The sequence below is a fragment of the Musa acuminata genome, chromosome BXJ3-1, assembly GCF_036884655.1.
Source record: "Musa acuminata AAA Group cultivar baxijiao chromosome BXJ3-1, Cavendish_Baxijiao_AAA, whole genome shotgun sequence".
NCBI lineage: Eukaryota > Viridiplantae > Streptophyta > Magnoliopsida > Zingiberales > Musaceae > Musa > Musa acuminata.
In genome coordinates, this window is record NC_088349.1 from 34,585,042 (window position 1) to 34,657,130 (window position 72,089).

At 38.0% G+C, this 72,089-nt stretch overlaps 1 protein-coding gene and 1 long non-coding RNA gene across 2 annotated transcripts; one reads left to right on the forward strand and one right to left on the reverse strand.

Moving 5' to 3' along the window:
* Positions 1–19,424: 19,424 nt before the first annotated feature.
* Positions 19,425–22,633, forward strand: LOC135628443 (uncharacterized). The gene is made up of 3 exons (XR_010492856.1): positions 19,425–19,697; positions 21,923–22,021; positions 22,153–22,633. It is a non-coding gene; the product is annotated as an uncharacterized LOC135628443 (long non-coding RNA).
* A 125-nt stretch (positions 22,634–22,758) lies between these two features.
* LOC135628442 (vacuole membrane protein KMS1-like) lies at positions 22,759–31,384 on the reverse strand. Its single transcript, XM_065135083.1, has 8 exons — positions 31,141–31,384; positions 29,363–29,574; positions 28,997–29,075; positions 28,202–28,507; positions 25,490–25,644; positions 25,090–25,206; positions 23,370–23,555; positions 22,759–23,238 (listed from the first exon to the last, which is right to left on the reverse strand). The coding sequence occupies exons 1-8, from the start codon at positions 31,190–31,192 to the stop codon at positions 23,074–23,076; spliced, it is 1,272 nt and encodes a 423-aa protein (XP_064991155.1). The 5' UTR covers positions 31,193–31,384; the 3' UTR covers positions 22,759–23,073.
* Between the last annotated feature and the right edge of the window lie 40,705 nt (positions 31,385–72,089).

The following is a 72,089-nucleotide window of genomic DNA, read 5'->3' on the forward strand; positions in this document are numbered from 1 at the left end:
TTAAGCTTTTGTTTCACCCTTTTTGTAAGGTACTCTTTGTAGTTCCTCTTCTAGTGCCCATCTTTACCACAGTGGAAGCACTGGCCTTTGTCCTTTGTTGGGTCTTTCTTAGCAACCTTTGTTTTACCTGGTCTGCCCTTGCCCTTTCCCTTCTTAAGGGACCTTTCTGCTTTTCTTTTCTTTCTGGTCTCACCAGTATAAAGAATTGGCTTCTCTTTCTTAATAGTACTCTCTACCTCCCTCAACATATTGAGGAGCTCTTGGAGAGTCACCTCAAGCTTGTTCATATTAAAATTCATTATGAACTATGAAAAGGAATCTGGTAGGGACTGAAGCACAATGTCCATACACAAGTTATCCTCTAGGACCATTTATAGACCTGTGAGTTTCTTTATCCACTCAATCATCTTTAGAACATGGTTCTAAACCGTGTTAGGATCGAAGTGGCACTAAGAGGGGGGGGGGGGCGGGGGCGGGGGGGGGGGGGGGGTGTGAATTAGTGCAGCGGTAAAGTATGATAAACTTTTGACGATTTAAACACTTTCGAAAACTTTGTACGATAAAAGCAATGTTTCGTTTGAAACCGTTTCGATTGCGTTTTAACTTGAAGAGATACGTAAGAAGGAGACAAAGAAGTAGAGCATCAAAGTGAAGATGGTTTGCAATAATATAAATGACAATAAGATAAACGCAAACCGATTTATAGTGGTTCGATTATGCGACCTACATCCACTTGCGAAGCCTTCTTCGATGAGGCTCCCAACTTCCACTAGCAAATCACTTTGAAGGGGAAGGACAAATACCCCTCAAAGTGATAGCAATTCTTTGCTTCTCTTTAGATTGCAGGATTTTCAATTCATTGGTAGTGTTCATGATAGCAAGTTCTTTCAATGAAATGATCGAGCTAGTAAATTTTCCTTCCTTTGAAATATGTAGGCTAGTAAACTAACTCCCCCTTTATCATTATCAAAAAGAAGGGAGAAATCAATGGCTAAAAAATTTTAATCATTATACAAGCCATATTACAAAATCATGTCATGATATCAAGAAAAGTCAATAAGGACATGATTCATTCGATAAATCTTTTTAATAAAGCAAAAAAATTATACAACTAAGGATCATGATTAAAATATATCAATATCATAGATCAAGTCATGATTCATGATTCATCATGAAGCAAATTAATTTTCAATCATCACATAAGGCATTTAAAGAATTTTTGAAACATAGGAGAATGATTAATTTAAGCATGCAATGTTTTAATCAAATTCAAGTCATGAATACCAATACTTTCATATTATGAGTATCAATTCATGAATACCAAAAGATATTATTTGTGATTCTAGTTTTGCAAGATCAAGATTATGATTTAGATAAAATTCATTCAAATCAAATCGTTAACTTGAAACTCATAATCAAGTCATCAAAATCAATTTTGATATTCACAAAATATCATGAAATCATTAATCTTGATCAGATAGGAAAAGCATTTTTTAAGTGATTCTTCTTCATCTAAGCATGCCTTAGTCTTTATACGCCAAATCAAGATAAGCATGAAAGTTCAAGACGTAAAGGCAAAATCTTATAAAACAACTCATCAAGCAAGATTTTAAACATCTATTTTCAAGCCATATAAAGAGTAAGTCAAGGATTCAATTATCTCATGTCATGAATTCCAATAGGCATCTTATCAACATCACATTAAAAGGATATTTCAAAAAGATATATCGATAAGTGATTCATTTGTATCATTTCATTCATTCGGAAGATTCTCCTCTTTGGTAAATAAATTTAGGAGAACAAAATGAATTAAGGGAGATATAACATAATTGAAGCATTGAACATGATTCATATTTAAAATGTGTCTCATGTCATAAGTATGAATCAAGCATTTATGAAATCTGAAATCATCCTCAAAGTCATATTCAATAAATTCATATATGACAAGCATAGATTTATTGACAAGTCGATAAGATAGAGGATCACATTTCATTTTTATAAATTTCTATTCATGTGATTTGCTTCTTAGCATGCCTTTACTTTTAATAAAATAAGTGTCAACATTTAAGATGAAAAGGTAAATTTCGTAAAATAAATCATCAAGCATATTATTTCAATCATTGTTTCAATCATCACTATAACTCATCATGCACAAAATGTAAAATCATCTAACATGATACAAACATTTATTTTCAAAATATTTATCACTATTTTCATGTATGATAATAAAGTATTCATGATACACATTATATGAATATATCATCACAATAAAAAGCAATTGCATGCATAATTTCAAATCATAAATGTTTCAAATCATGATGGTATTAACATGTCAAATTTCATCCTACCATTCATAATCATAACTTTTCATTTAAATCAAAATAATATCAAGAGTATTTCATGCATAATTTTATATCACCACATAAGGAATATCAAGTTGAAAGTAATTGGGTGATGCGATAAACATTTTATGAATACAAGGAATTGCATAAAAATCATATCATGAAAGATTAGAACATGTGAATACCAAAAGACATGATTTCTTTTTGAAAAAACCTACTCATAATTAATCAAAAGAAAATCTTAGGAGATCGATTAATGAAAAAATATTGATTTATAATAAATCTTAATTTGTAAATATCACATAATCAAGATCATGATTTTGGATAAAACTCATTCAAATTCAAATCACCAAAAATCATTTTTATGGTTCACAAAATTCGTAACATAAGTAGATTCATGATTTCATTAATAATATATTTTTCCTTTTTTAAGTATTTCATTTTAAGTGATTGATTTCATGTTAGCATGCTTTTTCATTTATGTTAAATAAAAACATGCATCAACGTTTAGGATCGAAAAATGAATTTCATCATAAAACCATCAAGATCAATAGATTCTCAAAAATGAATTGATAGGATCAAGAAAATCCGAAAATAAAATTTAACACTTTCATGCATTCGGACATGGTTTTGCTATAGATTTTCAAATTCAATCATGAAGTTAAAAATGCTCATGATCATGGATTTTTTGTATCTAAAACACATAATTTCTAACATGTTATTAAGGCATGTAATAGTGTAAAATTATTAAGATACACATGCATGAATTAATCCTAAGCACTATCACATATCATATAATTATCATCTCTAATGTTGCATACATCATTCAACATTTCAAAACATAACATGCATGAAACCTTAGCAATATACTTTTCATGATCAAATTTTTAATTTTTCAAAGATGCTAAAAAGAAAAATATGATATAATTTTTGAAAAACAATTTTTTATTTCCTATTCTAAATTAAGCACTCATGAAAGACTTCAAGTAATTTTGAAATAATTCAAGAGAGTTGAGTTACTTACCTTGTAGTCGAAACCCGTCAAAGCCCAATTCGTCGTTTCACCTTTGGAAGTTCTTGATTCATCCTTGGTTGCCTTTCTCTTATTTAGCCTCTTCCTCCATTTAAGTTCATTGTTTATTTTAGATTTTTATTTAATAAACTTATTAAGATTTAGTGTTTGAAGTTCAAGTTCATCATTGTCCTCATCACTTGAGTCATTGCTCGAGTGGTATTCATTTGTCCGGAGTTCCAAATCCTTCCTATTCTTTGGAAGGTGATTTCATTCATCATGATCATCATGTGCATTGTACACCATTTCATATGTCATCAACGAACCAATTAGTTCTTCAAGTGGAAAAATATTTAAATCTTTTGTTTCTTGTATTGCGGTTATTTTAGGATCCCACCTTTTTGGAAGGGATCTTAAGATTTTGCTTACGAGATCAAAATTCGAAAAAGATTTACCAAGAACTCTTAGATTATTGATGACATCCGTGAAACGGGTGTACATGTCGCCTATAGTCTCGCTTGGTTGCATTTGAAAAAGCTCAAAATCATACAATAAAATATTAACTTTCGAGTCTTTGACTCTACTAGTTCCCTCGTGCGTGATTTCAAGTGTTCGCCAAATATCAAAAGTCATTTCGCACGTAGAAATCCGATTGAACTCATTTTTGTCCAAAGCGCAAAATAAGGCATTCATAGCCTTTGCGTTTAAAGAAAAATATTTCTTCTCCAAATCCGACCATTTGTTCATCGGTTTAGAGGGAAGTTGAAAACCGTTTTCAATGATATTCCATAAATCCAAATTCAAAGAAATTAAGAAAACTCTCATTCGAGTTTTCCAATAAGTGTAGTCCAATCCGTTAAACAACGGTGGATAAACAACCGATAAGCCCTCTTGAAAGCCATGAAGAGCCATTTCTCTCGGGTGTAAATCCGAAATGAGAAATACCGGGCTCTGATACTAATTGTTAGGATCGGAGCGGCACTAAGAGGGGGGGTGAATTAGTGCAGCGGTAAAGTACGATAAACTTTTGACGATTTAAACACTTTCAGAAACTTCGTACAATAAAAGCAATGTTTCGTTCGAAACCGTTTCGATTGCATTTTAACTTGAAGGGATATGTAAGAAGGAGACAAAGAAGTAGAGCATCAAAGTGAAGATGGTTTGCAGTAATATAAATGACAATAAGATAAACGCAAACCGATTTATAGTGGTTCGGTCATGCGACCTACATCCACTTGCGAAGCCTTCTTCGATGAGGCTCCAACTTCCACTAGCAAATCACTTTGAAGTGGAAGGATAAATACCCCTCTTACAACCTTTTACAAGTGGTTCACTCTCTTACAAATTTTCAAAGAGAAAGAAGGAGGTGAACACTCAAGCAATTGAAAACAAAAACTTGCTAAAGACTTTGCTAAGACTTTTATCTCAATCTCTTGCATCTCAAAGGTTGTATTCTCTGCTGAGATTTGAGGGGTATTTATAGGCCCCAAGAGGATTCAAATTTGGGCTCCAAAATTTGAATTCTTTTGGGTTTCCGAGGCTGGCGGTGCCACCGCTTGTCGGTGGTGGTGCCACCGCCCGACCTCTCGGGTGCTGGGTGGTGCCACCGCTCAGTCCAGCGGTGCCACCGATCAGTTCTCGGGTTCTGGGCAGTGCCACTGCCTAATCTGGCGGTGCCACCGCCTATACTATTTCAGCTCACTGGTTGGGCTCCAAACTTGGCCCAAACCAGTCCGAATTCGGGCCCAATTGGCCCCTACTTGGGTTATAGGATTAACACCTAATCCTAACCCTAATTAATGTGCTAACTATAAATTTAAAGACATTTCCTAAGCTATTATAAAGTCCGCAAGTCAAGACTTTTTTCGGCGAGCTTCCGGCGAACTTCCGACGGTCTTCCGATGAACTCTCGGAAACCATTCTGCGGACTCCCGGCAAGCTCCTAGACTTCACGATTTGATCTTGGCGAGTTCCAACGAGCTTCTTCAGCAAGCTCCGATCTTTCTCAGCGAGCTCTGCGAACTTCCAACGAACCTTCCAGCGAGCTTCCGAAAAACCCTTCGGCAAGCTCCCTACTCATTCTTGGCTAGTTTCGGCAGCATTCCCGACGAACCTTCGGACTTCCGTCGAACTCTCGAACTTGCAACAAATCCTTCGCGCTTGACTTCGACACTTTGTTTCACTTTATGTCTTCGTCATTATCATAGTTAATCCTGCACACACAAGCCAAAACTCTACTCCGATCTAGACAATTATTACAACGCGAATTGACATTTTATTGCCTGGCACGTCATTGGTTGGCGCTTCGTCTGATTCTTCAGCGCATCGTCTTCTCTTACGGCTTGTTGCCCAATTGACAGTTGACCTCCGCAACCCCGATATCCTTGGAGCAATTCCGTTCTCCTTGGCCCGATGCCCGATGCCCGACATCCGAAGCCTTCTGCCGTCCAATATCTTGACGTGATCTCCTCCGGCGCAATGTCAATTCCTCCTGCGTCAACTGTCTAATCCTGATCGAGTAGACCTGCATCACTCAAAATACAGTTAAACATCTAAACACAATCAATTAGTTTCATCATCAAAATCCGAGATTCAACAAACTGGTGTCCCCTCAATCATCCTAGCGCGGAAGAGGCTCTTGGATATCTCATATCACTGAGTCCTTCCCTGTTCCTCAAATAATTTGCGAACATGTAGGAGAATGGATCTGGCATCTATCTTTTCATGTTGTCTCTGTAACTCAGGAGTCATAGAGCCCAACATATAGCACTGAGCAAGAGTGGAGTCATCAATGTACTTCACGTAGCGAGCTAATCCATATAATTTGGACCAGTGAGGTAGTTGACATCAAGTATGCCACATAAGGGATTTGAAAGCGACATTTTCTGAAAATAAAGATTTAGCAGAAATGAATAACATGCAGATTTTGTAAGAAATAAACTATCAAGATATGGACTTCTATCTTAATATGCTCCCACTCTTTTACTAACGAGTCACGCGACACCCTCAGCACGTGAAACGAACGTCTCCAACAGACTTCTAGTAGGGATCAGGATCCAATCAGCGTCTTAGTGTAACCTCGAGGGATTCAACCAATCACACTAAGCCTAAAAGGTAGGCAACTCTTGCCGATCACAACTTCTTGTGATTCCCATCCTCTTTGGCCTCTGAATCACCATGGTCTCGAGGGACTCGACCAACCATGATGCTCAGTTAAGTCAACACCTCCGTTACAAGATGAGTTTGATTTAATGATATACCCTCGAGGGACTCGACCAAGCATACCATGTCCTCAAGTCACCGGTGACATCTCTATGTCATAAGCAAGATAGCGAATCATGATATAGGTGAGTCTCGAGGGACTCGACCAACTCAACCAACACCGGGAATCGGTTCCTACTTATAACGATGGAAGGCCACGTGGGTTAATCTAATTGCCTCATGTTTACCGACTTAATATTATCAAGAGAGATATTTTTATGATTTGATCTCCTAATATGACATGTCACACATATATATATTTAATATATATCTACATCGCATGCAAATATATATACATATCTAGTATGTGTATAAGCAATCACACTAGATGATCATGGACCATAACCTAATGTGATTAGGCCTGAGCCAATAGGCCTAATCACTCACATCAAGATCTATGTGTACAATGGTGCATCTCCATGTCTTGTGATCGTCCATCTCGTCCTCGTCGGTTCCGTCGACATCTCGATGCATCTTCATGCATCGTGATCGTCCGTCTTGTGAGTCCTGCTATCGCATCCATGCTCCTGCTGCGCCTCCTCAAGTGATTATAACTTAATCATAGGCACACAGGCCCAACAATAAATGAGAAATATAATAGAGGCTCGTAGACTCCAATAATAATAATCATAAATACACACATCACACGGTCCATGATCATCCATCTACACATCATATATCACATGTATAAATAATCATCATCATATAGGACTACTAGATAATAATAAAAATAATAATCAACTAAACTTTTTAATTAATTAGTATTTTATGAAATCGGGGACATATAGGAAATTTCTTAATTCCTAGGGGTATTTTTATAATTTAGACAAAAGACAAAAACTGAAATTTCTAAAATTCCGAGGGGCAAAACTATCTTTTTCCTAGAAAACCCTAATGCCCCCATCCTCCCCTATTGTTGCTGTTGCCGCTACCTCCGCCACCCTACCGGCGGCGGGCTATGCGATGGAGGGCGGGGTTGCTGCCCTCGACTGCAGGTGGCACGCCCGCTAGCAGCGCTGCCCCTGTAGCTGGGCGCCCCCGCGGGCGTCATCGCCTCCGCGAGCGAGCACCCCCGCGGGTGCCATCCTCTTCGCGGGTGGTTCTACCCGCTTTTGTGTCAACGATTTTGACGTCAAAAGCTTCTCCAAAACACAACACACGTAGTTTCAAACCAATATATCGCATGAAAAACTTGGCTCTGATACCACTGTTGGGAAAATATTTGGGGGCGACATCACATGCGCAGCGGAAGAACAAGAAAACAAAATCCCTGATTCCCAAAGAGATGTTCGTCGTCGTGCGAAGATTGGTGCGCAAAATCCGCGAAACTGAAAAACTGCGTATAGAATAGATTATGTTACCTAGGGAGATCGTATATCCCTGTTTCCTTGCAGATTCTTAGGAGAGGGTGAAGGAGGTTAAGCGTCCTCCTCTCTAGCAGTGATCGACACAGAAGGGCTACGACGACGTTCTTCAAAACTCCAGGCCTACTCTGAGGTGGAGAGGGGAAGGAGAATAGGAGAGGCAAGCAAAAGCTCTAGCCTATGAGGCTCTAAATCCCTCCTATTTCTGGAGGTCCCCTGTCAAACCCTAATGGATCCTCGCCTAGTTATCATGGACTTAGCTGGTTTTGCCTAAGTCATGCGGCACCCTTGCGTGTCCGTCCGCAAAGATCAGCCTTCCCGAAGTCTCCCATTGTCCCTTAGGACCAACAAAAGAGAGAACGGGCTAGAGAGAACGCCTCAATCGGGATCCACAAGCAAACATCTCTGAAAAACACTTCATAGACAATGCAAATTACAAACAGACTTTACAAATTCTGAACAGTGGCACAACAAAGGGTAAAATGGTCCATTACAGACCGAGAATCTCTCGCACGTGTCCACATGACACAACCTTTATTTACAAGCCTAAAGAGGCCACCAACCCAACTAAAATGGGACTATTATGCCTTCGGCCGCCTCTCTACATGCTGTACAAGGTATGAATATGCCAAAAGACACGGACATACATAAGCATTATATCAAACATCCTGTTTCGAAGTTTGTCCGTGACATTCTCTCCCACTTATTCCTTTGACGTCCTCGTTGAAGCCTTTGTCGACACTGCAACTCCTCGCCTTTGCTGAGTCTTCAATCTTCTGCTCCAGCTACAATGTGCCTCTTGGCTCCTTGCTGCTCTCCGATGTTGTTTTTGAGTAGTCGAACCTTTGATCCGCCATGCTGCTTCAACTCACCAATGACTCTGACTCTGGTGTGGGGTTGGCTGAGTTGTGTTGATCATTGTTGATTCCTACGGATCCCCCAGATGAAGGAAAAGACCATTCTTACTGTGCCAGTCTCTCAAATTCCTCATGCTGCTTGAACTGGGTGGATGCTTGTTAGAGCTTTAACGAGCATCGTCTCGCAAACTTCTGAAGTTTTGGGTCCTTCCTCCACAAAATTTGCTCATTGACTCTTCTCTCACTTAGTTGTCACATCCAAGTAGGTTCGCATCACTTCCGCTTTCGATTGGCATTTCGTTGGGAAATAAAGTGGACAATCTACTCTCAATAGCACTGATCACTGTTGGTGAGGATTTGACAACTATTGTCTTCTATTATCTTCGAAGGGTCTTTGAACTTGTGCAGAGCTCCTTTGCTCGATAGATAAGAGAATTGGGGTACTCAGTTTCGCCCATTCTCTTAAGAGTTGAGAAGGCAAAGGTTACTTGACTTCGCCCGCCTCCTCGAGGTTGTACTCCATGCATCGAGCGGGTTACTAGCCTTCACCTGCTCTTTGCTCACACTTCTGAAGCACTTGAAGTGTTTGCACTTCTTGCGTTGAGTTAGTTACTGTGATTCACCTTCTCAATGCCATTGAACTTCTGGAATGCAGGAAGTTTTCACTCCGACTTGGAGTAATTCTCTCATAGGTTTGGTCGCCTCTAGGATTGTACCGTCTTCTCCATCAACCCTGCCGCCTACTCCATTGAGTAGCAAAGGTACAGCACCGCATACTGCCTGCTTCATTCTATGGTTATGCACTCTTGCATGACCCGAAGTCCTTCACTTTCGGCTATCTTGATCAGAAGCACATTGACACCGGTCTTACGAAGTTCTTCGGCCTCTACCCTTCAACCTTGTCTCGGTACTTGGAGATTGCCTCTGCATTCTCCACCTCCTCGGCCCCTTTTAGAACCAAGCACTCTCCCTCCATGAGAGCAAGGGATCAATGACTTTCACGGAAGTCCCGCCTCTACGGTACCATGGCGCTGCCATGCCCATGGCCCTACTATCCGTCGCCTCGCATCTGCATCCCTTTTCTTCATGATCAGTAGATATGTCTCCGTGGCACTCCTCTGAGTCCACCACCATTCTAATTGATGCTTGATTTTGGGTAGCTAAGTCCCTTTGGACTCATCGTCGCTTCCTCACCCCTTTCGACCCTCTGTTTCAATACCTCTATGTTCTCCAAGCAGTCCGTTTGGTCGATGGAAAGACAGACTGCAACTCTCATGCATGGCCTCTGCCATCACGTTGTAGGGTTTGCACCGATTCTGTTCTCCTTAGCTTCCATGGTAGCAACATTCGCTTACTCGACCTTGTCCTATGACTTGCCGGGCTCCCTTAAGTGAATATGAGCTCTGGAGCAGTCCAACTCTCCAGCTGCTTCGATCATACCTCTGCATGATCAAGTCCCTCCCATGGGACTCACTGGTACTTGCATTCGAACTTTCCCCTTAGTGGAACACAGCCCCCATATGCTGATGACCAAGGTTTTCATCCGATGCAAAATTCGATGCACGCTCGGAAGACCTGCCTCTACGGTACCATGGCCTTCACTCCTTGAATCCATAGCCCTTCTTGTCGTCGTGTTGTTCACCGAAGTGGAGCTTCCAGTAGCTCCCGATCATACCTCCATATGATCTAGTCCCTCCCGGGACTATGTCGTGTGTATCGCATTGCCATGAACTGTTCCACCACGATCCACTGCACCATGTCGCCTCCTGGTGACATCTCCATTGCATTCTGATCCTTGTGGAATAAACTCGACTTGTGAACCCTCCATGTGTGGCCTCTGCCAATACATCGCAGGGTCTCTTTCACATTCGATTTTGTTTGCTCCTTTGGCAATCGACCTTCATCCACCCACTCTTGGGTCACACCTAGATGAAGCACCGCTCTAGGATAGTCCGTCGCCTAGTAGCTCCCGAAGTCCACCGACTTCACTGTAATTTATGCACCATTGTCTGGATCCTGGGCCTCTGCCCCTACCAGCATAATCTCCGCTGCACACCGCTTCCTTCATGGTAACTTGAATGGCAACACTATGGCATATTCTTCAAGAGTACCCGCCTCTGAGTCCTCTTGCCCCGTGCTAAGGCCTTCTGAACCCAATTTCGCCTCTGCAAATTAAGTCGCCTTAGTTTCTCCATCAACTGCTTCTCCGAGATAAGGTGCATGTGCCCTGAAGCTCCCTTCGTCTTTGGCACCATGCAAGATGAGTCCACTCCATTAGAATGAAGGACCCATGGAACAACATGATCCTACTCTTGCCTCTACAAGAGTTCATGTCCTTGACCTCCGTCTAAGGAAAGCACTATGCCTCTGCTCCATGTTCCAACTTCTATACTGGCTCCCTTCATGCGGCTTGGGTACTTCGCCAAGTTACACCCAAGTTGCTCCGCTCCTCGTTTTTGCATTGAGTCGATGGTGGTCCTCGCACCCACCATTCCATGGGTCAGCCCTCCCTTGAGTCCGATCTCCATATCAACTCCAAGTGTGCCTTCATTTAAGTTGCTTTGGGTCGCTCCCCCACTTGATCTCGCAATGCATCCACCAATGCATTCTCTCAAGCGAGATCATGCGACGACTCCTCGCCGCTTGCTCAGTCCATCAAGCTTCGTGGAGTTGTTGTTTGTTGAGGTACTCCTCCTCAACATGTGAGGTCCGTCTCACATGATTCTCCCTCTGGAGAGCCGGGACTTATCCCTCCTGGATAACTGTCTCATTGGAGCAACATCTCTCTTCGTTTCGGAGACCACCATCCCCTTGGACTACTCCGATCTGCTGAACAAACTGTGCACTGTTCTGCCTCCTGCAAACGCACTTTGCTAGATTGCGACTCCACGTCCATACAGCCCCCGCTACACTACTCAAGGCCTAGCAATATGCTGAACTCGTTGCACACTCCAGCCTCCTATGGACGTATCCTTCACATGTCGAAGAGAAAGTTCCAATGCTCCATGGCGCCGAGTTTCGGTCGCCTTGGGATGGCCACGAACATTCCATCGTCCGCATACAAGCCCATGCATGAGTACCAAATTCTTCGAGTTAGCAATTCCCCTCACCTTTGTGAGCTTTGCAAAACTCTTTTGGTCGTTGAGCAACTCATTCCACCTTGCATGGTCTCATCCTTTACCAAGCGCCTCGCTTGCCTTGAGCACCATCAAGTATAGTTGTCAACGTTGAGCCGTAGCTCAAACTCAACCATCCCAACCTTTGTGTGCTCCACATTCTTCCAAGCTTGCCTGTTCTCGTGGTGCTTCTTGCGTGAAGGGTTGGCCATTCCTCTGAATGCCAATCTCGGATGCTCGCTCCTCTGAGCGACTCCTTTTCCCTACATCTCCATGCTCGTTTTCCCCCAAACGGTCGTGCATGTGCTGACTGCCCTCAACGCAGCCCAGCTAGGTCCCTCATGTTTGCATGCTAAGTGTTTCTATGAGTGCTTGTCCCGCTCTGATACCATCTGTCACGGACTTAGCTGGTTTTGCCTAAGTCGTGCGGCACCCTTACGTGTCCGTCCACAAAGGTCAGCCTCCCCAAAGTCTCCCATTGTCCCTTAGGACCAACAAAAGAGAGAATGGGCTAGAGAGAACGCCTCAATCGAGATCCACAAGCAAACATCTCCGAAAAACACTTTATAGACAATATAAATTATAAACATACTTTACAAGCTCTGAACAGTGGCATAACAAAGGGTAAAATGGTCCATTACAGACCGAGAATCTCTCGCACGTGTCCACATGATACAATCTTTATTTACAAGCCTAAAGAGGCCACCAACCCAACTAAAATGAGACTATTATACCTTTGGCCGCCCCTCTACATGCTGTACAAGGCATGAATATGCCAAAAGACACGGACATACATAAGCATTACATCAAACATCCTGTTTTGAAGTTTATCCATGACATAGTGGGTATTGGATCTGCATCCAATAACTCAAGCCTTTCAGATTAGTGTATCTCTATCCAATAATCTATTATGGGCTCTTATTGGACCTCATCCATGGGATCCAATAATTCAGGGGCTTATTGGATATCCAATAAGACAAGGGCTCTGTTGGATATCTCATATCCGAACCTCTACTCATCGCAATGCCTACCATATGTGTGTGACTCTCTAGGCCCAATATCGAGCTGGCCGTAAGTCATGCCTGTCAGAACTCCTTCTAACTCAGTGAATTATTATCTCTGTAATAATTCACTTGACTCATCGACTACGGACGTACTAGGCCACTACGCCGTAGTCCCCAAACAATACAGGGGAATCTAATCCATTGGACCTGTCTATCCTCAGTTATCGTATACCTATAGTCCCTCATCTATCTAATATCTCAGAGACCATATATCGAGCATGGTGCTGTTAGACCCATACGATTTCTACTCGAGTCTCGCTCTAATCGGATTCTTCCGGAGAACTCTTTCTCTCTCAACCCGAATGACCCTGGCTAGGGATTTGTTTGAGCATGAATACATGGGATATTCCTCTCATGACATCAAGAGTGGATGATCCTCTATCGACACTCAATAGCCCTCGTAAGGTTGACTACCACTCCCAATGACCAACTGTACTAGATCTGGGACAGCCAAACCTATAAGTCTGGTATCAAAGAGTAGAGCACTCATACAGGACATCCTTAGTGTCTCAAGTCTAAGGACCAAATATACCACTAGGACTACAGAATCGCTGTCTGACAATAAGGCATCATCAACCATCCAACATTCCGTAAGCGGATCAATTAGTGAACTCATTCTCCACTGAGCACCTGTACTGTATACCTAGTGTCCCTACACGAGCAGCTATGAGACCCGCTGTATCCATCATATGGACGAGTATACAACACATCAGTCTGTCCGGTTATCGCGATGTCCCTCTCGATTAACCTATGACCGGGATTATTTAGGATATGTGTTTAAAGGTGAATCGATCTCATTTTCGTGATCTCATCACGATCCGATTCCCATTGCACAAATCCAATGACATCACAATATATATATATATATATATATATATATATATATATATATATATATATATATATATATATATATATATATATATATATATATATATATATATATATATATATATATATATATGCATATATGCAATAGTTATAAAGTGATATATGTCAAAATATAATAAGCAAAAAGATTCTGTATCAAGTCACATGTGCCATCACTCACGTGATGGACTTGCTGGGCACCTATGACTAGCACTTTCTATATTTGGCACACTCTTGAAATCACACACGAAGGCACTAGTAGAATAAAAGACTCTAAGATAAACCTTTTGATGCATGATTTTGAATTTTTTCGAATGAAGCCAAGCGAAACCATTGTTGACATGTACACCTATTTTACAAATGTTGTCAATGGTTTAAAAGCTCTTGGCAAATGCTTTTCTAATTTTGAACTCGTTAACAAGATTTTACGATCGCTTTCTAAAATTTGGGATTTGAAAATAATGACAATACAAAAATCAAAGAACTTGAACCATTTTCCACTCAAAGAGCTAATTGGGTCTTTAATAACCTATGAAATCAATTTTATGACATATGTGGTATAAAACAAACTTGAGAATAACCTTCCAAATAATAGGAAGGATTTTAGATTTAGAACAATCAAAGACCACTCAAGCATAAGCTCAAGTGATGGTGAACTTGAACTCCTCACTATAAAATTTAAAATGTTCATGAAATAAAAATTAAAGAACAAAAAGAATGCAACTACTTGCTATGAATACAAGAAGAGGGAAGCACTTTAGGATGAATCGAGTTCCTCCGAAGACAAGGAGAAAATCAACAAAGGCAAGGTGGCAAACTATGCCTTAATGACTTTCTACAATGAGGTAATCAACATCCCCTTAGTTTACTTTAAAATTACTTGATGTTCTTAATGAGTTATTTTTAATTTAGTTTTTAAAAAAATTATATAATTTTTTTAAAAAATTACATGTTTAATATTGAAAGTTTTAGGATCATGCTTATCTTTCTAGTAATTTTGAAAATTATAATGACAATTATATATTTTATAAAAATATAATAAAATGTAAATCTGATGATTAATCCTATATATGTTTTTAAGAGAAAAAAAATGTGTATCTAAATTGATTATTTCCAAATATGATTAAAAAATACTTTATTTTTAATGAAATCATGCTTACTGTTTAATAATGAAATAATGTAAGTATCATGCTTGACGATTTTATATTTAATTATGCATAATGATTTAAAGTAATTTTTGGGTAATTTATGATTTATTGATCTTGATGACTTTCATGATGAGATTTGCTCTTTCGATGATGTATGGTTTTCATACGAAAAATATGAGCATGCTTATATGAAATCAATCACTTGAAATGAAACACAGAAAATATATTATCATTGGAATTAAAATGGTGAATCAAATCTCTTGTTTAAAGAAGTTTTATGGTTAATATGTTATACTTTTTTGGTCTTGATGGTTTGTATGATGAAATTTACTTTTCGATCCTAAACATGATGCATGGTTTTGACATAAGAACAAATATTTGGGCATGCTAATATAAAGTCAATCACACAATTGAAACTAAGGAAGTTTAGATATCTTTAAGAATCATTCAAACTATGCTTGATGTCTTAATGAAAATGTAATGATGATTTGAAAGCATGCTTAACAAGTTTATATTTCAAACTTATGCATGATAGTTTTTGCGATCTTTTGAAAGTTCTTTTTCGGTGTTAATGAATGATACATGGATTTGGCATAAAAGAAAAGAACAAACATGTATAAAATCATTTTTCTTGAAAAACTTCTTAATCCCTACCTTATCGATTTTTCACTAAGAGATCAATAAAATTATTTATGTCATGTTGAATCTCTTGAAAGTAATGTTGAGATTTTGATGATTTTGATGATTTGAATTTGAATGAGTTTTATCAAAATTAAGATCTTGGTTTCTTAGAATTATTTGAGATTTTTTTCAAGATCTCTTCTTTGTACTCCTAAGATTTTTTCTTGGTATTTTATTTAAAGAAGTGATAAACTATATGAATCATGTCTTTTGGTATTCAAATGGTCTTATCTTTCATGACATGATTTATTTGCATTTATGACTTGTATATCTTATAATGATTGAAATATTTTACACCATTATGTTCTTCCCTTATTCTTTCTTGTTTACAATGATAAAAGGGGGAGAAGTTATGATCATGCATGGTAGGATGTACTTTGACAAATTGATACCATCATGATATGAAATATTTATGACTCGGAATGATGCTTGTAATACTTATAATTTTATTATGATGATGTATTTGATATATTGCATGTCATGTATGAGAATCATGATTAAAATTGCTTTGACTCGAATTCAATTTGAATTGAAGGTTTATCTCAATTATGGCATAATTTGAAAATTGATGGAATGGGAAAAGTTTTACACTACTATAACCACCCCTTCTTTTTGACATTGACAAAGGAAAACTTGCTAGCTTGTTCATCTCAAAAGAGAAGCAAAGATTGCTAACTTGTATATTTCAAGAAGCAAAAGTTGTTTTCTTGAACATAAAAAATATTGCTAGCTTACATTTTTTTAGAAATAATGTAAAAAATTTGCTAGCTTGCATGATATAAAACTTGCTATCTTGAACATTACCAAGACTTGCTAGCTTGCAAAAGAAGCAAAAGTACTATCTTGCCTATCTCAAGAAGATGCAAAACATGCTAAACTTGCACATCTAGCAAAATTTACAAACTTACAAAACTCAAAATAGTTGCTTACTTGCAATGATGATAAAACTTGATATTGTATTTATTATTCAATGATTTGAACTTGTATGTCTAAACAGTTGAAAGTTGCACTTCTCGTTTTTGTTGATGACAAAAGGGGAGAAGTATGATGTTATGCATAAGTTTATGATAATATGTTGCTTGGATTTTTTAATCTAAGAGTTCTATTAATATAACATATTGATAGGGGGAGTTTGGTTAAACTCCAAGAGTTTGTTTAAACTCCATCATCAATTAGTCGTCATCATCAAAAAGGGAGAGATTATTGAATCTTGGATTTTGATGATGAAACCAATTGATAGTTTTTATGATTTGATATGCATTTTGAGTAATGTAGGAAGCTTCGATCAAGGTGAGACAATTGAAGTAGGAAGAATCATGTTGGGTCAGAGCAAAGATGTCAGAAGATTGGATGTCGGGCCGGAGGATCGGTCGACGTATCGGTAGAAGGCTTCGGGCCGTGAATTCGAGCATCGGGCCAAGAAGAGCGGATATTATGCTAAGGATATCGGAGTTGCGGAGATCAACTGGCTAATTGGGCAATAGGCCGTAAGAGAGGACGATGCGGCGAAAAATTGAACGAAGTGTTGATGAACCAATGAAATATCGGACAACATGATTCAAGCTTTGTAATAATTGTCTAGATCGAAGTTGGTTTTTATGTGTGCAGGATTAACTACGATAGCAAGGCATAAAGCAAAATGAAGTCCCGGAGTCAAGAACATGATTTCGTTGGGAGTTCGAGAGTTCATCGGAAGTTCGGATGTTCGTTAGAAGTTTTACCAGAATTGACCAGGAAATCCTAGAGCTTGCCAAAGAAGCTCGTCGAAACTCACTAAGAAGATTGTAGTGAAGTCCAGGAGCTTACCGGGAGTCCGCCGAAACATTGTCGAGAGATCATCAGAAGTTCGTTGGAAGCTCGCGAGAAGAAACCTAGACTTACAGACTTATTTAGCTTAGTAAATATCTTAAATTTCGTAGTTAGCACATAATTGGAGTTATGATTCAGAGGTAATCCTACTAACTTAATTAGGGGCCAACTGAGCCCTTAACAGGGCAGAATTGGGTCGGATTGAATAGCCTATTCAGCACGCTTAGTCGATGGTGGCATTGCTTGGGAGACAGTGTCCCGGGTTGTCTGGGCGGTGGTACTACCCAGACTAGGCGATAGTATCACTGATAGTAAATGTTGCCAGCAATGGTACCACCCTTGTCAGGCCATGGTACTGCCTAGTATCAGATCACTAGTAGTAGTACTACCCAATAATGACAATGGTACCGCTAGTATCCCGAAATCCGTGGATGTGACACTTTGTCTCCAATTTTGAAGTCATTGGGGCCTACAAAAACCCCATCATTTTCTGCCTGAAAGGGAACAAAAAAGGGATAGACATAATCTTGAGTTATTGGGGTGTAAAAGTGTTAGAGTCTTCCTCCTCCCTTTCTAAGTTTTGTGATCATTCAAGAGAGGTATGAGATTTGTAAGGATTCTCTAAGTCTGCAAAAGGATAATAGAGTTGTAAGAAGGAGGTTGGTCTTCGCCTATTGAAGGAAGACCGTTAGTGAATGCCGATGGCCTCGACGAAAAAGGAATCAGTGGAGTGGATGTAGGTCACAACAATCGAATCACTATAAATCGGTTTGCTTTTCATTTATGCAATTTACAGCAAATCTCCTTAATTTTCTCGTTGCACTTTTACGAAAGCTTTCAAATTCAATTTTTTACGAAATGGATTAAATCGAAACAGTATTCGTCAAAATCAGATTTTATCGTACAAAGATTTTTCAAACCAACGTTTTTACCACTACACTAATTCACCGCCACCCCCCCCCCCCGCCCCGCGCCCCCTTCCCTTAGTGCCGCTTTTGATCCTAAAAGTTCTCTTTCAGTAAATTAGATATCTTATCTCAATTTTACGTCAAATCAGATTTAGCAAAAACAGTGACATTCAAATCATAAATTTTGTTCTTTAAACAATAAAATCTTATAATTAGATAATTCTCCTGCAACCAAAACTGGTGCTCATCTTATTAATGGTCCATTAACTTTTCTCATGAATAGGAGTTTGCTGACGATCTGGTGCTGGGAATGGCCCTCAGGGGACCGGACTGCTTGGTGCCATGAGCCCAGACTTTACTACAAGTATTAATGAAGGCTGGAACTTGATGCGTTACCATAATCATTTAGATCAAGCTAATGATGCTTGACTCATCGAGGTATTGTGAAATTTCTTAAATTCACGATTAACAGATTCTTCTGCGAAAAATCTTGTTAGAAGTCGTGAGAAATTGTTTTTTTCCGTTTCGGAAAAGTAGACGAAGCAAGCCGTTGGAAAGAAGCTCGTAGGATATTGTGGCTTTTTACAAAAAAAGAGAAAATATATGTGATCACATTTAGCTCCTTGAAGGCTGAGAACATTCATCGAGGATCATTGTGCTACTCGTTATATGATGAATCTGCAACTATTGCTTGTTTTTTCCAAGAGGATTGGTGGAATATAGCTTCCTTAGCTGCCCAAAACTGGCAAATGTTTTCTAAATAGTTTAACAACAATCTGCCAATTGCTAAATAATATTAATCCTCAATTGAAAGTTATACACTAATCATATGAATATAGACAAAAATAAAATTGCAAGCCCCAATTACCAACTGTCGTTCCCTCCTCTGTGATATATATATATATATATATATATATATATATATATATATATATATATATATATATATATGTAATGCCCTTGCCGTTCTCTCCAAAACCGTTTCAAAACCCGTCGTCTCCGATCCCTAGCAAACAAAACACCCTCTCTTTCTCTCATGGCGATCCGATTCCTGATGGCTGCCACGGCCAGCCCTCCCTTCGAACTCTCGAAGCCCTCGCTCTGCGCCGTATCCACGGTCTTCTCTCGGTTTCTGGGAGCGCGACAGAGGTCGGCGCCAATGATATGCGAATGTGCCAAGCTGGATCTCTCCAGCACCAAGTTCCCCTTCTTGGAGCCGCCGCCACCCGTCCGCACTCCCCATTGTGTGGAATCTTTAGCAGATGGTGATCTTTCATCCTTTCTTGGTCCTACTTTTTTTTATCTTTCTGGCATTCTTCTCTTCGGTCTTTAGCTTTCTCGAAGTGAAGTTGATGTCCAGTTTGCTGATTCGGCGATGATAATGTGGTTGTTGTGATTGACCATGTTACCACTTGTCCTTGTGTTGATCTGCTGATGTTTCGCAGATTAACAGGAACTCGAGAGCATCTCACCATCGTAACATTTGCCATCTTTGAAGTAGTAGACTATTAAAAGCTCATGGTTTCTTTGATTGGTTTTGTCTATCGGCTTTGTTCCTCCTCCAAACCTCGCAGATGGTGTTATCTAATTCTTTCTCTACGATCTTTAGCTTTGTTGAAGCGATGATAGAGTCCGTTTGTTGGTTTTGTAAGGGCCTTTGTAAACTAACAGAAGTTAGGAGCAGTTATTTATCTTAGGATTAGCAATCTTTAACAAGTAAACAGTTAATGCTGATGGTTTGTCCACCAAGTTTGACTGAAATTAGTGAATAAGAAATCATCTATAATTTGAAAATTGCTATCATGTTTAAATCTCTCTCTCTCTCTCTCGTATGGCCACTTTGAGTGATTCTATCAAAAATGACAATTGATTTACCGTTTATCATGTTTCTGTCTTCACCGTGTGCATTAAAATAAAATGTACTTTGTTGATCAAAGGATTTTTGAACACTGACTAAAAGCTGTCTGATGTACACACACATATGCCAAAGTTGTTGTCCTATCCTACAAAAGTGATTCTGTCGAAAATGACAATTGATTTACCATTTGTCATGTTTCTGTGCACTAAAATAAAAATGTACTTTGTTGACCAAAGGATTTGTGAACACTGACTAAAAGCTGTCTGATATACACACACACACATATGCCGAAGTTCTTGTCCTATTCTACGTTTTGTACTTGTAGTTAAATTGAGGCATGACAAAAAACAGTGCGAAGGTATTTTAGTTTGACTGACTTTTGAAAAGTATTGAAAATCAAACTTAAGTTTTAATTAGGAGGGTTAGCTAAATGAAATATAGTTAATCATTTTTGTGTTTGTTATTTATATAGATAAGGTGTGTCGGTGACTTATTTATGGAATTTCTTAGGAATTCTTGAAACCTAATTGGAGGAAATCCTGTGTCTTTCCTAGGTACTTTTTGAAACTTATGGAATTGCTTAGGAGCTATTTATTTAATCCTGTAGTTTTTTCTACAATAACCTGTTATCTTTCAGTTACTTGGAAGTAAATCTGCACTGAAACTCTTCAGCACAAACCAATACATTAGATGTAGCACAAGGAAATGGTTGATGTTGTTTAATTTTTCTTTTTCTGAATAGATCTTGATATGTTTACACATTCCCATGCTTTTTAAGATCCAGTACATTTTTTGTGTCCAACATATGATAAAATCTTTTACTTTTTTGTGCTCGGCATTAGTTGCACTGTTGTATGGTTACATCCTTCTAACCAGCTCCACCTAGTGCCTAAGTCATAATGGCCATTCGCTTGATTGCTGAAACGCCCTATTATCGATCGCTTTATTCCTGAAAAACAAAGAAAACAAAATGTCTACCACAATCTGCCATCAAGTGTGTTTTCTCAGTAAGTTTTTTTTCAAATACTTTAAATATGCAAAAAAAAATTCGCTCTATGATTTAAAGGATCGTAAAGAACTTAATCATCATCTTAAAGTTGTCCCTTCCATGTTAGTCGTTATTGATTTGCTTCTGATGATGTACAAGAACAAGCATGATATATGGGGGTGTGTGTGTGTAGAAGGATGAATTTAGTAGAGCTTGTTATACATTAAGAGTCCAATTATCACTTTGTTATGTGAAAAAAAGACAATATAATGCACAAATCCCATTAATTTCAGAATTTGGGGAGGACTAATATATGTTGTCTTACCTTGCAAACAAAAAATATTATTTTTGGGACTCCAATAATGATCACTCAATATGGATCAATTTAATTCTCATTTTCCCCATGTTGTTCTTGTAATGTTTGCTCTCACACAGAATGATTTTTTTGCATTTGGTTCGAGAATGACTAATGCATGCGAGTTAAATCAGTGTTAGTTAATTTCTTAATAGCTGCGACTGATTGCACATGGCAATTCATGAAACAACATATTCTATTTGTCTTATCTGGCCTTAGCATCCAGTGGTCTGTCAACAGAACTGATTGATCATCATGATAGCCTCCTGACCTTGATTTGATTCTCTAGGTGGTCATGAGCGAGGGCATAGGAAAAGGATAGCAAATCACCATGGAAATTTCTACAATATTTTGTTGATCAGCGACGATCGCCATAATGAAGTGCTTGGTAATGAAGCACAGATGGTTCATAGCCTTTAACTTTCTTTTCCATTGGTAGATTGCATTAGTCCAAAATTCCCTATGAGCATTATCTAGTTTGCAGTCACATATAATGAATGGTCGACATCTTGTGTGCAGTGGCGAAGGCCTTGCCAGAAATTTTTCCATCACTCACCACCAGCGATGCCAAAAAACTGTTCTGGCAGTCACAGGAGAACTGCTATGCAATCATCTTTGTCACGCATTCCAAAGTAATCCGTATCTCATACAAATTTCCAGATATAGTTTCTTATACGGATCGAAGTCTCAGATATTTACTAAATGATGAGTTTAGGGTGCAATTAGAAGTCGGTCGATTAACTTTCTGATGCACAGGAGCTTGCTGAGATCTACGTGCGGAGAATGATGTCATGGGGACTGCACGCGGCGATGGAGCCAGAACTTTTCATACGGGCCAAGTGAGTTGAAGGTACTGCAGTCATGCTAAATTTTGTTCCACACGTTGACGTTTCTGTTCTGGAATTTGTTTCGAACAGCCATGCATGAAGTTTCCACCAATTAAAAACAAAAACGAGAAAAAAAAAAAAACAGTGACATTCGAGCCAAATGTCCCAATTATAAACAGAGTGTAAAAGCAACAAAGGCATGAGCATCGATACCCATTGCCCGTATCAGCACATCAGTTTTCTGCTTCATTAAATTTCTGTGGTAAACAATAAACTCACAGCAAAAGAAGCACCGACAAAAATAATGGGTACTCATCCTTCAATCTCTTATGAAAACAATCAATGGTCAGATAACTTGAGAATTAGCTGCTGCTGCTGCTATTGCTAAATTCTCACGTTTCAAAAATTAAAAGGAGCGGAATTGAATGCACAACGTGCTCAGGCAGGTGATAAAAAAGGACCTGCCATCTAATAATACCGACCCTGTACAACTTATAATTTTCTTGTAAGACAGTGAGCTTCACTGAGGACATGGAACAAAAAGCAGCTGTTGAATCTTAACATAATGTTGCTTGACCGGAAAGAAATTGGTGAGAAAAACCCCATGCTTGACTCAGGTAGATTTTAGTGCCAGTTTCTTTTTGGTCATTTCCAATTCTTGCTGCTCCTTGAGGTATCCTTTTGCTGTAGCAGTCACTATTTTCACAAAGAAGCTCATGAGCATAAGCCATATGACAATATTCCATATCATAGTGACGGAAAGGTTCCACTGCTTTGCCTAAAGGATAAGAAAGATCAGATCAATATGGTATCCTGATGAAAGTGCTTATTTGTGTTGAAATAGAATAACAAGAAGACAAACAAGTGTGATGGCTGGGACAAGGTAACTCCTATCCTAAATCGGCTTACCCTTCCATCTGTGAGAGTTGGTTCTGGGACTGGAGTTGACAAATACTTCTGCTGAACCATGTGCAATTTGGCTATTAAATTGGGCAGCACAGAAGGGAGACCCGGGATGAGACCAAGCACCCATATCAACTCATTCTCCAACCATTCCAAGAGTTGATTATTGCACAAAGAAATAATAAAAAGTGTCTGCAAAAGCATATAAAAGCTTTGTACATCCAAACAATACAGTACAGGGCAATGCTAAAAAATTATCTACAAAATCAATTACGAATGCTGATTAAAAAAAGCATATAGCCTATAGTTATAAAAATTGTGCAACTCATGCTGCCATAAATTTAGGTGCGTAAGCTCTCCCATGACTTTAAGCTTTGAACAATTATGAGCTTGTTTGGATCACCTAGAATTTGCTTGGGATCAGGCCTGCTGGGGACAAAAAACAAATAGCTAGGAAATAATTGATTGGATAAAACAGGGTTACTATGGGTAAAAAAACCTCTGGCCCCTTTTTCTGTATTTCTGGGTAGCAAGTTAATGTAGGACTAGTTTCACAATAAGGTCGCTCCTCTACAATCCAAGTTATTGGGATTGAGTCTAAGAAATAACCTGTTTTTTGTGACAGGATAAAGCTGCATATATTGACCCACTTAAAATCCAGCATTGTGGAAGCCTTAGCCACCAGGCAGCTGCCTTCGAGAATACCATGTTGAGTGTTCATCAAGGATTTTCAAAGTTACCTTCGTCTTTGGTCACCTTCCATAGACATTGCTCCAACGCTACTCTGTTGATCTGTCACTCCATCACTGCCATTCAACTTCTTTGGAAAGATTGTAAGGCAGTGACGTAGGGGACAGGCAAGGTGTCGGAGCACATCTGGATGAGTTTTCCTTCATTAGGTTATGCATTTTGTGACGCTTGATGTAACTCTTGTTGTTGGAGGAAGATGTTGTTGAGAAAGGGGAGGGAGGTGGTGATGAAAGGAGGTGGATGGAGAGTACACATTGGTAAGGGATTAGGAAGAAGAGTTTGGCACATCAGATGTCAGAGCACATCTGAAGCAGGTGTCAGGCCCAACACCATCATTAGTGTTCATGGCATAGGAGGCGGCACTGATGACAGTGCTGCAACATTGGACCATGGAGCAGCATGCAATGGAGACGGCGTAGTAGGTGGCTGAGATTATCAGCAGCCGTAGAAGGGGAAAGATGGTTTGTATGGAGCAGAGCTCAAGCAGGCAATGAACAAAATGCTCAAGCAAGGATAAATGGAGTATGCCTCTTCTCCACTCTAGAGGCGGTGGCCAGCCAAGGTACATATCATCGTGCCTCTGAGACTGCAGGTCATGTCTTAAAAAATTTCCCTTTTTTTAATTTAAATACATTATACATGGATTGGGTTAACATGTTCGATTAAATTTCTGCGAGACGCATTTGCATCCCATGGACTGATGATGAAATTACATCGAAAATGTTCTCAATTGAAAGTTCTCCCTAAGTAATCAACCATACCCTAAAAATACATCATAATATATGGTGAATGAAAGAAAACTATTTCACTGTTCTTGATAAATATTTAACAGAAAGTTCATGAAACAAAGGATAAAAAGTGAATGAAGCATGAATGTCATCAAAGGAAGAAAATGTTCACATATTTTATATGAAGAGTACAACTACACTCCACAAAATGCTTGACAATTCAAAATGATCAAGGGTCAACGACTTACCTGAATGTGAGTCTTTATCAATGCTTTTCCGATCAAGGTAGCCAGGAAGAATTTCCAAAATGGGATTCCAAATTGCCCACACATTATACCAGCAAGATCAAAAAGTGGGTTTGGTACCTGAGTTGCATTGAGCACCGATCATGAAATAGTGATGCAATATTCACATAATAATTATGTCTACAAATTGAGCAGCTTCATTTATAAATACTAAATTTAAAATTTGAACTAACAGAAGTAGCAGAAGAAAAGAAGAAAATTTATCCTCGATGGAAATAAAATGAGACCACAAGTTACATATTCAAGATCTAAAAGAAACAAAAATTCAAATTAGCATTGAGGAGAATATGCAACAGATGAAATATTATACTTATATTATATATGAAAAAGGAAGAAAGCTTACTGAAGCAAGCACTAATATTGTTAAAAAGTTAAGATACTGGGAGTGAGTGAGGAGCCAGCATTTAATTTGATTCACATAAGCAGACAGAAAACCATCTTCTTCTGATGAAGCTGCATTAAATTCCTCCATTTCCAATTTGTTTCCAGACAAGCTTGCTGCATTGCATTTTGTGTTATACAAACAAATATCAAACTGACTAGTCTAAAATTGGAAAGAAAAGAGAAATCAGTAGAAAAATACCCAAAAAAACATTAATGTCAAATAACTTCTAAATACTTAAATGACCATAAAACTAGATCATAGAATATAACAATAAAAATGAAGATTTTGTTTAATGTAAAATAGTAAACTAGAAAGAGAAAAGCAATGGTGTAATCATGGAAAGATGCAACAGATCAGATATTCAGCTACTAAATATCACCCATTCAGCCCCAATTTTGCTGGTTCAGGTCTGGACAACATACTTGCATTTTCCACTACTTCAAAGTCATGCTTAAGCTACTATCATATCAATCCATGACAACAGTACCTAATACGACATCAACACATAATGATATGATTTGTGATGAATAGTCTCTGATGGTTCATTAAATAATCATATAATCCATGCATCTATTATAACTTTGTCTAAAACAAGATTTGCACTTTCGTTTACCGATATTGTCTTGGTCAGGGCACAGACCAGTACCATACAGGTCCTTACCAATGTACAGCATGTCAATATGCTAGTATGCACCCCCAGTTTTGGAAAAATGACTGAAAAAAACTGAAAAACCAAAAACAAGGCAAGTATAGGGCTTGTACCATACTGTACTAGGCAGCATAGGCCTTGTACCAAGCGTACCAATCAGTACAAGTCCTGTACCAGATGTATTGTCTACCCTGGTCCTTGGACTGCTAAATGTCATTAGTACCATGCCATATTAAATTGCAAACCTTGGTCTAAAGACCATGCTATGAGGCCAATCTCACCACCAATGCCAAGAAAAAAGGAATTCATTGGAGAAAAAATTGTTGGCTGTCAGAAACAAGATAGAGTCTCACTTTCCTATCGCAAAGTGGCAAATTCATTTTTTTTGTATTCTTACAAGGGTAAAAAGATGAATCAACCCAGTGCACAAGGCTCCTGCCGATGCCAATGCAAGGTCTGGGAGGATCAATGACAAAAAGATACATGATACTTGACAATAATATATTTCAGTCTAGTGAAAACCAAAGTAGATGCTCAAAAGGATTCCCATTAGTCTTGTGTTAAAATCAATTCCAATAGTGTTACGCTGAGGGTGTTGGTGAAGCTAGCATGGAGACCATTCTGGCAGAGATCTTTTGGAGAAGATGTTCTCTGATAGCATGTGAACATGAAGATGAATTGACGGCTCTTTTTGAAGGACTCTTATTGTTTTTAAGATTTTCACGGCTCTTTAAATTGAAGGTGATTCTTCAGACTAAAGAGATTATTTCTGTTGGAGACAAAGGTGGTTTCTGCAGAAATATCCTCAAGGATGTTCACCTTCTTCTCAAAGCATCCTCCTCTAACGGTGCTTTATTTGGTCTTCATGAATCAGAACCATGCTGCATATTGGTTTTAGCTGCCCTCTCTACTAGAGGAGGTGGGTTCTGGACAACTGACTAACCTGAAGTATTAATGCAAATTGTATCTCTTCAAATATGTTGCATTTTGTTTTTAGAGATATTTCTCTTTAGTCTTATAGTCATTTGTATCAAACAACATAACAAAAATGGACAAATATAACAACAATATGAATAAGCCTTTGCACCTTTTTCTAAGGCATAGTGCATGGATCCTCACCCAAAATTTAGTTATTTAGAATTTATGCATCTAGCATAAAACATATATAACAAAAACAATAACAAAGCCATAAGTCCCAATTAATTGGGGTCGGCTATATGGATCTTTTGTTGCCATTAGAATATGTAAAAAGTCATATGTTTAGTTAAGTTTACAGTACTTCAATCCTTATTTATAATTTCTATTAAGGTCCTTTTAGGTCTTCCTTTACCTCTTCTTGTACCACAACCAACTAACACTAATCATTTTGCCTCTTCTGATTACCGTATCCGGAAGTCTTCTAAGCATATGCCTATACCATCTTAAACGATTTTCTCCCGTCTTATTCTCTATCAAATCGATACTTAATTATTCACGAATAAAAGTATTTCTTTTCCTATCCTTCCTAGTAACTTCATATATTCATCTCAACATTCTCATCTCAGTAACACAAACTTTTTGTATATGTTATTTCTTCACTATCTAACACTTCGATCAATAAAATATTGTTGATCTCATAACTGTCTTATAAAATTTTTCTTTTAATCTCAAAGGTATCCGATGATCACATAAGACTTCTGATGCCCCTTGCCATTTTAATCATCATGTTTTTATTCTACGAATAATATTTTCATCAATCTCTCCATCTTATTGAATGGAAGTTAAAGAGAAAGCAAGTGTCTTAAAATAATGATAGAAAGACAGATATTAAAAGGACAACTAGCTGATAAGGACAAAACATAAATGTTCAGAAGCCATGTTGTAAGAGAACCTAAATTGTAGAAAAACTATATCCTCCTCTCAAAACCTTGTGAAATTAAATGTTAATTGCTTTAGCTTAATAATTACAACTAAAATTGCTGACAGAAAGTTTTTCAAGAACCCAAATTGAGGTTTATGTATTGAAAAATATCAAAAGATACCTGCTCTTGAAATGAAATATGGAGGAAGCTCTCCAAGGGCAGTACCCAACCCCCAAAGAATGGCCTCTAGCTGAACCTGAGGGAGAATACTGCTGATGGGAACCCTGACTAGGGAACCAGGTAATGATTCATATAATGGTGGTCCAAACTCAGAACAGTCCTTTTCAAGCCATGAAGGTCGCTTTTTCAACTGTATAGTGTCATATAAAGCAGTTTTGAGATCAACTCGACCACAATTCATGGCCTTGATTGTAAAAAATGCAATATGAGGACCCAAATACAACACAAATGTGTGCAATCCAGACCCTGTCAAAAAGCAAGGAAAGTTGATGAGCATTTCATTATGAACTGGTTCCATACATCATCAGCAGATAAACACAAAATTAGCCTAGGAATAATTTAATTATAGTAAAATAGTGCATCGATTTTGGTACATGCAGATGGCTCTGATAGAACCAATAAATTTAATGAATACACAAAATTTAATAATTATATATTGGACTTGTGCAAAAGGAAGCTTACATGGCAGTTGTTGATGTTATTTTGTTTAGTTGATAATTCATAAACTGTTCCATTATGTATTAGCCCTGCAAGATAACTCGATAAGTGTTTCTCACTCTACTTAATCACATACAAAAGGCTATATGCCATTAGACAGAGAAAAGCTCTATTGTGAACCAAGATGATACTTAAGATGCTTCTTATAAATCTTCTTTGCAGATGTTTATCAGGCCAAATTAATGAACAGGTTGAATAATCAAATTCACTCAACTCCTAAATGCAACATACACTTACCCAGCCCAATTGATGATGTCACCCCAAGTGCTATCCACCACAAACCAAATGTTGTGTAGTTTAGGAACTCTTGAACATGCTGCAATCAATAATATCACCATGGTCAAAAACAAATTGAATAAAACGATTATTTGAACAACAAATTAGCAAGGTTAGCTGAAACTTGCATAGTAATTCCAATAGGGTATAGAGTTATCATCTAGTTAGCAAAAATCTCTATATTATTTAAGTTTCTCGACATCCAAAAAAACAACAATTATTGTTCCATACAGTCATAATCCTTGAGTATCCAAGTGAGTGAACATAATCATAAAAAATATTTAGAAAATTGTTCTTCTAAGAAGTTTATAATAATTTAACAAATACCTTTTCGTTGGAAACATCACCATTCACAAGAAAGAGACCAAGAGCTGTTACCAAGATAGTCAATGCCACAAGCCAATCACCTTTCCTTAAAACATATAGAAGCATCTGCCTAAGATATTGCAATGTGGCAAACAAGAAAAGCCACATTGTCTTCAAGGGTTGAGTTGTCAATGTTAAGTTCTGCAAATCCCTTTGATGTCTTTTCTTGAGTTCTGCAACAGAAAATTACAAACTTAAGATACAAATTATCTAAGAACATTACTAGATATTTAGAAATAGTTAATAATTTTCAACAAAACAACAGAAAATCATTTTCATCAATATATATGCTATAGTTGTTCCATAATAAAATTTTGCTTTGATGTGGACACATCCTAGACTGGCAACCATTGCCAAGATTGGCAAGAGTATGTGGCAAAAATAAGATAATTGTCTTAACTTCTAGCATGAGTTCTTTTCCTCACAAAGAACTAAAATCAGGATGATTACTCCTGCCACAATCACATTGATGGTCAATCCAAGATGCTGAATAGAGGGCAGGAGATGTAATTGAGATGTTATGCTGGCAGGAAACCAAAGGCATATTTGCAGTTTCTTCCATAAGCAAAAGTGTCATATCAATATCTTATCTGGTCTATATGTACTAATTGATGTAATACATCTAACCATATCAATAAATAATAATAATTTGTCCAAGATGTCAATCTCGATGACTATAGTCAAAGATGAGACCACTAGTGGTATGGTCCTGGACTTTTATAATATTGTCTTAAAAACCATATCCATGAATATTCAAATGATATTTAAGAGCAACAATGGAACTCGATCACAAGTTATCAGTCAGTCAATCATAAGTTCAATCTTTTTTGTTTCGACTTAAAAGTTGACACTATCAAATTAAAATTCTAATCTAGTATACAGCTAAGCTCCTGGAAATATATAATCAATTCTAAGAATTTGTGTTATCCAGCTTCCAATAACAAAAACTATAATGACCTCCAAAGTAAAAACAATCTTTCTTCTGCATAATGGGAAAAGAGTAAGAGTTAGTTCTTAAATTGGTACATAGATAATTCATAAATGTCTAGCTACTTATCTATCAGATTAAAAACCATATCCATTTACTTAAAAGACCATCAAATTCATGATATAATTCAATTTAAACAATTATATCCAAACATTGTTCAGAGACCACCAATGGAAACTAGAAGTAGGATTTTGTGGATAAGATTCATGAGAACTGCAGATCCATATTTTTAGTCCAAATTAGTCTTACAGAAAAGGAAAATGTGCCCTCGATGTTGCATGAAACAATAGGATAGATCCATGAGGACTAATTAATGCAGGATTGACAATGAATTAGGTCTCTTACCAACCTGCCCAACTTTCCAAACATCTCTCAAAAATTCAACAAGTTGAGTTTCACATGTTATGTTTAGCCTTTTAATCAAATCAAATGTCAAATGATTCCCTTCTATCCATCAGCAAAAAGACAATGCTGCTAATGTAAATAAAAATCTTTAACCATCTCAATGAAATTTCTTGTCCATTCCACAAGGATGAAATATCTATACACAGTGCCAACAGTGCTAGCACTTGGCTGACGACGATGATATCATTCAAAATGAAAGAAAGGGATAAAAAAAAAAATCGAAGCATCGCCGATTCTAAATCAATACAAATTCACCACCCCCAGGCAAAACCCTTCGCCAAAACAGCAACTTTAAGCCATTGCGAAACTGTAAAAGACAAGTGAATTTGGTTACACAAATGCTTACCTTCGATCAACAGGCCTAAATCTTCGCCCGCTGTCGCCTGCTTGGAACCCATCTCCGTCGAACCCTAAGGAACAAATCTGGGACGCCAAAACACGCGGGCACGCAGCGGGAATCCAATAGGGCCCGAGGGTTGCGAAAATTAGGATCGCAACTCGCAAGGGGCAAAGACACAGACAAACCAAAGGCAAAGTTAAAAGAGATTGTTGGCGCATCAATTGTGTCACAACGGATGCGACAAAAAAAGGACTCGTTTCTTTCTCGGCTACGCGGAGATCCAAAGTATATAAATATAGATAAATAAATACGTATATATATTATTTTATATTTATATTCGAAAAACAAATCGTTTTAAAAATTCCTTAAGAACTTTCGAACCTTAATTTCTCGAAATGACAAAATAATCCTTTAATAATATTTATTTTTTTTCTTTAAATGTTGGATCGTTTCTTTATCTCTTTTAATGAACCATGAACCGATTCAATTAACCTAAAATTAGATTGATTTTAAATAAAATTATATTCGATAATTTACTGATATATATATCAATTTATATTATTAAAAATATATTAAATTATAAAAAAATTCAAATTATAAATTTAAAACTAATTTTTAACTATAAAGTAAAGAGTAATATAATAACAATATTTGCATATTTTAAAAATAAAAATTAAATAAAAATATTTAAAAATGAAAAATTAAAAAAAAATTTGAATGGTCTATTTTTTATTTTTTATTTTTATGTTTTTAAAAATAGTATATTTACTGATTTTGATACTTAAAAAGTTCAAAATTTATTCAGAAAATATATATATATATATATATATGATATTTTCTGGATAAATTTTGAACTTTTTAAGTATCAAAATCAGTAAATTCAACTTAATATCAAAAATAAATTATATTAAATAATATACTGATATATATCAAATTATATTATTAAAAATAATAAATAAACATAAAAAAATTGAATTACAATAAATAGAAACAATATAATTAATAAATTAAGAAAATATTAATAGTAAAATAAATAATTATATTTATATATTGTAGAAATAAAAAATAAATTATTTAAAATATTTAGAAAAACATAAAAATAAATTTGAAAGGTCTATATGGCCATTATTTTTCATTTTAAAATTTATTTATTAATTTTGACCCTTAAAAAGTTAAATTTATCTTGAAAATATCAAAAAATTATTTCACAGTATTTTGATCGATTGTTATATCAGACATACTATTTTTTTATTTCACCCTACAAATAGTGTATCTAATATTAGGGCTTGGGTTTTCTGGATTAAATTTTTAACATAAGTTTCTCACCTATTTGAAAACTCAAATGTCAAAACACATTGCATAGATCCATCATATTTTGATGGAAATAAACAAAAACTTAGAGAAATATTTTTTAAAAAGATAGACTTTTCACATGTTGAATATTTTGAAAAATATCAAAAATTTCCTAAAATAGAAAAAATATCATAAATATCTATCTGGGTGTTAGGTGTTATTCAAAGGTTTCATGAAAATTTTATATCATTTTGACTACTCCTTATATTAGATATATTATTTTTTATTTCACCCTAAAAAGTATTATATCTGATACCAACGCTTGGGTTTTCTTGAATCAATTTTTTACCATAGATTTCTCACCTATTTAGAAGCTTAAGGGTTAAAAAAATAATTATATGGATCTATCACATTTTTGTGAAAATAAAAAATAGAGAAATTAGAAAAAAGATAAACTATTTAGATGTTGAATAACTAGGAAAATAACAAAAAACCTATAAAATAAATAATATTATAAATGTTCATCTAGGTGTCATCCAAAGGTTTTATACAAAGTTCACAGTATTTCATCAGTCCTTGTATCATATATACTCTTTTTTATTTCACCCAAAAATATTATATTTGATATTAGGGCTTGGGTTTTTTGGATCAAATTTTTATCATAGGTTTTCACCTATTTAGAAGCTCAAGTATTTAAAAACATTGCATGGATCCATTACATTTTGATAGAAATAAAAAAAAATGAAAAATAGCAAAAAAAAGATTGTTCAAATGCTGAATAACTTAGAAAAAAATAAAAAAAACTTTATAATAGAAAAAAAAAATCATAAATGTCTCTCTGGATGTCATTCAAAAGTTTCAAAAAAAATTAATTGCATTTTGACTAATCCTTGCATCAGTTATTCTATTTTTGAAATGGACCTAGAAATAGTGTAATTGATATTAGGGCTTGAGTTTTGTAGATCAAATATTTATCATAAATTTTTTTACCTATTTAGAAGCTCTAGTATCAAAAAACATTACATAGATCCATCACATTTTGCTGAAAATTAAAAAAAGGGAAAAAATTAGAAAAAGATAGATGGTTCAAATGTTGAATAATCTAGTAAATATCAAAAAAATCTCTAAGAACAAAAAAGTTTCTCATATATCCATCCATATGGGTGTCTCGAAAATTTCATCCTAAAAATTTCAGCTTATTGTGACCAAGCTTTGTATTCATTAAATTTTCTATTTTTTAGATATTTAAATATTAAATTGTTTAGATAAAAATTTAACCAAAATTGTCTCTGTTTGGAAATTTAAATAATAATTTTTTGATATTTTTGAATAAATAACTTTCTAAGAGTCAAAATCGGCATAAAAAAAATTATATATTTTAGTTATATGAGTTTGTTCTTTTAACGAGAAGATACAGACGAAAAGATAAAAAATTATTGAATGTTGGTTTTGCCAATCTAAAAAATTAGAGGTCTCTGCAGGAAGAACAGAAGAGAGAATCTTAATGATGCACGCTAGAGAGCTTTACCATTAGCACAACATGGCATTTTCACATGCAGAGGAAAGGAGACAAAGAAGACGGTGCATCGTGTTTGCCACCTTTTGACAGTGATTTCCAAGATATATACGACAGGTACAACAAAATGCTACACGAGCATTCGGGAGAGAGATGAGAGAAAGAGTTTTACAGTGATTACAAACGCAGGTACGACAAAATGCTACACAGTAATTACAAAGATATGCACAACATACAAGAAAATGCCCATTTCCGATGAACAACGAATGGTTGGTCCAGTTTCATTGTAATCTGCCTTCTCCTTCGTCGCATGCTGGTTCCGAGGGAAAGCAACTTCGGCCAAATATGTGGGCTGAATTCTTTGATATGTTCTCTGGCTTGTATTCTCGGCGGCTGTAACGAAGGATTGCCTCATCAGAAAAATGGGCACAAATATGTGGCTGCTACTTCGTGCCGGAAAAAGAGCCTCAAAAAGTTACATAAAATGGTGAAAATTAAATGTCTGCAATTTCTGCATCCATGAATGACGAATGTATCTGTCTTTCTCTAACTTGCTTGACTGAACCGGCGGGGAAAGTTAAGGATTCTAACACGCACAGGGATCCCAAAAACACATTTAATCTCCCCTTGTCAGATGCAATGCCTACTTCACAAGGTCTCTAGTTCAGATAATCTTATATATATATATATATGAATTGTTTAATTAGCACAGGAGTATATATGGCATGCAGGGACAAGCTGGTTCAGATAAAAGCACTGGGAACAATGAATATTCAGCACCTAACGATGACAATGAATGGTGACAGCAGTAAAAATACTTGGTTATAAAACTTCATCATTATGGAGAGACACTTCCACTGCAGATAGTATTGAATAGTTAACATAGTTCTCCAGCCAGTTATATTCTTAAGCAACCAAGAATGTGTCTCCTATGGGCTAATTGTTTGTAGTAATGGTGAATGAAAAGAAAATATGTCAGTGTTTGCGGAAAAATAATATGATAAAAGATAAATTTTTTTTAGTCTAAATAAGTTTTGGATTGTAACCATGCTAACTTAATTAGAAATCCATTGGACTTGAACTATGATCGAATTGGACCTGTTGAAAGCACGAGAGTTTCGACGGCAATATCGCTAGTGCCAATCGTGATATCATCCAGTGCCACATAAATTCTTCACATATGCAAAATTGAGAATGGATGAAAGGTAATCATAATTTTGTATGAATCTTATATATATATATATATATATATATATATATATATATATATATGTTACACACGCGAAAAAAAGAAGAAGTTATATGTATAACTATTTTTTTCTAATAAAATTATAAATATATGAAGCTGTGTCACCACACAACATGGTATTTTCAAGTAGTTGACGACGGTTCTCGGAAGAAATGGTTGGGATGCTACAAAGCAGCTGTTCTACCAGACCATACTCCTCTAGACCCCAATATAGATGGTTGAAATAGAGCTTCACCAACAGTGTAACCCTCCTTTTCGTTAGTTCAACCCTGAAAACATGGTCCGAATAGTTACTTCAGATATCCAAACAAGAAGAAGCACATTCAGAACATCACAACCGGTTATGTTGTGTGCTACTGCGAGACTTCATGGAACATGCAATTTTGTGAATATGCACTAATGCGGGTGCATTTGTGGACATAAATGTGGAGTCTATTCTTGCTGCGGTACACAGGTGCATATTTGGACATGCATGTGAAATCCGTTTAAAACAATACAAAAATAATTTAATTAAAATATAAAAACTTTAAGATTATTCCCCATCTCATCACAAACTCCAAATCATAAAATTTACTCATGATTGCAACCTTCCATCATTGTTTCATGTGCCACACAATATGATGTTAACAATTGATTCCAATTTGCCAAATCTGAGACCTTGAATGGTTCATAGTGATAATATAGTGATGGCTATTCTACTTCTCGGTAGTCATCATGGTTGCACTAGACAATGAATTCGAATTCTGTTCTCACATCACGTGCGAGTGATGCAACGCGATCGTTATGTTTCCGATGGTAAGTTTTCTATCATTCATGTGCAAGATGTACGGAATTACAAAGTACTACGTGTTTTCTTGAGCTAAAGAGAGTCTGATAGTTTTTCTTTTATTTTTCAATTATCTTCTCGTTATTATCTTCCTCTTCCTCATTTCTATTCCTTTATCATCAAAAGAAATCTAACTATTACTCATCCTACATCACCAATATTAGTGTCGAATATAAGAACTATGCTTAATTATCAAGATGCCATAAATATGATTCGTCATGTCGACTAATACCAGGTGGTACAGGCACATGTATCAGTGCGACAAGAGACCAACACGTAGACCATCCTGTATCAAGCGATCCATAATCTTGTATCGCTCGATATAAGATCTATACTAGTCGGAATAATCAAAATCCGATCATCACTAACCCATACCGATCAATAACTTTCAGATTTCAACTAATATAGATCAATGGCTAGGATTTGTTGAATTCAAATGGTATTTGTAATTGTTTAAATCAAATCTAAGGATTTTTAAACCCTTTCTATTCTTTCATTCTCTCCTCTTTTACTCTTTCTAACTCATATACTCACTCAATCATTTTCGTACTCACATATTTATCTTATTTTCTCATTTACACTCTTTTGAATTCTATAAAACTAAGATTCAATTAAGCTTGGGAGGCTAATTAGAAAGGATTAATACCTAGGTTAGAGTAAGAACTATCTAACAAAAAGTATATATTTTTTCTCAATTTTTGATGATTTATAAGACAATTAAGCCAGTTCTATGTTCTCAATATCTAATATATTGATTGAGGTCGTTATGATGGTAGCATAGTATTAATTAGGGAATAATTAAGGTTTTTAAAGGTGTGATTAGTATATTTAATATTGATTTTTTAAATTAGATACTTAATGGGTAAAATCTTTATATTTCATGCATACTTAAGTGATTTACATATTTATGAGAGTGAAATAGGTTTAATTATGTTTTAATTAAATTTTTAATATTATGATTAGTGGTTTTAATGATGATTTAATAAAAATTGACCTATATCGGATTAATTCAATATCTTTAATACTTATTAAGATGTTTGACATATTTATAGTAATAAAAAATGATCAATTAAAGATTAATTAACTATATTAATACTATGATTAGTATTTTTAATATATTTGATTAAAATTTGATCCGTGGTGAAAGAGGAATAATTAAGGAGTAATTAACTATGTTAAATGTGGGATCAATATATTTAATAATGACTTTATGGTAATTTGGCCTTTAAATTTACATATTTAATGCCTCTTAGGGTCTTTGACATATTTATAATGGTAAAATATGTTAATTAAGGTTTAATTAGGTTTTTAAATACTATAATTAGTATATTTAATGATAAATTTATCATTATTTGTCATTTTATTTATGTATTTAGTAATTATTAGAGTATTTGACATGTTTATCATAATAAAAGAGAGCTAATTAAGGAGTCATTAGTGTTTCAAATGTTATGATTAGTGTATTTAATTATGAATTCATACCTATATTGAGTCAATTTTATATATTTAATTTTGAATAGGTTAATTGACATGTTTATAATGATAAAGTAGGATTTATTATATAGAAACACACCTTGTTATTTGGCTAATCATAGCTTGTTTATTTAATTCAATTTTGGTAGTAATATGACACTAAAGTAACAAGCACATGATAAAGCTTGGGATTATACCCAAAAGATAACCATGAATTATCATCATTAGTAATACATTTGTTAATACTATATCAACAAGGGTGGAGGAATCACCTGAATGAAGATGCATTTAGTTGACGGGTATCCAAATATTATAAAATGTAAGAAAATTCTGATAGAGATCCATAAATTATTTCAATACAAGTTATAATAGGTAAGGGAAGATACAATTAAAAAAAAGGAAAGAACTTATGAAGATGTTATATTCTTAATAGAACTAAGAGGGGGGTGTTGAATCCCGGATTTTGATGTTATATTCTTAATTGTTGAGTCTATGGGCCAATATGTTTTTGAGATAGATGCAGGAAATCTTTCACTCACAGACTAGAATCATTAAATGACAAATTATCGACGTAGGAGAATCAGACGTTATGTCGGGAAAAATATCATGTCAGAAATTGAATATTAAGCTAGAGGATTGGTCAACATACCGAAGATTAGACATTGTGCTATAAGTTCGAGCATCATATCGGAACAATCGGGTATTGCACCAAAAGATAGGATGTCATGAGAAAGTCGATATGACGATAGATCGAGCGATATGTTGATAGATCGAATGTCATGATATGCTGAAGGAAAGGACAATGTGTTGAAGGAAAGGATAATATGCCAAAAAATTAGACAACATGACGAAATAGTGTGAAATATGTTAAAAGCTTCGTAATTATGCTCGATATGTGATTGGATTGTTAAAGTCTTAATCGATGTCTCTTTAGGTCAAATCAAGTTGGTATTGGGCCGAAATCATGCCAACTTATCGAGAAAGTCAGTGGACTTGAACCTAGGCTAAATTAGGCTCGTTAAAAGGCCAAACCAATGGCCTGATTGTCACAGACAAACTTCTAAACAGAATGTTTGATATAATGCTTATGTATGTCCGTGTCTTTTGGTATGTTCATACTTTGTACAACATATAGAGGGACGACCGGTGGCTTAACAGTCCCATTTTAGTTAGGTTGGTGGCCGCTTTAGGCTTGTAAATAAAGGTTGTGTCATGTGGACACGTGTGAGAGATTTTTGGTCTATAATGGACCATTTTACCCTTTGTTGTGTAACTATTCATAGCTTGTAAAGTTTGTTTGTAATTTGCATTGTCTATGAAGTGTTTTCGGAGATGTTTGCTTGTGGATCCCGAATGAGACGTTTTCTCTAACCCGTTCTCTCTTTTGTGGGTCCTAAGGGATATGGGAGGTTTCAGGGAGGTTGACCTTTGCGGACGGACACGCAAGGGTACCGCACGACTTAGGCAAAACTAGCTAAGTCCGTGACAGATGGTATCAAAGCGGGACAAGCACTCATAGAAACACTTAGCATGCAAACGTGGGGGACCTAACGGGGCTGCGTTGAGGGCAATCAGCACACGCGCAACCGTTTGAGGGAAAACGGGCATGGAGATGTAGGGAAAAAGGAGTTGCTCGGAGGAGTGGGCATCTGACATTGGCATTCAGAGGAATGACCAACCTTTCGCGCAAAAGGCACCACGAAAATAGGCAAGCTTGGAAGAATGCGAAGCGCACAAAGCTTGGGATGGTTGAGTTTGAGCTATGGCTCAACGTTGACAACTATACTTGATGGTGCTCAAGGCAAGCGAGGCGCTTAGTAAAGGATGTGACCATCCAAGGTGGAATGAGTTGCTCAGCGATCGAAAGAGTTGTGCAAAGTGTTAGGATCGGAGTGGCACTAAGAGGGGGGGGTGAATTAGTGCAGCGGATTAAAACGTCGGTTTTGACAAATCTTTCGTACGATAAAAATCGAACTCGGAAGTGCTTAACTTGAAAGCGTATTCGTAAAGATGTGCAGCAAAGGTAATGAGGAAATAAAGCACATAAGAAGGTTTGCAGTAATGTAAATAGCAATAAGAAAATGCAAACTAGAGATCACGCCAATTTTAAAGTGGTTCGGTCAAATGACCTACATCCACTTGCGAGGCCCTCTTCGATGAGGCTCCCACCTTCCACTAGCAAATCTCTTGAAGGGGAAGGGCAAATACCCCTCTTACAACATTTTACAAGCGGTTCACACTCTTATAAATTTTCAGCAAGAAAGAAGGAGGTGAACACTCTAGCAAATTGAAACAAGACTTGCTAAGACTTTTCTAAGACCTTTCTCTCAATCAATTGCTTCTCAAAAAGTTGTAATCTCAGCTGAGAATTGAGGGGTATTTATAGACTTCAAGAGGATTCAAATTTGGGCTCCAAAATTTGAATTTTCTTTGGTTCCCGATGTTGGCGGTGCCACCGCCTGTCAGTGTTTGACACTAACAGTGTACTGGCGGTGCCACCGCCCAGCCAAGCGGTGCCACCGCCTAGCTCTCGGGTGTTGGGCGGTGCCACCGCCAGACCCTTCGGTTCACAGGTTGGGCTTTAAGTTCAGCCCAAACCAAGTCTAATTTTGGGCCCAATTGACCCCTAACCAGGATATAGGATTATCTTTTAATCCTAATCCTAATTACATGTGAACTACATAACAGAAAACATCCCAAGCAAGTTTTCTACCGCAAACGTCGAGTCTTGTTCCGACGAGCTTTCCGATGAACTTCCGACGGACTTCCGATATGCCCTCGGATTTCTTCCGACGGACTCCCAACAAGCTCCCGATCTTGTGACGACTTTAACGAGTAGCCGAGCCTTCTCGGTGATCTCCGCGAACCTCCGACGATCTCTTCGGCGAACTTTCAAAAATTCCGACAGGTTCTCGATTTCTTCTCGGTTGGTTCCGGCAGCATCTCCGACGATTCTTCAGACTCTTAAACGTTCATCGAACTTGACTCGGTATTCTTGCTTTATGTTTTCTGGTTATCATAGTTAATCCTATGCTAGTCATAGGTGCCCAGCAAGCCAATCACGTGAGTGATAGCACGTGTGACTTGATACAGAATCTTTTTGCTTATTATATTTTTGCGCATATTACTTTATAACTATTGCATAAATGCATACATATATTGTGATGTCCTTGGATTTGTGCAATGGGAATCGGATCATGATGAGATCACGATAATGAGATCGATTCACCTTTAAACACATATCCTAAATAATCCCGATCATAGGTTACTCGAGAGGGACATCGTGATAACCGGACAAACTGGTGTGCTGTATACCAATCCATATGATGGATGCAGCTGGTCTCATAGCTGCTCATGTAGGGACACTAGGGATATAGTACAGGTGCTCATTGAAGAATGAGTTCACTGATTGATCCGCTTACGGAATGCTGGATGGTTGATGATGCCTTATTGTCAGACAGCGATTTCGTAGTCCTAGTAGTATATCTGGTCCTTAGACTTGAGACACCAAGGATGTCCTGTATGAGTGCTCCACTTTTTGATACCAGACTTATAGGTTTGGCTGTCCCAGATCTAGTACAGCTGGTCATTGGGAGTGGTAGTCAACCTTACGAGGGTTATTGAGTGTCGATAGAGGATCATCCACTCTCGGCGTCATGAGAGGAATATCTCATGTGTTCTTGCTCAGACAAATCCCTGGCCAGGGTCATTCGGGTTGAGAGAGAAAGAGTTCTCCGGGAGAATCCGATTAGAGCGAGACTCGAGTAGAAACCGTATGGGTCTGACAGCGCCATGCTCGATATACGGTCTCTGGGATATTAGATGGATGAGGGACTATAGGTACACGGTGACTGAGGATAGACAGGTCCAATGGATTGGATTCCCCTGTATCGTCTGGGGACTACGGCGTAGTGGCCTAGTACGTCCGTAGTCGATGAGTCGAGTGAATTATTACAGAGATAATAATTCACTGAGTTAGAAGGAGTTCTGACAGGTATGACTCACAGCCAGCTAGATATTCGGCCTAGAGGGTCACACACATATGGTAGGCATTGCGATGAGTAGAGGTTCGGATATGAGATATCCAACGGAGCCCTTGTCTTATTGGATGCAGATCCAATACCCACTAGAGGAGGACCCATTAGGATTTGACAAGAGACCTCTATAAATAGGAGGGATTCAAAGCCTCATGGGCTAGAGCCTTTGCTTGCCTCTCCTATTCTCCTCTCCCTCTCCACCTCAGAACAGGCCTGGAGTTTTGAGGAGCGTCGTCGCAACCCTGCTGTGTGGATCACCGCTAGAGAGGAGGACGCTTGACCTCCTTCACCCTCTCCTAAGGATCTGCAAGGAAACAGGGATATACGATCTCCCTAGGTAATACAATTTACTCTATACGCAGTTTTAAGTTTCGCGGATTTTGCGCACCAATCTTCGCACGACGACGAATATCTCTTTGGGAATCGGGGATTTTGTTTTTCTTGTTCTTCCGCTGCGCATATGATGTCACCCCTAAGATTTCCCAACATCCTACACACTTAACTCAATAATATGGATTAGATCAATTAACCCATCAATTGATTTTATCATCAAAATCCGAGATTCAACAATCTCCCCCTTTTTGATGATGACAATCAATTGATGACGGAGATAAACATAACTCCCCCTATCTATATGCCATATTATGAGAAGATAAAAACACTTGAATTTCATCCCATTGAATTCAAACATAAATCGATAAGTTCTAACCGTTGAACTTATCATTATTCTCATTAAGCATAAGTAAATACGAAACTTCGATGAAAATCATTTTCAAGTCGAATGATAAGAGACAATTTTTATTACGACAGGAGATAAAGATTTTCAACATGAATTTCATGATATAAATGTAAGGCGTGATTTCATATGATCAACCAATCTTGCGATATTCTCAAAGATTTTGCAAGGCATATAAGATGCGATATATTCAAGGATTTTGCAAGGCATATAAGATATTTGTATTATACAAGCTCTTGTCATTCATATAAGTCATGTTATCGATGCGTATAAGATATTTTCATTAAGTCATGCTATCGAAATGGTATAAGTAATCACTTAGTCATCACTTCTCCCCCTTTGTCATCAACAAAAAGGGAATGAGACGTGAAGCACATAATTTATGATTATAACATCAGAAATTCAACATTGATCATACAAAAATTCATCATTCAAAATTAAGTATGTTAAAATATTTACGCAGAGTTCATCCATTTTATCAAATCTCTTCTTTCTATAAATAATAAAAATTATAGGTGTACAAAGAAGAGATTGTGATTAAAAAAAAAATTTCAAGTAGTAACTCTAATAAGTCAAGATCATAATTCGAATACAAACTCATTCAAATTCAAATCGTCAACTTGAAACTCATAATCAAGCCATCAAAATCAATTTCAAGATTCACAAAATATCATAAAATCTTAATCAGATGGGAGAGGTGTTTGACTCAAGATAGGATAAGGTAATTTAACATGTTATTTAGAAATAAAAGAGAAGGATCAAATCCACCGAGGAACGGAGAGAGGATGAAAAACTTTACGGAAACTCCATTCAAACAAGTTTATTCTTAGGAACAATTTAACATACCTAATTCCCTTCTAATGAATTCAAATTGGTCTTCATTCAACGCTTTTGTAAATATATCTGCTAATTGATGCTTTGTGTCAATGAATTCTAGAACAACATTATTGTTAAGAACATGATCGCGTATGAAATGATGCCTAACGTCGATGTGCTTCATTCTAGAGTGCTGAATTGGATTTTTAGTAAGACATATGGTATTAGTATTATCACATTTTATGGGAATATTTTTTAAGTGAATTCCATAGTCTTCTAATGTATTTTTCATCCAAACAACTTGTGCACAGCATGCACTTGCAGCAATGTATTCGGCTTCCGCCGTAGATAGGGCAACTGAATTTTCTATCTATTCTGCATCCGCCAAAATCGACATCTGCATAAGCTATTAAATCGAATTTTTTAGATTTTGGATACCACAATCCTAAATTTGGAGTTCCTTTAAGATACCTAAATATTCTTTTAACGCTCTTAAGATGAGATAATTTAGGATTGGATTAAAATCTAGCGTAAAGTCCTACACTAAACATAATATCCGGTCTAGTCGCGATGAGGTAGAGTAGACTACATATCATTCCTCTATATGTTTTTTGATCGAAATTTTCACTATTTTCATCCAAATCTAACTTAGTCGAAGTACTCATCGGGGTGTTTGTTGCTTTTGAATTATCCATGTTATATCGTTTTAACAATTCTAATGTATATTTAGATTGGTTAAGAAATATACCATCACTAAGTTGTTTGATTTGTAATCCTAAAAAGAAAGTTAATTCACCCATTAAACTCATTTCAAATTCATGACTCATACACTTGGCAAATGATTCACATAGTGATTCATCCGAAGAGCCAAAAATAATATCGTCAACATAAATTTGCACAATAAGAAAATTATCTTCAAAGTGTTTGATAAACAATGTAGTATCAACCTTGCCTTTCGTAAAATTATTTGAAATAAGAAAGGAACTAAGTCTTTCGTACCAAGCTTTAGGAGCTTGTTTTAAACCATAGAGAGCCTTAATCAATTTGAATACATGATTAGGTAGAAGAGAATTTTCAAATCCGGGAGGTTGTTCAACATATACTTCTTTCGAAATAAAACCATTCAAGAAGGCACTTTTGATGTCCATTTGAAATAGTTTAAAGTTATTACTACTAGCATAGGTAAGGAGCATCCTTATGGCTTCTAATCGAGCCACGGGAGCGAAAGTTTCTTCGTAATCGATACATTCTTCTTAGTTGAAACCTTTGGCCACTAATCTAGCCTTGTTTCTAACCATGATACCATTTTCGTCTTGCTTGTTTCTAAAGACCCATTTAGTACCAATGACTAAATGGTCACTAGGACTATGAACAAGCTTCCACACCTTATTCCTCTCAAATTGATTCAATTCCTCTTGCATTGCAATAACCCAAAAATCATCTTTTAAGGCATCGTCAATACATTTAGGTTCGATTTGAGAAAGGAAGGCGACGTTAGCACAAAAATTCTTGAAAGAGGAACGAGTTTGAACCCCTTTTGATGTATCTCCTATAATTAGCTCCTTTGGATGAGCATCTATATACTTTCATTCCTTGGGTAAGGAAATTTCGGAAGAAGGTGCATCCAAGTTGCTATTTTGAGGAGGGGTTCATTTAAATTCAAATTATCAAAACCAAGATCATCATCAAAATCATTTTTCTTTAAATCAGAAATTTCATTAAAAACTACATGAATAGATTCTTCTATTACTGAGGTTCTTTTGTTAAAAACCCGAAAAGCCTTAGAAATAGAAGAGTAACCAAGAAAGATGCCTTCATCGGATTTAGCATCAAATTTTCCTAAGGCATCCCTTTCATTCAAAATAAAGCATTTACAACCGAAAACTTTAAAATAGGAAATATTTGATTTTTTGTTATTCCATAATTTATAGGGAGTTTTTGATAGGGACGGTCTTATTAGTACCCTATTCATGATGTAGCAAGCCGTGAATCAGATTTAGCATCAAATTTTCCCAAGGCATCCCTTTCATTCAAAATAAAGCATTTACAACCGAAAACTTTAAAATAGGAAATATTTGAGTTTTTGTTATTCCATAATTTATAGGGAGTTTTTGATAGGGACGATCTTATTAGTACCCTATTCATGATGTAGCAAGCCGTATTCACGGCTTCAACCCAAAAATACTTGGGTAGACTATGTTCATTTAACATCGTTCTTGTCATTTCTTGTAGGTTTCTATTTTTTTTTTCAACTACTCCATTTTGTTGAGGATTCCTCGGAGTGGAGAAGTTGTGATTGTATCCATTAACTTCATAGAAATTTTGAAAGTCACGGTTTTGAAATTCGCCACTGTGATCACTCCGAGTTGATGAAATCATGAAGCCTTTTTCGTTTTGAGTGAGTTTACAAAATTTAGAGAAACACTTGAAACAATCACTTTTGTGAGCTAAGAAATAGGTCCAAGTGTATCTAGTATAGTCATCCACAATTACAAATGCATATTTGCTTCCTCCTAGACTTGTCGTGTCAATTGGTCCAAATAAGTCCAAATGAATCAATTGTAATGGTCTAGTGGTGCTAATTTGAATTTTTGGTTTGAAACTAGTTTTTATTTGTTTACCTAGTTGACATGCATCGCATACTTTGTCCTTAATAAACTTCATATTTGGAATTCCTCGTACTAATTCTCTAGATGAGATCTTAGATATTAGTTTCATGCTTGCATGACCTAGTCTCCTATGCCAAAGCCAAGCATCATCATTTAAAGCGGAGAAGCACATTTCATTGCTTAGTTCATCAAGGTTGATGGTGTAGACATTATTTTATTTTAATGCAATCATAGTTATGTTATGGTTTGGTTTTTCAATAATACACACATTTGATTCAAATCTAACGATATAACCTTTATCGCATAGTTGACTAACACTCAAGAGATTATGTTTCAATCCATCAACTAGTAAGACATCATCAATAGAAAATTTTAATTTGTTACCTATGGTTCCCTTGCCAATGATTTTGCTTTGGTTGTTGTCTCCGAAGGTGACGTACCCTTCTTCTTTGTTAGTGAGCATAGAGAAATGAGATGGATCTCCAGTCATATGTCTTGAGCATCCACTATCGAGATACCATCTCTTGCTCCTAGCTTATGATGGTGTATGTTTCTACAATAAGGGATTATTTTTAGGTACCCATTTTCTTTTGGGTGCCTTAAAAACTGATCTGACTTGTTCATCATATTGCATAGAATTGATCATAGTTCCTTTAGGAACCCAAATTAGTTTGTTCGAACGAATTTTCTTGAATAGACATTTATAAGTTTTATGTACATATTTGCAACAAAAGTTGCAATTGCTTTGATGTCGAACATGTAAGATAGGGCCTTTAATGAAGGTGGTTGGATTTTGGTGAGGACTTCTCACAAATTCGATTCCACTTTTTTTAGGAACGTGACCCTTATTTGTAACGATCATGTTCAAATACTTACTACCAACCTCGAATTTCTTCAAGGTATCCTTAAGTAGCAAGTTCTCCTTTTGGAGAGTTTCTAGATCATGGCATTTTATACATGGAGCTAAACTATCATGATATTCAGTCTTTAATTTATCGAAATTACAAGTGAGACTATCATGCTCATTCTTTAGCAATTTATATTTTCTACTAATTGTCTTACATTCATCAAATAACTCATGGAAGGCATTTAATAATTCATGATATGGTAAATCTGCATCAATTAAATCCGTTACCTCTTCTCCGATGGCCATTAGGGCGTAATGAGTAACTTGCTCGGTGTTGGACTCCTCTTCTTCGGACGCGCTTGAATCATCCCACGTTGCCTCGAGCGCCTTCTTCTTTGATTTTCTCTTTTTGACTTGGGGACAATCGTTCTTGTAGTATCCCGATTTTTTGCACTCATACCAAATCACTTGGTCCTTCTTGTGTTCAAATTTATTTTTTGTATTGTTTTTAAATTTGTTTTTTCTTAAATATTTTTTAAATTTTTGAGTCAAAAGTGCAATGTCATTGTCACTGTCCTCATCACTTGATGTTCCTTTCAAGTGATCTTCTTGTGATGTGAGTGTCATATCCTTCCTATTCTTTGGAAGGGGGTTCTTGAGCTTGTCATGAGCTTGACATGTCATTTCGTAGGTCATTAGAGACCCAATAAGTTCTTCAAGAGGGAATGTTTTAAGGTCTTTGGCCTCTTGAATGGCCGTAACTTTTGGATCCCAACTTTTAGGGAGGGATCTTAAGATTTTAGTTACTAGTTCAAAGTTAGTAAAATCTTTACCAAGAGCTTTGAGTCCATTGATGACATCCGTGAACCGGGTGTACATGTCTCCGATGGACTCACTTGGTTTCATTCGAAAAAGTTCGTAAGAGTGCACAAGGATGTTGATTTTGGACTCTTTCACTCGGCTAGTGCCTTCATGAGTGACCTTAAGAGTTCTCCAAATATCAAAAGCCGAATCATAAATTGAAACACGATTAAATTCATTTTTGTCTAGTGCACAAAACAAGGCATTCATAGCCTTTGCGTTTAAAGCAAAAACCTTCTTGTCCGATTCATTCCATTTGCTTATCGGAAGAAAAGATTTTTGAAATATGTTTTCGACAATAGTCTAAAGCTCGAAATCCATGGAAATGACGAAGATCCTCATACGAGTCTTCTAATAAGTATAATCTGACCCATTAAACATGGGTGGACGTGTGATAGAATGACCCTCATGTATGCCGGAGTAAGCCATCTCTCTTGGGTATTAAATCAAATATGAGAGTGAGCCTCGCTCTGATACCAATTGTTAGGATCAGAGCGGCACTAAGAGGGGGGGGTGAATTAGTGCAGTGGATTAAAACGTCGATTTTGACAAATCTTTCATACGATAAAAATCGAACTCGGAAGTGCTTAACTTGAAAGCGTATTCACAAAGGTGTGCAGCAAAGGTAATGAGGAAATAAAGCATGTAAGAAGGTTTGCAGTAATGTAAATAGCAATAAGAAAATGCAAACCAGAGATCACGCCAATTTTAAAGTGGTTCGATTAAATGACCTACATCCACTTGCGAGGCCCTCTTCGATGAGGCTCCCACATTCCACTAGCAAATCTCTTGAAGGGGAAGGGCAAATACCCCTCTTACAACCTTTTACAAGCGGTTCACATTCTTACAAATTTTCAGCAAGAAAGAAGGAGGTGAACACTCTAGCAAATTGAAAACAAGACTTGCTAAGACTTTTCTAAGACCTTTCTCTCAATCAATTGCTTCTCAAAAAGTTGTAATCTCAGCTGAGAATTGAGGAGTATTTATAGGCCTCAAGAGGATTCAAATTTAGGCTCCAAAATTTGAATTTTCTTTGGTTCCCGATGCTGGCGGTGCCACCGCCTGTCAGTGGCGGTGCCACCGCCTGTCAGTGTCTGACACTTACAGTGTACTGGCGGTGCCACTGCCTGGCTCTTAGGTGCTAAGCGGTGCCACCGCCTGGCTCTCGGGTGCTGGGCGATGCCACCACCAGACCCTTCGATTCACATGTTGGGCTTTAAGTTCAACCCAAACCAAGTGTAATTTTAGGCCCAATTGGCCCCTAACTAGGATATAGGATTATCTTTTAATCCTAATCCTAATTACATGTGAACTACATAACAAAAAATATCCCAAGCAAGTTTTCAACCGCGAACGTCGAGTCTTATTCTGACAAGCTTTCCGACGAACTTCCAGCGGACTTCCGATATGCCCTCGGATTTCTTCCGACAGACTCCCAGCAAGCTCCCAATCTTGTGACGACTTCAAGGAGTAGCCGAGCCTTCTCGGTGATCTCCGTGAACCTCCGACGATCTCTTCGGCGAACTTCCAAAAATTCCGATAGGTTCCCGATTTCTTCACGGTTGGTTCCGGCAGCATCTCCGACGATTCTTCGGACTCTTAAACATCCATCGAACTTGACTCTGGTATTCTTGCTTTATGTTTTCTGGTTATCGTAGTTAATCCTGCACACTTAACTCAATAATATGGATTAGATCAATTAACCCATCAATTGATTTTATCATCAAAATCCGAGATTCAACACAAAGCTCACAGAGGTGAGGGGAATTGCTAACTCAAAGAATTCGGTACTCATGCATGGGCTTGTATGCGGACGATGGAATGTTCGCAGCCATCCCAAGGCGACCGAAACTCGGCGCCATGGAGCATTGAAACTTTCTCTTCGGCATGTGAAGGATACATCCGTAGGAGACTGAAGTGTGCAACGAGTTCAGCATGTTGCTAGGCCTTGAATTGTGCAGCGGGGGCTGTATTAACGTGGAGTCACAATCTAGCAAGTGCGTTTGCAGGAGGCAGAACAATGCACGGTTTGTTCAGTAGATCGGAGTAGTCCAAGGGGATGGTGGTCTCCGAAACGAAGAGAGATGTTGCTCCAACGGGACAGTTATCCAGGAGGGATAAGTCCCGGCTCTCCAGAGGGAGAATCATGTGAGACGAACCTCACATGTTGAGGAGAAGTACCTCAACAAACAACTCCACAAAGCTCAATGGACTGAGCAAGCGGCGAGGAGTCATCGCATGATCTCGCTTGAGAGAATGCATTGGTTGATGCATTGCGAGATCAAGTGGGGGAGCGACCCAAAGTAACTTAAATGAAGGCACACTTAGAGTCGATATGGAGATCGGACTCAAGAGAGGGCTAACCCGTAGAATGGTGGCATGAGGACCACCATCGACTCAATGCAAAAATGAGGAGCGGAGCAACTTGGGTGTAACTTGGCGAAGTACACAAGCTGCATGAAGGGAGCCAGCATAGAAGTTGGAACATAGAGCAGAGGCACAGTGCTTTCCTTAGACAGATGTCAAGGATATGAACTCTTGTAGAGGCAAGAGTAGGATCATGTTGTTCCATGGGTCCTTCATTCTAATGGAGTGGACTCATCTTGCATGGTGCCAAAGACGAAGGGAGCTTCTGGGCACATGCACCTTATCTCGGAAAAGCATTTGATGGAGGAACTAAGGCGACTCAATTTGCAGAGGCGAAGTTGAGTTCAGAAGGCCTTAGCATGGGGCAAGAGGACGCAGAGGCGGGTACTCTTGAAGAATATGCCATAGTGTTGCAAATCAAGTTGCTGGGCAGGAAGCGGTGCGCAGCGGAGATTGTGCTGGTAGGGGCAGAGGCTCAGGATCCAGACAATGGGGAACTAATTGCAGCGAAGTCGGGGGACTTCGGGAGCTACTAGGCGACGGACTGTCCTAGAGCGGTGCTTCATCTAGGTGTGACCCAAGAGTGGGTGGATGAAGGTCGATTGCCAAAGGAGCGAACAAAATCGAAGGTGGAAGAGACCCTGCGATGTATTGGCAGAGGCCACACATGAAGGGTTCACAATTCGAGTTCATCCCACAAGGATCAGAATGCAATAGAGATGTCACCAGGAGGCGACATGGTGCAACGGATCATGGTGGAATAGTTCGTGGCAATGTGATACACACGACATAGTCCCGTGAGGGACTAGATCATACGGAGGTATGATCGGGAGCTACTGGAAGCTCCACATTGGTGAACAACACGACGGCAAGAAGGGCTATGGATTCAAGGAGTGAAGGCCATGGTACCGTAGAGGCGGGTCTTCCATGCGTGCATCAAATTTTACATCGGATGAAAACCTTGGTCATCAGCATATGGGGGCTAGGTTCCACCAATGGAAAAGTTCAAATGCAAGTACCAGTGAGTCCCATAGGAGGGACTTGATCATGTAGAGGTATGATCGAAGCAGTTGGAGAGTTGGACTGCTCCAGAGCCCATATTCGCTTAAGGGAGCCCGACAAGTCAAAGGACAAGGTCGAGTAAGCGAATGTTGCTACCAAGGAAGCTAAGGTGAATAGAATCGGTGCAAACCCTATAATGCGATGGCAGAGGCCATGCATGGGAGTTGCAGTCTGTCTTTCCATCGACCAAAGGGAGCTACTTGGAGAACACAGAGGTGTTGAAGCAAGGGGTCGAAAGGGGTGAGGAAGCGACGATGAGTCCAGAGGGACCTAGCTACCCAAAATTAAGCATCAGTTAGAATGGAGGTGGACTCAAAGGAGTGCCACGGAGACATATCTACTGATCGTGAAAAAAAAGGGATGCAGTTGCGAGGCGACGGATAGTAGGGCCATGGGCATGGCAACGCAGAGGCGGGACTTCCGTGAAAGTCATTGATCCCTTGCTCTCATGGAGGGAGAGCGCTTGGTCGTAAAAGGGGGCCAAGGAGGTGGAGCTATCACGACCCGACTCTGATGAGCCAACTGGCCAATAACTCCATTTTGGTCCTTCAATCACGAACCAAAATGCTTAAGCAGGAGTTAACGTAGTACACTCATCAAACCCATATAAGCTAATCATACACATTGCCCACTTCCGATGTGGGACTAATGGGATGTTACAATATCCCCAACTCAATTAGCTTGACGTCCTCGTCAAGGCCCGACATAACCCAGATCGAACCCTAGCATAGTGCATGTGAGGTTTAACTCAGTGATGGCTCCACGCCGTGATGAGTTCTTTGACTCCATCCATAGGTAGTCCTTTCCTACTCGAGTCCTCTCACCCTGCCCAAATGCTAGGCCGGCTCTGATTCCAAATGTCACGACCCGAGTCTGATGAGCTAACTAGCCAATAACTCCATTTTGGTCCTTCAACCACGGACCAAAATGCTTAAGCGAGAGTTAACGTAATACACTCATCAGGCCCATATAAGCTAATCATACACATTGCCCACTTCCGATGTGGGACTAATGGGATGTTACAGCATGCAGAGGCAATCTCCAAGTACCGAGACAAGGCTGAAGGGCAGAGGCCGAGGAACTTCGTAAGACCGGTGTCAATGAGCTTCTCATCAAGATAGCCAAAAGTGAAGGACTTCGGGTCATGCAAGAACGCATAACCAAGGAATGAAGCAGGCAGTACGCGGTGCTATATCTTTGCTACTCAGTGGAGTAGGCGGCAGGGTTGATGGAGAAGACGATACAATCCTAGAGGCGACCAAACCTATGAGAGAATTACTCCAAGTTGGGGTGAAAACTTCTTGCATTCCAGAAGTTCAATGGCATTGAGAAGGTGAATCACAGTAACTAACTCAACGCAAGGAGTGCAAACACTTCAAGTGCTTCAGAAGTATGAGCAAAGAGCAGGTGAAGGCTAGTAACAAACTTGATGCATGGAGTACAACCTCGAGGAGGCGGGCGAAGTCAAGTAACCTTTGCATTCTCAACCCTTAAGAGAATGGGCGAAACCGAGTACCCCAATTCTCTTATCTATCCAACAGTGGAGCTCTACACAAGTTCAAAGACCCTTCGACGATAATGGAAGATAATAGTTGTCAAATCCTCACCAATGGTGATTAGTGCTACTGAGAGTAGATTGTCCACTTCATTTCCCAACGAAATGCCAATCGAAAGCGGAAGTGATGCGAACCTACTTGGATGTGACAACTAAATGAAAGAAGAGTCAATGAGCAAATTTAGTGGAGGAAGGACCCAAAACTTCATAAGTTTGCGAGACGATGCTCGTTAAAGCTCCAACAAGCATCCACCCAGTTCAAGCAGCATAAGGCATTTGAGAGATTAGTGCAGTAAGGATGGTCTTTTCCTTCATCTGGAGGATCCGTAGGAACCAACAAGGATCAACGCAACTCAGCCAACCCCACACTAGAGTCAGAGTTATTGGTGAGTTGAAGCAGCATGGCGGATTAAAGGTTCGACTACTCAAAAACAACAGCGGAGAGCAGCTGGGAGCCAAGAAGCGCATTGCAACTTGAGCAGAAGATTAAAGACTCAGCAAAGGCGAGGAGTTGTAGTGTCGACAAAGGCTTCGACGAGGACATCGAAGGAATAAGTGGAGGAGAATGTCATAGACAAACTTCTAAACAGGATGTTTGATGTAATGCTTATATATGTCCGTGTCTTTTGGTATGTTCATACTTTGTACAGTATATAGAGGGACGGCCGAAGGCTTAATAGTCCCATTTTAGTTAGGTTGGTGGCCGCTTTAGGCTTGTAAATAAAGGTTGTGTCATGTGGACACGTGTGAGAGATTTTCGATCTATAATGGACCATTTTACCCATTGTTGTACAACTGTTTAGAGCTTGTAAAGTCTATTTGTAGTTTGCATTGTTTATGAAGTGTTTTCGGAGATGTTTGCTTGTGGATCCCGAATGAGGCGTTTTCTCTAACCCGTTCTCTCTTTTGTGGGTCCTAAGGGACATGGGAGGCTTCGGGGAGGTTGACCTTTGCGGACGGACACGCAAGGGTGCCACACGACTTAGGCAAAACTAACTAAGTCTGTGACATGATGTGGGCTTGGGTGGTGGTACTGCTAGGCCCAAGCGGTGGTACCGCTTGAGTTAGTCAACAGGCACAAATAATGTTTGCTAGTGCTGTAGGTGGTGGTGTTATTGAATCTTTAATTTTGATGATGAAATCAATTGATGAATTTATGGACTAATATGATTTTAAGATAAGTAACGTAGGAAAACTTCGATCATTGACTCGAACCATCGAAGGTCAAATTATCGAAGTAGGAGAATCGGACGTTGGGCTAGAAAGCATCATGTAAAGATTAGACGTTAGGCTAGAGGATTGGTCAAAATGCCGAAGAATAGACTTCGTGCTATGAGTTCGGACATCGGGCCGGAAGGATTGAGTATTGCTCCAAGAAGATCGGATGTTGTGAGAGGTCAATATACTAATAGATCGAGCAATATGCTGAAGGAAAGGACGATCCACTAGAGGTTCGAACGAAGTGTCGAATGAGTAGATGATATGTTGGACAACGTGCTGAAGGCTTCATGATTATAATTAGAGTGGTTAAGTCTTGATCGAAGTCGTTTGGAGTCTAATTGAGTTTGTTTTGGGTCGTAACCATGCCAACTTAATTAGAAGCCCATTGGACCTAAACCAGGGCCGAATTGGGCCTATTGGGAGGCTAATTCAGTGGCCTGAGGTTGGCCTAGGCGGTGGTACCGCTTGAGAGCCAAAAAGCATAGGTTGTGCTTTTCTGGGAGTTTCGACGGTAGTTCTGTCAATGCTAATAGTTGTCCCACTCAAGGTGATGGTAGTATCGCTAGTACCCCGAAACTTATGAAGTCATTTGGGGTCTATAAATACCCCACTCATGCTTGCTTAGTGCATGAATAAAAACTTATGATTTGAAGTGTGTAAACTCTCTTGAAAAGTATTAAGTCTCTTCTTTCTTAAATTTAGAGGTTATGCTAAGGAGGTGTGAGATATTTTGTAAAAGAGAAGTATGGAGGTTCTCTCCTAAGCTTGTGAAAAGAAGAAAGTGTTGTAACAATCAAGAGGTTTTCTCCTTGCTAATGTTCTCTCCTTAGCAAGTTATGTTTTAAACCATCTACTAATAAAACATCTTTAATCAAAAGGTTTGACTTGTTACCTATATTTCTTTTTCCAATAATTTTTCTCTTATTATTGTCTCTGAAGGTGACATATCCTTCATCTTTCCTAGTAAGCTTAGAAAAATATTTTGGATCTCCGGTCATGTGCCTTGAGCATCCACTATCAACATACCATCTCTTGCTTGTAGTTTTTGATTGTAGACATATCTACAAGAAAGGGGGTTTACTCTTAGGAACCCATTTAACTTTGGGTCCCTTATGATTAGATCTATCTATCTTAACTTTTGTCATTGAGTCATTTATGGTTCCTTTAGGAACCCAAATTAATTTGTGTGAACTATATTTTTTAAATGAACATTTATAAGTATAATGTCTGCATCTACCATAATAATTATATTTATTTTTAAGAAAAACATGTAATGTGAGTCCTTTAATAAATATAGTTAGCTTTTGTTGTGTGTTGCTACTCATAAAACTGATTCCTACTTTTCTATGTATATAACATTTGTTAGCAAAGATCATGTTTAAATATTTGTTATAAATTTTAAAATTTTCTAATGTTTATTGTAGTAATATGTTTTCCTTCTTAAGTAAATTTAACTCTTCACACTTAGTGCAAGGAGTTAACATGCAATTATCATGTTGATTTTTTAATTTTTTTAATTTTTTAAATTTACTAGAAAGAGAAGCATGATCCCTTTTTAACAATTTATGTTTTTACCAACTAATTTAAATTCATCAAACAAGTCATGGATTGTATTATGTAATTCATCGTAAGATAAAAAAGATTCATTTAAGTTACATACCTCATTGCCAAATGTCATTAATGCATAGCTTGCCACTTCGTCTTTGTTGGTTTGCTCATCTTCTTTGGATGTACTCGATTCATCCCAAGTCACCTTGAGTGCTTTTTTTTTCTTTGGTAGCTTCTTCGGACATTCACTTTTGAAGTACCATAGATTTTTACATTCATAACAGATGACCATATCCTTTTTTTAGTTCATTTTTATTCTTAGTATCTTGTTTTACAAGACTTGTTTTGTTTCTTTTTATGAATTTTTTAAATTTTTTTGTAAGGAGTGCCAAAGTCATCATCATCATCACTTGAGTTTTCACCCAAGTAGTCTTCTTTGGTTCTAAGTATCATATCATTCCTGTTCTTTGAAAGGTTATTCTCATGTTCATCATGTATCATATAAGTCATTTCATTGGTCATTAAAGACTCGATAAGTTCTTCAAGAGGAAAATTGTTCTAAGTCCTTTGCTTCTTGTATTGCTGTCACTTTTGGATCCTAGTTTTTTAGAAAGGATCGTAGAATTTTGTTAACAAGTTCAAAATTAGTAAGACATTTACCAAGAGCTTTTAAATTATTGACGATATCCATAAAATGGGGGTACATGTCACCAATAGTTTCGCTTGGTTTCATTCTAAACAATTCATAACTATGTACCAAAAGATTAATTTTTAACTCTTTAACTCTACTTGTGCCTTTATATGTAACTTTGAGTGTGTGCCAAATATCATGTGCAATTTTACATATAGAAACATAATTAAACTCATTCTTGTCTAAAGCACAAAACAAAGCATTTATCGCCTTAGCATTCATGGAAAAAGTTTTCTTCTCTAAATCATTTTATTCGTTAATTGGTTTAGAAAACTTTTGAAAGTCACTTTCAACGACATTCCATAAATCAAAATTCATGGAAATCAAGAAAATCCGCATTCGTGTTTTCCAATAAGTGTAGTATATCCCATTGAACATTGGAGGACGAGTAATAAAGTAACCCTTTTGATTGCTGGAAAAAGTCATTTAGTCTCTCTTAAGTGTTAAATCAATTGAAAAAAACTTGGCTTTGATACCGATTGTTAGGATCGTGAATAACACTAGGAGGGGGGGAGGGGTGAATTAGTGCTATCAGAAACTTTCGATGATTTCAAAAATTTCGTTCGATGAAAACCGATATTGAAAGTGTGCTTGACTTAAAGTAAGTGTAAAGTGGAGTGAGAAATAAAATCAGTAAGCAATAAAAGTAAATAATAAAGGAAAATAGCACACCGATTTTATAGTGGTTCAGTCGTCACGACCTACGTCTACTACTGATTCCTCCTCCGTTGAGGCCACCGACTTTCACTAATGATCTTCTTTCAATAGGTGAAGATCAACTAACATTTTACAACTCTTTATCCTTTTCACAGATTTAGGAGAGAACCTTTACAAGTCTCACACCTCCCTTAGACAGAATTCTAAGCTTTTAAAAAAGATGAGGGGAACTCTTAAAAGATTACAATAAAGTTTTCTCACTTAGAGTCACAAGTTTTTGTTTACAGTTCTTTTGTAAACTGAGCAGGGATAAGTGGAGTAGACTTCAAAAATGGAGTAAAAAATGATCTCATTTTAGGTTTTCGGGGTACTAGCGGTACTACCACTAGTATTGGGTAGTTCTACCACCTAACACCCTTACACTAGTGGTACTACTGCTAGTCTGAGTGGTATGACCGCTTGACATAACCTAGAAGACTATGTCTAGGCAGTACCACCACCTAAAACTAGGCAGTACTATTGCTAGTCTGGGTGGTACCACCGTCTAGTCAGTGCCCAGAAGACCGAGCCTTTGGTGGTTCGACCACTTGGTCTAGCGGTGCCACCGCCTAACCTAGCTATAGGTCATTGAATGAGCCAACCAACAAGCTCAATTCAACCTTGATTCAGCTCAATTTGCCCCTAATTGAGTTGGCATGGTTATACTTGAATCTAACTCAATTAAAACCTAAAACTATGATTATCATGACTTAAACGATTACAAAACATTGAATCTTGTGTTGTCCGGCATGTCATTGGTTCATCCGAACTCTCAGTGCATCATGCTCTCCTTCGGCGTATTGCTCGACCAATTAGCATATTAACTCCCACAACATCTGAACTTGACGCAATGTCCGATTCTTCCAACGCGATACCCAATTTTTGACTCCGGCTCAACGTTTGATTCTTTTGCTTCAATCGTTTTGCCTTTTCATGATTGAAGATAGTTCTGCATCACTTTTCTTGAATACAAATTATATCATAAACTTATCAATTGATTTTATCATCAAAATCCAAGATTCAACACTTGAGTATCTAGACATTTCTCCATGAAAGACTTAGGGAAAGCATTATATATTTTAAGGATTTGGATCTATAGAGATAGATCTAAGAGGATGCTAGGCTTGTCCCAATCCAAGTATATAGACACCATTATTAAAAGGTTTGACATGTAAAATTCTAAGAGAGGGTCTCATGCCGATGAGACATGGGATATCGCTTTCTAGGAGTATGTTCCCAAAGACTCCTGAAGAAAGGGCAGATATGGATAGGATACCCTATATCTCAATAATAGTGTCTATCATATATGCTATACTATATACCAGGCCTGATATAGCACATGCTCTGAGTGTCATGAGTAGGTATCGGGAGGATATAGGCATGGAGCATTGAAAAGCAGTAAAGTGTATCATTAAGTATATGAGAAGGACTATGAATCTTTTATTGGTATATAGAGGTAGTAGCCTCAGGATTGAGGGCTACATGGACTTGAGTTTTCAGTCCAATATCGGTGATAACAAGTCTAATTCGGGGTATATGTTAACCCTGAATAGAGGATCAGTATGCTGGAAGAGTTCCAAGCAAGATACTATTGACTCGACCATAAAGGCAGATTATATTATTGCGGCAAAGGCAACAAAGGAGAGAGTCTGAGTGAAGTAGTTCATCACATATCTAGGAGTCGTGTTGAGCAGTGAGGAGTTGATTCCCTTATATTGCGATAACAGTGGGGCGATTGCTCTAGCAAAGGAACTCAGGTCTCATCAAAAGTCTAAGCACGTTTTAATGAGGTTCCACCTGATTAGAGTGATCGTGGCCCGAGGAGATGTAGCAGTGGAAGGAGTTCCATCCAAAAATAAGATTGTAGATCCACTAACAAAGTCGTTGTCTCAGATTATCTTTGAGCATCGTAGGGGGTTTGATGGGGATTTGACATGTAGGTGATTGGCTTTAGGTCAAGTGGGAGATTGCTAGTCATAGGTGCCCTATAAGCTAATCACGTGAGTGATGACACATGTGATATAATACACATTTTTTTTTCTTATTATATTATTTGATATTTTATCACTTTATCTTATATGCTGCATATATTGTAACGCAATAGGAATCGGATCGTAATGAGATCACGATAATGAGACTAATTCGTCTTTAAATATAGATCTTAAATAATCATAGTCATAGGTCACTCAAGAGGAACATCGAGATGACCGGATATACTAGTGTGCCCCATCCATATGGTGGAGGCGAGTGTTCTCATAGCTGCTCATTGGAGAATGAGTTCATTGATTGATCTGCTCATGAAATGCTAGATGGTTATTGATACCTCATTGTTAGATAGCAATTCGGTCATTCTAGTGGTGTATTTGGTCCTTGGACTTGAGACACCAAGGATGTCCTGTAATGAGTACTCCACTCTATTGAATCTTGGATTTTGATGATGAAATCAATTGATGAGTTTGTGATCTAATATGCATTTTGAATAACACAGGACTAGCTTCGATCAAGGAGAGGCAAATTGATTAAAGCAAGAGGAATCAGACATTGGGTCGGAGTGAAAATGTCAGAAGATTAGATGTCAGGCCAGAGGATTGGTTGACGTGTTGGTAGAAGGCTCGTGTTGTGAATTTGGGCATCAGGCCAAAAGATCGGACATTGCGCTAAGGAGATCGGAAGTTACGGGAGTCAACATACCGATTGGGTAATATGTCGAAGGAGAGGACGATGCATCAAAGGATCGTACGAGCGTCAGATGAACCAATGACATGCCGGACAAAGGATTCATGCTTTATAACCATTTGTCTAAGATCGAAGTAGTTTGGGGGGCTAATTGAGTTAGCTTTTGGTGTAATTATGCTAACTCAATTAGGGGCCAATTGACCTTAATTGGGATTGATTTAGGATCGTTGGGAGTCCCATTTAGTGACCCAAAAGTTGGGTCAAGCGATGGCATCGCTAGAACAGGTGGTGGAATCACCTATGAGTTGGAAAACTCAAAAAATCCGATCTCTAAGGCTGTCAAGCGATGGGACCACCAGACTGGGCGGTGTTACCACCCAGTGACAGTGTGTCAAGCAATGGTACCGCCAGACTGGACGGTCGTACCACCCAGTGTCAAGCTGCAGGTGGTGGTACCGCCCGTACTTGAAAGACCCAAAAGTTTAAATTTTTGGCTCCATTTTTAAAACCATTTGGGGCCTACAAATATCCCACTATGGCAGCAAGAAAGTAGTAAGAATTATAGAGGAAAAAACTAAGTAAACTTTGTCTAAACTTTGAGTTCCCTCATCCTAGTGCTTAGAATTAGTCCTAAGGGAGGTGTGTGAGGGAATATTTGTAAAAGAGTGACTTGAAAAGATTATCTCCTAAACCTATAAAATGGAGAAAGTGTTGTAAGAGGGTAATTGGTCTTCACCCATTGAAGGAAGACCAATAGTGGATGTCGGTGGCCTCAACAGAGGAGGAATCGGGAGTGAATGTAGGTCACGACGACCAAACCACTATAAACTAGGTTTGCATTTCTGCTTTTCAATTTATATTTATTATAAACTACCATACTTCCTCATTACTTTAGCTGCATACTCTTATGAATGTGTTTTAAGTTAACTTCTTTTCCGAAATTGATTTTAATCGAACAAAAGATTTTTGAACCGACGTAATTTTATCCGCTGTACTAATTCACCCTCCCTCTTAGTACTGACTTGTTCCTAACAGTTGGTATCATAGCCACGTTATTTTTCATTTTGTTTAACACCCAAGAGAAATGACTCTTTTCGGCTTTCAAGAGGGTCAATCTCTTATTCGTCCTCCCATGTTCAATGGGACGGACTACACATATTGAAAAACTCGAATGAGAGTTTTCTTGCTTTCGTTGAATCTTGATTTATGGAATATAGTCGAATTTGATTTTCAAAAGTCTTCTCGTTTGATGAACGATTGGAATGAGTTGGAGAAGAAGACTTTATTTTTAAATGCAAATGTTAAGAATGCCTTGTTTTGCGCTTTAGATAAAAATGAATTCAATCGAGTGTTTATTTGTGAAATCGCTTTCGATATTTAATACACTCTTGAAACCACACACGAAGGTACTAATAGAGTTAAAGATTCGAAGATTAATCTTTTGATACATGATTTTGAGTTGTTTCGAATGGAACCAAGCGAGACTATTGGAGACATATATACTCGTTTTACGAATGTCGTCAATAATCTAAAAGCACTTGGCAAATGTTTTTCGAATTTTGAACTCATTAATAAAATATTGAGATCCCTTCCAAAGAGTTGGGACCCTAAAGTAACGGTCATTCAAGAGGCCAAGTATTTGAACTATTTTCCACTTGAAAAACTTATCGAGTCTTTAATGACCTATGAAATGAGTTGTATGACACAAAATAAACTTGAGAACAACCTTCCAAAGAACAGGAAGAATTTTGCACTTAGAACAAAAGAAGAACACTCGAGCGAAAGCTCAAGTGATGGTGAACTTGAACTTCTTATAATAAAGCTTAAAAAGTTTTTAAAACATGAAACTAAGAATAAAAATAAACTTAAAAAGAAAAAAATTACCAAAGAACATGAAAGCACTCAAGGTGACTTGGGACGAAATGAGTGCATCCAAAGACGAGGAGCAAACCGATAAAGACAAAGTGGCGAACTTCGCTTTGGTGACTCTCGACAATGAGGTAAACAATTCAAATGAAACTTCTTTACTTTATTGTGAAATTACTTGATATTTTTTCATGAGTTGTTTTTAAATTAGTTAGTAAAATAAAAAATGTAAAAAAAAAATCATGCTTCTCTTTTTAAGTGATTTTTTAAAAAAAATTAAAATTTGAGCATGATAATTGCATGTTAATTCCTAGCACTAAGCATAAAAAGTTAGATTCACTACTATAACAAACAAAATAATTTTGATTAGAAATGCTTCATATTTAATGAAATCATGCTTGATGATTTAATGAGACATAATGATGTAATTGAAATGTTAAAAAGTCTTGGTATCATGCTTGACGATTTTATAATTATGCATGGTGATTCGAAGTAATAATGATTTTTGGGTAATTTATAGTTTCTTGAGCTTGATGGTTTCTATGATTTTCGTATTAATTTTCGATTATAAATAATGAAGCATGACTTTTGTATAAAAGACTTGAACATGAAATAAATCACAAATTTTGGAACTAAAAGAATTTAAGTTATCTTTAATCTTATAGGAATCTAGCTTTTATTGAATTTTATTGAATTTTCAAAAAGTGACTTTGATGATGATTTTGGATTTCTTTTCATACGATTCGTTTTAATAATAAGATTATATATCCAATCGAATCATTTATCGATGTTTGTGACTTGAGATGTATTTTATATGAAATATTTTTTCTTGATTCACGTATGATTTACTTGTCTAAGAGAAGATTTATTCAAATGAATCTTGATTCTTGACATTAATAATTTGAGATTTATTTAAATCAAAATATCTTATTTGATCTCCTATGATTCTAATCGTTATTTATAAAAAAGGAGATTTGTCAAAATGAATCATACACGAATTGATCTTTCAAATTAATATTCTTTATGTCATGATTTTTTATATGACTCCTTTGTAAGTATAATTTTTATATCTCATAATATAATTAAATCATTAATAAAAAAAGGGAGAGATTATTGAATTTATCTACGTCTTTTTTATGAATCTCTTGAAAATGATTTTGATTTCATGATTTAAATTTGAATGAGTTTTATCTTGATTTTTTAAGATTTATAACTTAAAATTTCTTATGCATGAATCAAGATATTATATCATTTGATCTTCTATGTTTCTTTTTGCTATTCACTAAAAAGAATATTTATCAAAATGAATCATGTCTTTTAGTATTCACATGATCTTATCTTTCATGATATGATTTTTATAATTCCTTATATTCATGAAGTATATCTCATCACCAAAATTTTCTTGTTATCCTTCATGTGATGATATGAAATTATGCAATACTCATGATATTATGTTGATGCATGCAAATGAGAAGTTATGATCATGCTTGGTAGGATGTAATATAATTTGACAAATTAATAGCATCATGATGTGAAATATTTATAATTTGAAATGATGCATGCAATACTTATGATTTTATTATGAGTATATGATGTATTTCATATGATGTGAGTCATGAGTAAAATTGCTTTTACTTGAATTCAATTTGAATTCAAGGTTTATCTCAATTATGACATATTGCAATGAGAATGACACTTTATCTTTGTCATAATTTGAAAATTGATATGAAGGGAAATGAATTACACCATTGTTTTATTATTCCCCTCTTTTTGCCAATGACAAAAGGGGAGAAAAAAAATTGCTAGTGTGCACATCTCAAAAGAGAAAGATTTGCTAGCTTGCACAATTCAAAAATATGCAAAAACAAGCTAGCTTGCTTATCTCAAAAGAGAAGCAAAGATTGCTAACTTACATATTTCAAGAAGCAAAAGTTGCTTTCTTAAACATTTTAAATATTACTAGCTTATATTTTCTAAAATGATGTAAAAATTTGCTAGCTTGCATAATGTAAAACTTGCTAGAATTACTAGCTTGAACATTACAAAGGAAGCAAAAATTGCTATATTGCATATCTCAAACAAGAAGCAAAAAGTACTATCTTGCTTATCTTTAAATTTTCCCATCTCAAGAAGCAAAGAATTGCTAAACTTGAACATCTCTAAAACTTGCTAGCTTACATGTTCTAACTTGCTATCTTACTAGCTTACAATTTGTTAGTTGCACTTCTCCTTTTTGTTGATAACAAAGGGGGAGAAGGTATGATGATAATCATGCATATTATGCCTAAAATGATAATATGAAATTATGTATGATGATCATGCATATAATGATGATTTTGAAAATATACATTATATTTTGGAATGATGCATGCAATACTCATGATTTTATTATGATGATATATATGATATATTTATTGCATATGATATGATTAAAATAGACTAAAATGTCATCATTTATTTGAATGATGCCTTATTTCAATATGGCATATTGATTAGGAGAGTTTAGTTTAAATTTCATCATCAATTGGTTGTCAACATAAAAAAGGGAGAGATTGTTGAATCTTAGATTTTGATGATGAAATCAATTGATGAGTTTGTGATCTAATCTGTGTTTTGAGTAATGCAGGACTAGCTTCAATCAAGGAGAGGCAAATTGATTAAAGCAGGAGGAATCAAACATTGGACCGGAGTGAACATGTCAGAAGATTGGATGTTGAGTCGGAGGATTGGTCGACGTGTCGGCAGAAGGCTTATGCCGTGAATTCGGGGATCAGGCCAAAGGATTGGACATTACGCCAAGGAGATCGGAAATTGAGGGAGTCAACATGCCGATTGGGTAATATGTCAAAGGAGAGGATGATGCACCGAAGTATCAGATGAGCATCGGATGATCCAATGACATGTTGGACAAATGATTCATGCTTTGTAACCATTTGTCTAAGATCGAAGTAGTTTAGGGAGCTAATTGAGTTAGCTTTTGGTGTAATCATGCTAACTCAATTAGGGGCCAATTGGGCCTTAATTGGGATTGATTTGGGCTCATTGGGAGGCCCAGTTAGTGACCCAAAAGTTGGGTCAGGCGATGGCACCGCCAGAACAGGTAGTAGAACCGCTTGTGAGTTGGAAAACTTGAAAAACCCAGTCTCCGAGGCTATTAGGCTGTGGTACTGCTAAATTGGGCGGTGGTACTACCCAGTGATAGTGTGTCAGGTGATGGTACAACCTAGTGTTAGGCTGTAAGCAATGGTACTGCCCAGTGCAAGCGATGGTACCGCTCGTACTCAGAAGACCTGGAAGTTTAAATTTTTGGCTCCATTTTTTAAACCGTTTGAGGCCTATAAATACCCCACTTATACAATAAGAAAGTAGCAAGAATTATAGAGGAAAAAACTACGTAAACTCTGCCAAAACTTTGAGTTCCCTCCTTCTAGTGATTAGAGTTAGTGTGAGGGAATACTTGTAAAAGAGTAACTTATAAAGGTTATCTCCTAAACCTGTGAAAAGGAAAAAGTGTTATAAGAGGGTAGTTGGTCTTCACCCATTGAAGGAAGACCAATAGTGGATGCCGGTGGCCTCAACGGAGGAGGAATCAGAAGTGGATATAGGTCACGATGATCGAACCACTATAAACTCGGTTTGCATTTCTACTTTGCTATTTACATTTATTGCAAACTGCCATACTTCCTCATTACTTTAGCTGCACACTCTTACGAATGTGTTTCAAGTTAATATCTTTTTCGAAATTGATTTTAATCGAACGAAAGATTTTTGAACCGGTGTAATTTTATCCGCTGCACTAACTCACCCGCGCCCCCCCCCCCCCCCCCCTTAGTGCCGACTCGTTCCTAACACACTCTTTGATACCAGACTTATAGATCTGGATGTTCCAGATCTAACACATTTGGTCATCGGGAGTGGTAGCCAATCTTACGAGGGTTATTAAGTATTGACAGAGGATCATCCGCTCTTGGTGTCATGAGAGAAATATCACATGTATTCTTACTCAGACAAATCCCTAGCTAGGGTCATTCAGATTGAGAGAGAGAGTTCTCTGGGAGAATTTGATTAGAGCAAGACTCGAGTAGAAACCATATGAGCTTGACAGCACCATGCCCATAATATGGTCTCTATGATATTAGATAGATGAAGGACTATATATATATATATATATGGTAACTAAGGACATATATGTCTAATGAATTGGATTCCCCTATATTGTTTGGGGGCTGCGACGTAGTGGCCTAGTACATCCGCAACCGATGAATCGAGTAAATTATTACGGAGATAATAATTTTACTGAGCCCGAAGGAGTTCTGACAAATATGACTGACGGTCAACTCGATATTGGGCCTAGAGGGTCACACACATATGGTAGGTGTTGCGACGAGTAGAGGTTCAAATATGAGATATCCGTTAGAGCCCCTATCTTATTGGATATCAAATAAGCCCCTGAATTATTGGATCCCATGGATGAGATCTAATAAGAGCCAATGAGAGATTATTGGATAGAGACCCACTAATCTAAGAGGCTTGGGTAGTTGAATGAAAATCTAGTAATCAATAGGGCAAGATCCATTATGATTAAGTTAACAAGGGGTCTCTATAAATAGGAGGGAACCAAAGGGCCATAGTGTCACGGACAAACTTCTAAACAAGATGTTTGATGTAATGCTTATTTATGCCCATGTCTTTTGGTATGTTCATGCTTTGCACAGCATGTAGAGGGACAACTGAAGGCTTAATAGTCCCATTTTAGTTGGATTGGTGGTTGCTTTAGGCTTGTAAATAAAGGTTATGTCATGTGGACACTTGTGAGAGATTTTTCAATCTGTAATGGACTATTTTGACCCTTTGTTGTGCAACTATTCAGAGCTTGTAAAGTCTGTTTGTAATTTGTATTGTCTATGAAGTGTTTCATGGAATGTTTGCTTGTGGATTCCGAATTAGACGTTTTCTCTAACCCGTTCTCTCTTTTGTGGGTCCTAAGGGACCGTGGGAGGCTTCGAGGAGGCTGACCTTTGCGGACGGACACGCAAAGGTGCCGCATGACTTAGGCAAAACCAGCTAAGTCCGTGACAAATGGTATTAGAGCGGGACAAGCACTCATAGAAACACTTAGCATGCAAATGTGGGGGACCTAGCTGGGCTGCGTTGAGGGCAGTTAGCACACGCGCGACTGTTTGGGGAAAAACGGGCATGGAGATGTAGGGAAAATGAGTCACTCGGAGGAGCGAGCATTTGAGATTGGCATTTAGAGGAATGGCCAACCCTTCGCGCAAGAGGCACCATGAGAACAGGCAAGCTTGGAAGAATGTGGAGCGCACAAAGGGTGGAATGGCTGAGTTTGAGTTATGGCTCAACGTTGACAACTATACTTGATGGTGCTCAAGGCAAGCGAGGCACTTGGTAAAGGATGAGACCATGCAAGGTGAAATGAGTTGCTCAGTGACCGAAAGAGTTATGCAAAGGTCACAAAGGTGAGGGGAATTGCTAACTCGAAGAATTCGGTACTCATGCATGGGTTTGTATGCGGACGATGGAATGTTCGCGACCATCCCAAGGCGACCGAAACTCGACGCCATGGAGCATTGAAACTTTCTCTTCGGCATGTGAAGGATACGTTCGTAGGAGGCTGAAGTGTGCAACGAGTTCTGCATGTTACTAGGCCTTGAGTGGTGCAGCGGGGGCTGTATTGACGTGGAGTCGCAATCTAGCAAGTGTGTTTGCAGGACAATGCACAGTTTGTTCAGCAGATCGGAGTAGCCCAAGGGGATAGTGGTCTCCGAAACGAAGAGAGATGTTGCTCCAGCGGGATAGTTATCTAGGAGGGATAAGTCCCGGCTCTCTAGAGGGAGAATCATGTGGGACAGACCTCACATGTTGAGGAGGAGTACCTCAACAAGCAACAACTCCACGAAGCTTAATGGACTGAGCAAGCGGTGAGGAGTCGTCGCATGATCTCGCTCGAGAGAATGCATTGGTGGATGCATTGCGAGATCAAGTGGGGAGCGACCCAAAAGGAACACAAATGAAGGCACACTTGGAGTCGATATGGAGATCGAACTCAATAGAGGGCTGACCCGTGGAATGGTGGGCGCGAGAGCCACCATCAACTCAATGCAAAAACGAGGAGCGGAGCAACTTGGGTGTAACTTGGTGAAGTACCCAAGCCGCATGAAGGGAGCCAGCATAGAAGATGGAACATGGAGCGGAGGCACAATGCTTTCCTTGGACAGAGGTCAAGGACATGAACTCTTGCAAAGGCAAGAGCAGGATCATGTTGTTCCATGGGTCCTTCATTCTGAAGGAGAAAACTCATCTTGCATGGTACCAAAGACGAAGGGAGCTTCTGGGCACATGCACCTTATCTCGGAAAAGCATTTGATGGAGGAACTAAGGTGACTCAATTTGCGGAGGTGAAGTTGGGTTCAGAAGGCCTTAGCATGGGGCAAGAGGACACAGAGGCGGGTACTCTTGAAGAATATGGCATAGTGTTGCCATTCAAGTTGCCATGAAGGAAGCAGTGCGCAGCAAAGATTGTGTTGGTAGAGGCAGAGGCCTAGGATCCAGACAATAGTGCACTAATTACAGCGAAGTCAGGGGACTTTGGGAGCTACGAGGTGACGGACTGTTCTAGAGCGGTGCTTCATCTAGGTGTGACCCAAGAGTGGGTGAATGAAGGTCGATAGCCAAAGGAGTGAACAAAATCGAAGGTCGAAGAGACCCTGCGATGTATTGACAGAGGCCACATATGGAGAGATCACAATTCTAGTTCATCCCACAAGGATCAGAATGCAATAGAGATGTCACCAGGAGGCGACATGGTGCAGCGGATCGTGGTGGAACAGTTCGTGGCAATGCGATACACACGACATAGTCCCGTGAGGGACTAGATCATATGGAGGTATGATCGGGAGCTACTAGAAGCTCCACTTCAGTGAACAACACGACGATAAAAAGGGCTATGGATTCAAGGAGTGAAGGCCATAGTACCGTAGAGGCGGGTCTTCCATGTGTGCATCGAATTTTGCATCGGATGAAAGCCTTGGTCATCAGCATATGAGGGCTATGTTCCATCAAGAGAAAAGTTTGAATGCAAGTACTAGTGAGTCCCATGGGAGGGACTTGGTCATACAGAGGTATGATCGAAGCAGCTGGAGAGTTAGATTGCTCCAGAGCTCATATTCTCTTAAGGGAGCCCGGCAAGTCAGAGGACAATGTCGAGTAAGCGAACGTTGCTACCAAGGAAGCTAAGGAGAACATAATCGGTGTAAACCCTATAATGCGATGGCCGAGGCCATACATGGGAGTTACAATCTATCTTTCCATCGACCAAAGGGAGCTGCTTGGAGAACACAGAGGTGTTGAAGCAAGGGGGTCAAAAGGGGCAAGGAAGCGACGACAAGTCTAGAGGGACTTAGCTTCCCAAAATCAAGCATCAGTTAGAATGGAGGTGGACTCAGAGGAGTGCCATGGAGACATATCTACTTATCGTGAAGAAAAGGGATGCAGATGCGAGGCGACGGATAGTAGGGCCATGGGCATGGTAGCGCTATGGTACCGTAGAGGTGGGACTTCCGTGAAAGTCATTGATCTATTGCTCTCATGGAGGGAGAGCGCTTGGTCGTGAAAGGGGCCGAGGAGGCGGAGCATGCAGAGGCAAACTCCAAGTACCGAGACAAGGCTGAAGGGTAAAGGCCAAGGAACTTCGTAAGACCGGTGTCAACGAGCTTCTCATCAAGATATCCGAAAGTGAAGGACTTCGGGTCATGCAAGAGTGCACGACCAAGGAACGAAGCAGGCAGTACATGGTGTTGTACCTTTGCTACTCAGGGGAGTAGGCGGTAGGGTTGATGGAGAAGACGGTACAATCCCAAAGGCGACCAAATCTATTAGAGAATTACTCCAAGTTGGGGTGAAAACTTCCTGCATTCCAGAAGTTTGATGGCATTGAGAAGGTGAATCATAGTAACTAACTCAACGCAAGGAGTGCAAACATTTTAATAGCTTCAGAAGTGTGAGCAAAGAGTAGGCGAAGGCCAGTAACCATCTCAATACATGGAGTACAACCTCGAGGAGGCGGACAAAGTCAAGTAACCTTTGCCTTCTCAACTCTTAAGAGAATGGGTGAAATCGAGTACCCCAATTCTCTTATCTATCCAGCAGAGGAGCTCTGCATAGGTTCAAAGACCCTTCGAAGGTAATAGAAGATAATAGTTATCAAATCCTCACCAACGGTGATCAGTGCTACTAAGAGTAGATTATCCGCTTCATTTCCCAACGAAATGCCAATCGAAAGTGGAAGTGATGCGAACCTACTTGGATGTGACAACTAAGTGAAAGAAGAGTCAATGGGCAAATTTTGTGGAGGAAGGACCCAAAACTTCAAAAGTTTGCGAGACGATGCTCGTTAAAGCTCGAACAAGCATCCACCCAGTTCAAGCAGCTTGAGGCATTTGAGAGATTAGCGCAGTAAGGATGGTATTTCCCTTCATCTAGAGGATCTGCAGGAACCAACAGGGATCAACACAGCTCAGCCAATCCCACACTAGAGTCAGAGTCATTGGCGAGTTGAAGCAGCATGGCGGATCAAAGATTCGACTACTCAAAAACAGCAACAGAGAGCAACTGGGAGCCAAGAGGCGCATTGCACTTGGAGCAGGAGATTGAAGACTCAACAAAAGCTAGGAGTTGTAGTGTTCACAAAGGCTTCGACGAGGATGTCGAAGGAATAAGTGGGGGAGAATGTCATGGACAAACTTCTAAATAAGATGTTTGATGTAATGCTTATGTATGTCCGTGTCTTTTGGTATGTTCATGCTTTGCACAACATGTAGAGAGACGATCGAAGGCTTAATAGTCTCATTTTAGTTGGGTTGGTGGCTGCTTTAGGCTTGTAAATAAAGGTTGTATCATGTGGACACTTGTGAGAGATTTTTGGATCTGTAATGGACTATTTTGACCCTTTATTGTGTAACTGTTTAGAGCTTGTAAAGTCTGTTTGTAATTTGCATTGTCTATGAAGTGTTTCCTGGAATGTTTGCTTGTGGATCCCGAATGATGCGTTTTCTCTAACCTATTCTCTCTTTTGTGGGTCCTAAGGGATCGTGGGAGGCTTCAGGGAGGCTGACCTTTGCAGAAGGACACGTAAGGGTGCCGCACGACTTAGGCAAAACCAGCTAAGTTTGTGACAATAGGTTAGACCCTTTTCGACTGCCACCTTCTATTCTCCTCTCCCCCTCTCCTCCTAAACCTATAATCCCTATTAGGGGAGTGTAGATAGAAAGAAGGCCCGCCCCTTCTTGATTGTATGCTATGCGTAATGATAAGGATTGTGCAGCAATTTGAGGAGCGTCTTCATAGCCCTTGCCATGTGGATCATTGCTAGAGAGGAGGATAGTTGACCTCCTTCATCCTCTCCTATAGATTTGTAGGAATTTAGGGATATATGATCTCCGTAGGTAACACAATCTTTTTATATGCATAGTTTTTTAGTTTCGCAGGTTTTTGCACAACAATCTTTGCACGACGACAAGAGACTAATTTTTCTTGTAGAAATTTGATATTTTTGTTTTTTTGTTCTTCCACTACGTATGTGATGTCGCCTCATATTTCCCAACACCTAGTGTCCCAACACAAGTAACTATGAGACCAACTGCCTCCATCATATGGATGGGTATATAGTACACTAGCATTTTCGATTATCTCGATATCCCTCTGAAGTAACCTATGATCGAAAATATTTAGGGTTTATGTTTATAGGTGAATTGGTCTCATTATCATGATCTTATCATGAACCAATTCCTATTATACAGATCCAAGGACATCATAATATATGTAATGGACAATATAAAGTAAGAAAATGCCAATAATAATAATAAGCAAAAAGATTGTGTAGCATGTTACACGTGCCATCACTCACGTGATTGGCTCATAGGGCACATATAACTAGCAATTTCTTACTTGACCTAAAGCCAATCTCCTATGTGCCTGATCCTCATCAGACTCTTGTGACGCTCAAAAACAATATGAGACAATGACCTTTTTAGTGGATCTATGATGTTATCTTTGGATGAAACTCTTTTCACTACTACATCTCCTTGGTCCACGATTTATCTGATAAGGTAGAACTTACTTAGAATGTACTTGGACTTCTGATAAGACCTAGGTTCCTTCGCTTGCAATTGCCACGTTATTATCATAATATAAGGGAATTGACTCCTCGTTACCCGGCACGATTCCTAGATCTATGATAAATTGTCTTCATCCAGACTCCCTCCTTTACTGCTTCTGCTATAGTAATGTACTCAGCTTTTGTGGTCGAGTCAGTAGTAATAGACTTTACTGCCTTCTAATGTTCCAAACCCAGATCCGCCTAATACTTGTGCATAACACTTAGAGCATATGCTATTTCAGGCCTAGTACATAGCATAACATACATGATATATCCTATCGTTGAAGAATAAGGTATCCTATCCATGTCTACCTTTTCTTTAGGAGTCTTTAGGGACATACTCCAAGAAAGTGATATTCCATGTCTCATCGGTATGAGACCTCCCTTGAAATTTTTTAAGCTAAACCTTTTGACAATGGTATCTATGTACTTGGACTAGGACAAGCCAAGTATTCTCTTGGATTTTCTCTATAGATCCGAATCCCCAAGATGTAGAATGCTTCTCCTAAGTCCTTCATAAAAAAGTATCCAGATAGCCAAGCCTTTATTGTGGAGAGCATTCCTATATCATTTCCAATGATTAAGATATCATCCACATATAGCACCAAGAAGGTGAGAGCGCTCCCACTTACCTTTATGTACACACAAGGCTTATCTTTGTTCATAATGAAGTTATAAAATCTAAACACCTCATCAAATCTTATGTTCCAACTTTAGGAAGCTTGTTTTAATTCATATATGGATCTAAACAATCTGCACACCTTATCTGGACTCTACTTGGACATGAATACCTTAGGCTATATCATATATACCTACTCCTCGAGGTTGTCATTGAG

What these genes read in the sequence shown, in the direction of transcription:
- LOC135628442 (XM_065135083.1), bottom strand. Translation starts at nt 31,192, where the DNA reads ATGGGTTCCAAGCAGGCGACAGCGGGCGAAGATTTAGGCCTGTTGATC. An exon ending in GACATCATCAATTGGGCTGG is followed by an intron (nt 28,508 to 28,996) that starts GTAAGTGTATGT and finishes GCTTTTTGACAG; the next exon opens with GGTCTGGATTGCACACATTT. An exon ending in ATATTTCATTTCAAGAGCAG is followed by an intron (nt 25,645 to 28,201) that starts GTATCTTTTGAT and finishes AATGCAATGCAG; the next exon opens with CAAGCTTGTCTGGAAACAAA.